General features: G+C 42.3%; 2 protein-coding genes across 2 annotated transcripts; both read left to right on the top strand.

Annotated features, from left to right (window-relative positions):
- The first annotated feature begins 750 nt into the window (after nucleotides 1-750).
- On the top strand, nucleotides 751-1,775 carry LOC101554557 (DNA-directed RNA polymerase III subunit RPC10-like). Its single transcript, XM_055136388.1, has one exon. It carries the CDS (start codon nucleotides 822-824, stop codon nucleotides 1,146-1,148), a length of 327 nt encoding a protein of 108 aa, XP_054992363.1. The 5' UTR covers nucleotides 751-821; the 3' UTR covers nucleotides 1,149-1,775.
- A 13,297-nt stretch (nucleotides 1,776-15,072) lies between these two features.
- On the top strand, nucleotides 15,073-51,020 carry OSTM1 (osteoclastogenesis associated transmembrane protein 1). Its single transcript, XM_055135065.1, has 6 exons — nucleotides 15,073-15,571; nucleotides 28,547-28,661; nucleotides 37,309-37,406; nucleotides 42,768-42,935; nucleotides 46,177-46,342; nucleotides 48,853-51,020. The coding sequence occupies exons 1-6, from the start codon at nucleotides 15,164-15,166 to the stop codon at nucleotides 48,906-48,908; spliced, it is 1,011 nt and encodes a 336-aa protein (XP_054991040.1). The 5' UTR covers nucleotides 15,073-15,163; the 3' UTR covers nucleotides 48,909-51,020.
- The last annotated feature ends 6,269 nt before the right edge of the window (nucleotides 51,021-57,289 follow it).

The raw sequence follows: 57,289 nt of genomic DNA, 5'->3' as shown, positions 1-57,289 counted from the left end.
GACAGTCAAGAATCAGGGAGGCTGTCTCGTTTGCCAAGGCATCAAAAATCAGATGGGCTGGACACGTAATGCAATTCAGAGACGACCGCTGGACTACAGCCGTTCCCAACTAGATTCTACAGGACGTCAAAAGACTCCGTGGCCGCCCACCACCAAGATGGTCAGACTTATTTGTCAAAACCCTGAGTGAACGATTTGAAGCTCTTCCTGTTCCTGGAGTGAGCAGATATTATTGGACTACACTAGCATGCGACAGGGACAAATGGAGACATTACCGGCGCCTGCTCAAGCAAATCGAAGACCAACAGGATGACAAGTGACAAGTGACCACAATAGAGAGGGTGATCTGCTCTACTCGGTATCAATTCAAAGATTAACATATCTGTAATACCCATACATATCCCCAGAATGATATTTGAATACATGACTGAGTCCCTCTTGGTTCAATCAAGTTGTTATCTATTTATAAAACAAACTCACAAATCTACTCCTTAATTGTCTGCCACAGAGGCAGGGGAAAGGATGGGATGGGGGATGACAGGACGGATATTGGGGACATTGGTGATGGAAAATGCACACTGCTGGAGGGATGGGTGTTTGATAGTTGTATGACTGAAGCTCAATCATGAAAGCTCTGTAACTATCTTATGGTGATTCAATAAAACAAACAAACAAATCCAAATCTATCCCTTGATTTAGCTCAATGGGTTAAGAGCATGTTTTGGGGGGAGCGCGGAAGCGGCATGCGTGCAGGTGGGCTGCGCGCTGCTGCGGGCCTAGGGGCGCTCTCGGGGGGCCGAGGCGGGCGCGGGGCTGCGGCCATGCTGCTCTTCTGCCCGAGCTGCGGGAACGGACTCATCGTGGAGGAGGGCCAGCGCTGCCACCGCTTCGCCTGCAATACCTGCCCCTACGTGCACAATATCACCCGTAAGGTAACCAATCAGAAGTACTCAAAGCTGAAGGAAGTGGATGATGTCCTTGGGGGTGCTGCCGCTTGGGAGAATGTGGACTCAACTGCAGAGCCATGTCCAAAATGTGAACACCCTCGAGCCTATTTCATGCAACTTCAGACCCGATCTGCGGACGAGCCTATGACCACCTTCTACAAGTGCTGCAACGCTCAGTGTGGGCATCGCTGGAGGGACTAGGAAGGACTATGCATGGCAGTTGGTAGCTGTGTCTTTGGGCTCTTTGCCTGGAGGGTCCCTTTCAGTAAGGTCTGCCAGGTCCTCAGGAAGTGTAGCACATCAGCCAGTCAGCACAGAAACTCCTTGCTGTCCAGGAACATCTGTGTTCTGATAGGAGCACCTCAGCTGAGCACGCTGGTGGGTCCTGGTCTCCACTTTTATGTTTATTGGGCAAGTGACATTCTTTTATTATTAATCAACATTCTTACTATATTTCAGCTGTTTGCATCACTAATAGAATAACTTTGTTTGGTGCATTAGTTTCCCTAAGTGTTCTGTTAATTGCAACTTAGTTTGTCAAAATTTATATGGAATTTTAAATTAATAGGAAATGTCCTGGGGCTGGAGTGATAGTATGGCAGGTAGGGTGTTTGCTTTGATCTCCTTCACCCCATAGGGTCCTCCACACCCACCAGGAGCGATCCCTGAGTACAGATCCAGGAGTAAGTGAGTAAGCCCTAAGCACTGCTAGGTTTGTCTCAAAAGAGGGGGAAAAAAAGGAAAGAAAAGGAAAAGTTTAGTGGCAGGATGAAGTTCTCTGTCACAGCACATGTCTCCCTTCTCTTGCACCAGAAATAAAAAAGAAGGGAAAAAAAAGAGCATGTTTTTGTACACAAGAAGCCCAGATTAAATCCTTGGCACCAGATGGATGTGGCCTGATCACAGAACTGGGAGAAACTTCTACCCAAGGACTACAGAGGGTGGCCCCAAAATCAAAATAAAGAAACAAAACAAAAATTTATCCCTGTACAATTTGGTATCTGAATGCATTTCTTTAAACCAAACTAAATCTCTAGATAAAGATAATTATAAGGTAATAATTCTACCCTAATGTGATGCAACTTTCATTCCTTCAACAAATAACACACCCTTCCTCTTTATTATCACATAATTTAAATACTATGATGCGAAATTAATAATACAAAATCCTTTTATATAAAGTAAAACATCTCGGCTCTCCGCCGAGATGTGACCTGGGTGGCCACACGTGTGCGGTCTTTCTGCAGCTGAATGACCATGATCCCAGAGGCCAGCTAAACTACTTTTGGTACCAGCAGCTTCTTGCAGAAATGTCTCTAGACTGTGAATTAAGCCACGGCACCATGCCGCTCCAGGAGGGGAAAGGTCTTTCTCTCTCTGCTTTTCCTTTCTGGTGTGGGGGGAGGGGGATGGTGACCGCCATCTTATAAGGACCACTAAAGAGAGGTACGAGCTTGCAGTGATGCAATTTCTGGCAGAAATTTCCCTGGACTTAGTTACTAAAATACTAAAATACAGAAATCCAAAACTGCATGGCCGTGATAGACCTCATAGCTCTTCATTCTCAGCAATGGAAAACAATGCTTCCTTGTCAGCAGATCTGATTTGGGGTGTGGGGAGACTCCAAACAATAATGTCACTGTGAGTTTTTTTGAAATATTGAATGTAATCAAAGTAAAGAGAAAAGTAAAGTGAAAATTATCAGCTACACAGGCAGTGAGGTGGGGGTGGGGGGAGGTATACTGGGGTTCTTGGTGGTGGAATATGTGCACCGGTGAAGGGATGGGTGTTCGACCATTGTGTAACTGAGACTTAAGCCTGAATGCTTTGTAACTTTCCACATGGTGATTCAGTAAAAAAAAAAATAATAATAAAATAAAGTAAAACATCTCAGGTCATCTAAGAATAATAGAAGGGAAATATACACACATACTTATATCCAAAATAAGATAAAAAATACTCATAAGGATTAGAGCTTTCATTTCTATAGTTAGTCCCATAACTTTAATTGATATTTATAACTCCCATCTTTTACTAGTTATTTTCTATTTCCTTTTCCTTCAGCAAGTACCTCAGCTTATTGTGGTTCTTTACTTGATGGGATGACCCAAACCTTCATTCCTGGAGCATCTTGGGTTGTTAGTGTATCTAGATTGTGTTGGGATTTTCCACTGGCCTTGATCACAGGGTATGGTAATACCAGGGGATCTCCTGTATTCCAGACATACTCTTCCTTACCTCCATTGTGAAGCAGTAGTCCAATTTTCCCTCTGTAGCTAGAATCAGTCACTCCAGTCAGCACAGTAACTCCCTTCTTTGCCTCTTGATTCAGATGCATGAGGAGCCCAAAGTGGCCGGGCGGCAGTCTTAACTTCCAACTCAATGAAATCATTGTTCTGTCTTCTGGTGGAAGCTTTCTTCCCTTTGGACTAAGACCTCCAGGCCAGTCAGAACATAAGGTCACGGGAACAGGAAGCAAAATTTTTGCTAGTGGGTCACTAGGAGTAATAATGAGTGGTACTACTTTTATTTCACCTCTCGATTCCTGGAACTGTAAATTCTGGCTGTTGGAGAAAGCACCAGGCATAAGCAACTTACCACAGATTCTCCTGTTTTGTTAGGAAATAAATTTAGTAATGAGAATTGATTACTGATATGACACAAATTCTAAAGTGTCTTCATAGATATTTCTATTTATTTCTTTGGCACAAATGATTTTTTAAAATTTATATGAAGATCTAGAGCTATAGTACAGTGGCAGGGCACTTGCCTGGAATGTGGCTGTCCCTGGTTTGTTCTTTGGCATCCTATATGGTCCCCTGAGCCAGGAGTGATCTCTGAGCACAGCGCCAGGAGTAAACCCTGAGCATAGCTAGGTGTGGCCTCAGCCCTTAGCCCCCAAAGTGATACTCATAGGCACTGAACTTCCTCTTAGCCTTGTAGTGCTTTTAGCTGTAGCAGACAGCCAACGTTCACTAGACATTTAAGGAAAAAATGTAACTCAGAGGAAAGAGGCTAAGAGAAAGAGAAAAACCTGGAGAAGATGTAGAGGTTGGACTTGGTCTAAATGGGAGTTTGAAAGCAGAATCTCAGAAACCAGAGTAGAAACATTCCTAGCCCAGCAGAATCTAAAATGACCTGGAGTCACGTCAGTTGAAAACTTGAGGGAGTCGGTCCCCAATCATTTTTTTAATTGAATTGCCATGACTTACAAAGTTACAAAAAATATATGATTGGACCCTCTGCGCCTAAAGACTTTGATTCCGGAGTCCTAACACATTTGGGCATCCAGAGCAGCTTCTTACAGCAATGCACTGGGACTGTGAGATGGGCTATGCAATTTCTGGCAGAATTTTCCCTGGACTTTACACAGAAATCCAAAACCGCGCGGCATCTCTTAAGATCTTAAGATGTTAAGACTTAATATCTCTTAATTGTCAGCAATGTGAAACGGTTCCTTTTTAGCAGGTCTGACTTGGGGGAGAAACTCCAAACAATAACAGTGAGTTTTTTGTTGAAATATTGAAGGTAATCAAAGTAGCAGCCATTTCTCTGGTCTGTGAACTAAGCAACAGCCCCATGCTGGCCGAGAAGAGGAAATATTCCTCTTTCCTGGTTGTTTCCCATTTTCAGGGAGAAACTCAGCGTGATGTCCACCATACTATGAGGCATGGGAGGGGGATGAGGGGGAAAAAAAAGGAAAAGAAAAAAGGGAAAAAAAAGAGTTATGTACTTGGAGCAGTGGGGCTACATATCTCCTCATTCTCAGCAATGGAAAACTAATTATCAAATGCTTCCTTGGTAGTAGGGCTGTCTTTCTTGGGGGGAAACTCCAACAATAATAGTGAGTTTTGTGTTGAAATATGGAATGTAATCAAGGTAAAGAGAAAATGAAGTAGAATTCATCAGTTATGCAGTTGGGGGTGGGGGGGCGGGGGCGGGAGGTATACTGGGGTTTTTGGTGGTGGAATATGGGCAATGGTGAAGGGATGGGTGTTTGAATATTGTATAACTGAGACATAAGCCCGAGAACTTTGTAACTTTCCACATGGTGATTCAATAAAAAAATAAAATTAAAAAAACAACAACAAATGTTTCCACAAAGGAAAAAAAAAAGAAATATATGATTGCGTTTCAGGCATATGTTGTTCCAATGCCAATCCTTTCACCAGTGTCCCCAGTTTCCTTCCCACTTCCCAGCATGCCTCGGTAGCAGGTACTTCTCCACACACACCCCACACCACTGTCATAGTGCTCCCTTCCCTAATTTATCCCCCTCACCCGTGCCCCAGTGCCAAGCTTCCTACTGAAGACCAGTTCTCCTGCTCTTGGTTTCTATTGCCATTGGGCACTTAATATTCCCATACAAGTTTTCTTTATATCCTGCATATCACTGTATCTCTGTATCACTGTCATCCTGTTGATCATTGATTTGCTCTAGCGGTCACAAGTAACATCTCCATTCGTCCTAACCCTGAGATTTTAGCAGCCTCTCTTTACTTGTTCTTCCCAGTGGTGCCACATTGAAGGCTCTTTCAGGGTAAGGGGAATGAGATCCATCATTGTTACTGTATTTGGAACATCAAATACACCATGGAGAGCTTGCCAGGCTCTGCTGTGTAGGCAGGATGCTCTCGATACCTTGCCAGGTTCTCTGAGAGGGAGAACTAGTCTATAAGAGGTCACGCTGCTGCAAATATGAAATTATTCTGAATCTGTTTCTGTCTATCTGTCTGCTTTTGCTCAACATGATACTCTCCAGATCTATTCACTCAGCAGCAAATTGCATGCCCTCAACTTTTCTTAAAGCTGTATAATATTCCATTGTGTATATGTACCATAGTTTCTTTGTTCAGTAATCTGTTCATGGGCATTTTTACTTTTGTATGTAGTGCTGTAATGAACATTGGAGTAAGAATGCCGTTTTTGGCAATCAATTTCTCGAATCTTGAGACTCTCCAAAAGAAAAATTATTGGGCTGGGGCAAAGAGTAGTTTCTTCCTATACTCACCACTCCACAGGAAGTGGCACAATACTGCATGAGTTAGGTTGGTGGTGGCTTTGGTGGCAAAGCAGTTTGATAAATTGGCAAATCTGCCATGGCCTCCTTTGGTTACAAGAAGTGAAGAAGGGCCACATGACAAACACAGTGTGTTTGTCTCAAAGCAAACCGGAGCTCTAGAGTGAAGAATGTGTAGCAAGGAAGAAGAAAAGCCAGTTTTGTATTTGGAAATGTCCCTCCACCTTTAAAACTATGCTCTTGGTTCCCCACTGCAGTGAGGGCTTGTATCACTTGTATCACTTGTCCTCCCATTGACCTTCAATTTTCTTGAGTGGGTGCCAGTAATGTCTTCATTTGTCCCTGTCACATGCTAGTGTAGCCCAGTGATATCTGCTTGCTCAAGGGACAGGAAGTACCTCAAACCGTTCATTCAGGGTTTTGACAAAGAAGTCTGACCATCTCGTTGGTGAGCGGCCACTAGGTCTTTTGACGTCCCGTGTAATCCAGTGACATCCAGTGAGGGCTATCAGCTGCTCCCTGATCTAATAGTTCTGGGGAGAGGCGGCCTCTGTGGAGTCCCTCAGCAGTAAGGGATTTGCTCTGTGAAGAGGCAGAACCTGTTTCCTCCACTTTGGTGTCCCTTTGGCTCATCTCAAGCTTGGCAGAGTTGAGAGAACAGAGTGGAGATGCCATGGCCTCTAGCTGATCAAAAAAACAATTCTACTACATGCATAGGAGAAAAAACGGAAACATTTATTGAAGGCTATTAATGACTACCACAGCTGACCTAAATATTTGATTCATTCACCTTCCTCAGGCAAATTTACTTTCTTCTCCCCACCCCTCCTAAGGCAGACAACTCCAAAATTCTGTTTTGTCTAATATAAAGTCCAACCATCTTTGAGGGTCCATAGTAGTCTCTACATGGATTCAATGTGGCCCTATTTGTTCTTTTTTAAAATTTACTTCACTGTATCACTGTCACTGTCATCCCATTGCTCATCGATTTGCTTGTGTGGGCACGAGTAACGTCTCCATTGTGAGACTTGTTGTTACTGTTTTTGGCATATCGAATACACCATGGGTAGCTTGCCAGGCTCTGCCGTGCGGGTGAGATACCCTTGGTAGCTTGCCGGGCTCTCCAAGAGGGATGGGGGAATCAAACCCGGGTCGGCCGCGTGAAAGGCAAACACCCTACCCATTTTGCTATCGCTTCAGCCCTTATTTAATTTTTTTTGGAGTGTCATACCCAACAGTGCTCTATAATCAGAAATTACTCCAGTGATGCTCGAGTGACAATATGGGATGCAAAGAATCGAACCCAGGTAGGTCCACTGCATGCAAGGTAAGCCTCTTACCCATTGTATTACCTCTCTGGCTCCCAATGTAGCCTATTTGGTACAAAAGCCAATGAAATAAAAAAGCAAGGTTATCTTTCCCTATATATTAATACATGATAAATATATATATATATACATATGATATGTATTAATGATGTAACTAGAAGGAAATAATCTCAGGACTGGAAAGACTGGCTGGCAGATGCTAGTACATAGCAAATCAAGAAAATAAAAAAACAAAACAGTGGTTTTAAAACTATTTTTTATGGGGCGTGAGAGATAGTGTAGTGGGTGGGGCATTTGCCTTGCATGTGATAGAACCCTGGTTCAAATCCTGGCACCCCACATGGTCCCCTGAGCATTGCCAGTAATGATCTTGGAGTGCAGAGCCAGGAATAAGTTCTGGACACCATTGGATGTGGCCTTAAAAAAAATTAATTAAACTTTTTTTTCTTTCTTGGAGTCAGAAGGAAGAATTGCTGTGAACAACTGCGATATGTAAAGTCGATTGTGCTATGTAAGTTGTCACTTTGCTTGTTCTCCTGTTGGTCTCATCCTGAGCTGTTATTTATTTTTTTATTTTTGTTTTTGGGTCACACCCGGCGATGCACAAGGGTTATTCCTGGCTCATGTACTCAGGAATTACTCCTGGCTGTGCTCGGGGGACCATATGGGATGCTGGGAGTCAAACCTGGGTCTCGAGGGAATTTTTCAAGGGCCCAGGAGCACAGGGGAAGTGCGATCCTCAAGGTACAGCCAACTTTGGTTAGGGTGAAGGCACTGTGGAGTGGAGACACTGAGGAGGAGGAGATAATGTGATGGACTGTGAGAGTACTCTGTGGGATGCCTGAGGAGGTGGAAGGATGGGAAACTATCCTTGGGGACCAGTAAGCTGTAATGATGCTTTCCTCTTTCCTCACCCTATTTCAGCAACACCCCAATAATTGTAAACTCAAGTTTTATGCTGCTCTCCACTTTCACCTAAGCAACTGATAATTGCTGATGAGAACACTTAATCAGGCCAACTGGTCAACCCTTAAAGTTGTGCCCACAAAACTGAACCAGGCTCTTGTTAGTGTCTGTGTTCTCGTTACACTCACCTAGGACTTGCCTGTTCACTATCCAAAACAATGATCTTATTCTTCTTTTCAAGCCCCCAAACTTTATCGCTTGTTTCTTCATGTGCCATACCCCTCTCAATGCTCAGGGGCCACTCTCAGCTTGGTGCTCCCGACTCACTTCCACTAGTGATGAGGAATCACGTGGTGCCAGGGATCAAACCCAATTTCTAACACATAAAGCTCGTGAACAATCTCTCTACTCCTGCCACAAATTTAGAAAAATACCCATTATATATTTTTTCAAAATTCCCTTTCCACCTCTCTCCTTTTAATGTGTGGTATTTTTTAAAAATACCCCGATGCCTTAATCAGTGTTTACCTTTTAAAAAATTATTATTGTTGTTGGTTTGGGAGCCACACCCAAACCAGTGCTCAGTGCTTACTCCTGGCTCTGTGCTCAGGGATCATTTCTGGTGGGACTCAAGGAACCGTTTGTGATGCCAGCGATCAAACCTGGGTCAACAGTCTGCAAGGTTCTAAGACTGTACTTACTTTACACTCTACTTGCTGTACACTCTTTCCAGCCCCTCACATTTTAAAAATTCCAGGACTAATCACAATGTTTATTTTTTTGTTTTTAATTTTATTTTTGGATTGGTGTCCATACCTGGCAATGCTCAGGTCTTATTCCTGGCTCTCTGCTCAGGGATCACTCCTGGTACGGCTTGCGGGACCATATGGGCTTCTGGGGATAGAACATGCAAAGCAAGCACCCTGTCCCCTATACTATTGCTCTGATGATAGATTTTAAGTGAAAACGAGGGGCCAGATTAGGTGTACAGTGGGTAGGGCACTTGCCTTGCATTCACCAATCAGGTGTCTATCCTCAGCACCCCACATGTTCCTGTGATCTGGAGTGATCCCTGAGCACAAATATGGGATTAAGCCTGAGTACCACTTGTGGCCCCAAAGCAAACAAAGGAAAAACAAACAGTTAAGTTTATGGGTTTTTTTTATTTGTTTTTGGGCCAAACCCAGCAATGCTCAAGTGTTACTCCTGGCGGGGCTTGAGGAACCATATTGGATGCTGGGGATCGAACTCTGGTGGGCTGCATGCAAGGTGTGTGCCCTACCTGTTGTACTATTATTCTGGTTTCCCAAATCTATATTTCTTAAACCCCTTTCTAAGTACAATCCTTTAAAGAGACTAAAACGAAGATTTACTTTCGCCTTTGAAAAATATATTAGGTGAGCAAAATCTTATAAACAAATTTTGATAGATTGACAAATGCCCTGGAACTGGAGGTACAGTTCATCAGCACAGCCCTTCTCTTGCATGTGTAAGACCCTGTATTCCATATCTGCAATATCTGGCAAATAAAACAAACATGTTTCCACAAATGCCCTGAGTCCACTGGTAGCTGAGAAAAAAGAACTTTTCTTTTTTTTTTTTGCTTTTTGGGTCACACCCGGCAATGCACAGGGTTTACTCCTGGCTCTGCACTCAGGAATTACTACTGGCGGTGCTCAGGGGACCATATGGGATGCTGGGATTTGAACCCGGGTCGGCCGCGTGCAAGGCAAATGCCCTACCTGCTGTGCTATCACTGCAGCCTCGAAAAATGAACTTTTCATTTGAATTTTTTTGATTAAGTTATATATTCATGTGGAACAAAAACATTAAAGCACTAACGTTTGCAGTCAATGGTCTCTCCCTTAGCTGTGTTCTGCACTATTCTATTACTCAGGTACTCAATTATTGTGCATCTGTTTTGATACATGCATGAGAATTTAAAAACTTTTTTCTTATACTTTCCTCTCTACCTTTTTGTTTTGTTTGTTTTGGGGCCACAATCATTGGTGCTCAGGGCTTACTTGGCTCTGTCTCTGTCTCTCTCTCACTCACTCTCATAATAAAACTATTTTATTATTCTTCCTGAAACTATTTTCTATGATGGAAGCAAAAATCTAAGCAGCAATCAGAACAAATTTTCTTTTACCTGCAAAAAGCTATTCCTCATTCCATGGTTCCCTGAGAACTCAGGTGGTGGGTACCAGTTCCCATACTGTGTAGATCTAGTGAACTCAGGCACAGCCTGACAGATGTCCAGTGGGGCCACTAACGGTCACACTGTTGTGCCCAAGTTTCAGATCCCCAATTGCAGAGGGACCCAGTCCACACATGATAATGCAAGAGCAAAGTAACTTTATTACTAGCCTGAGCCAGAGCTAGCCCAAGCTAGGGTTCAAGTCTCATCCAACACAGTGGAGTCTTGACAAGGACCCCAACTCCAAATCACAAGCAGATTATATAGGGTTCAGAGTTAAGAAGCAATTTATATACTGATCTATTTTTAGCATTGACCCTATTTCAATGGTGGTCAGCAATTAGACCATGGTTATCAACAGTTTCTAAGGAGGGTACGGTGACCCTTCATGATTGGCCAGACCTAACTGCCCAATTCCTTATCTAGGAACATTACTCAACTGGTAGTTTACCAGAAACTGCAAGTCCTGCTCTGGGGAAACAGAAAATGAGGCCTAGTTGATACTTTATGTAGCTGCAGCTTCTTATGGCTGCTAAGAAGCCTGCTTTTGGGCCTCATATTACAAATAGCTAGGCAAAATTTAAATTCCAATTTTTCAGTTTTATTTGAGTTATCACTTACTAGTCATCATTCTTATAATACCCACATTGTTCCAGATTTAGCCAATGGGAGTCTATTCAAGCAGGATTTTGGTCCCATTATATCCCTATTATTCTTTGAGTGCTTCTTTACTTTCTAGCATAGTAAAATGATCGCAGGCTGAACATTTGCTTTTCTTGCCTTGGTAATAGAATAAATTATTTTCTCAAGGTTCCTTAGATTCTTTGATCAGAGAATGACATTTAGATACCAAGGTCTGGGAACTGTATGTACTCATTATTATTTGGTTGCCTCTGCTATTAGGTCTTCTCAGTGAACAAAACCAGAAAAATGCACACACAAATACATACAAGTGTACACAAGTGTACATTTATGTTTCTGTATGTATTTTAAGACAAATCAGTAGCACTAACACAAACTCAACACAAAACAGTTTGTTCTGCCTTTTCCATTTTATTTTTTTCCTTTTTGGGTTTTGGGGCTATTCCCAGTAGTGTTCAGTGCTTAGTCCTGGATCTATATTCACAGGTCACTTCTGGTGGTGCTCAGGGGATCATATTTGATGCCAGGGATTCAAACCAGAGTTGGCTGCATACAAGTACTCTCTCTTCAGTACTTAAATTAAAAAACAAATAATTTAACATTTGTAACTCCCTGTTCTCATCATAAAAACCTGACCCTTTTATCTTTAAGCTATGGTGCTTCTACAAACTAGTTGTAGTGCTCTCTGGGGTCACACATCAGATTGTAGGGTTTACCTATGCTCCTGTAGTTATTGCTGCTTGCACATGTATTTGTCAAGGTTACACTCTTCACTGAGGCACACAAGTTATGCTTGGGGAGCTAAGTAGGCGTTACTGCAGGGCTTACACATGTGCTTGTCAGGGTTCACACTTCCTGGTTTGTGCATTCATGCATCTTTTAAAGCTGTGTTGTTTACTGGGGCTGCACCTATTTTTTGTTGGTGCCACCAAGGGCTAGAGCGATAGCACAGTGGGTAGGGCGTTTGCCTTGCACATGGGCGACCCGGGTTTGATTCCTCTGTCCCTCTCAGAGGGCCCGGCAAACTACCGGGAGTATCCCACCCGCACGGCAGAGCCTGGCAAACTACCTGTGGTGTATTCAATATGCCAAAAGCAGTAACAAGTCTCACAATGGAGACGTTACTGGTGCCTGCTGGAGCAAATCGATAAACAAAGGGGCCGACAGTGCTACAGTGCCACCAAGGATGACAGACAACAGAGTCGCCAAGGTATTCTTTTACTATTAAAAGTACTATTATATTGGGTGACAGAGTACAGTGAGAGGGTGCTTGCCTTGCATGCGACCAACCTGGGTTTAATCTCAGCATCTCATGGTCCCCCAAGCCTGCCAGGAATAATTCCTGAGCACAGAGCAAGGAGTAACTCCTGAGAATCACTGGGTGAAAAACAAAACAAAACAAAAAACCAACAGAACACAGATCATAATTAAGAGTCTTGCTTATACAAGATTAGTCTGTTTTTAAAGGTAAGCTTCTGAAAGTGGGCTTGCAGAATGAGGGAGATTGTGCATTAGTAATGTTGGTTCTACCACCCTTAATTCCTTTACAAGAGGTTTAATAATACACACAATGGTGCCTTAAAAAGAACAACAACAACCTCATAATGGGTGCTTGCCTTACATGAGGTTGACCAGGGTTAGATCCTCAGGACCCTATATGGCCCCTGAGCCCCGTCAGGAGTGATTCCTGAGTGAAGAGCCAGGAGTAAACCCTGAACATAGCCGGGTGTGCCCCTGCCAAACCTAAATCAAAACAAAGAACCCCCAAAAAACCCTCTTATGAATAGTAAGTCAAGGGTCAAGGAGGTAGCTCAAGAGTACTTAGCATTTGTGAGACCCCTGAATTTGGTCCCAGGTAACAAATGTTACCATTCAGCACACTGGTATGTCCTGGTGGCTCTCAGCAGTGCCCAAGTATCCAACTGTCCACAGATCATCAATTGTCAGTCCTGAGGATCATCATGAGGAATGGCCCTGCATTTCCTCTCACAGCTCTATCTAAAAAATAACAAGGGCAGGTGAGAGATAGTATAGGGTACAAAGCACTCGCTTTGCTTGGGACCAACCCCTGTTTGAATCCCAGCTTTGCCAGAATAACCCCTGAGAACAGAGTCAGGAGTAAGCCCTGGGTATCCCTGTGTGTGGGGCTCAAAACCTAAAAAACAAAACTCCCCCAAACCAAAAGAAAAGTAATTTCTATACACAGAAAGACCTAAAATTAGGGGGCATTTCAGAAAATTAAGACAACTCGTAGACACTTTCGGAAATACACTTATTGTTATACAAATCAAATATCCTACCAATTTACTTTCTTGGGGGCAGGGGAAATGAAATAAAAGTAACCATCATTAGCACATCTAGTAACCAAAGACAATAATCAGATTGAGTAAAAAGTAACTCTAAGAAACCTCAGATAGGTAAATTCTGCCTTTATGTTAAAACAGGGCAAAGACTTTGTAATTTACAGCCTGAAATATGGAAGCAAGAGAAAATAAAGCAAATCTGGGTAGGGAGAGGGAAGGAAACTTGATTAGCTTGGTGAATAATGCTGACACTTATGGTGGATTTGGAGTGGGAATATTCTGTCACTGTCACTGTCATCCCCTTGCTCATCGATTTGTTCAAGAGGGCACCAGTAACATCTCTCATTGTGAGACTTATTCTTACTGATTTTGGCATATCCAATACGCCAGGGGTAGCTTGCTAGGCTCTGCCGTGTGGGGACGATTATCTCAGTAGCTTGCTGGGCTCTGAGAGGGGCGGAGGAATCAAACACCGGTCAGCCTCGTGAAAGGCCAACCGCTTTGCTATAGTGGGAATATTGAATGATTGAAATTTTGTTATTAAAAGTTTTGTGTAGCACTGTCACACTGTAGCACTGTCGTCCTGTTGTTCATCGATTTGCTCCAGCAGGCACCAATAACGTCTCCATTGTGAAACTTATTACTGTTTTTGGCATATCCAATACGGCATATGTATGTTCTTTCCTGGTTGAATAAAATCTTTCAGCCGGGAAAGAAATTTTCTTGGTCAGATACTTGTCAGCAACTTTTCCAGATCATGGTCTTAAGTTCTTTTTATGGTTCAGTGATGGTATGAGGACTCTTCTGTGATGGCCTTGGATATGACAGAAATTGAATGGGAGTCTGGGATGGGGCAGTTTGCCTAGGATTTTCCGGGATTTTGCACCAAACGTGCTGCATCCTAGAAACTTCTTCAATCACTAGCAAATAGACGATTACTCCTAGCTTAGGACTAGGCTACAGAGCGGAAGAATTTAGATGCTCACTCTCCAACACAGCACCCCTAGTCTGTGGGGGCTATCATATGAAATAAAATCCAAGTCAATTCTTGGGGCCAGGCAGACAGCTCAGAGGGTTGAATCACAGGTGGGACTAGGGTTCCATCTTTAGGACCGCTTGGTCCTCCGAGAAGAAAACCTTCAGCTCTTCGGTCTCACTAGCCATAATAGGCTAATATGAAAGCTTCCATCACCCTTAAGTGAAGGCACTGATGTAGACGGGTTCGAGGGGGGTTTTAAGTTTGGAAGCCACTGGCCACTAACAACTGCAGCGTTTCCAAATAGGATGAATAAAAATCAGGTTTTCACATACTAAATTAAGAAAGACCTGCAAAAAAAGGAGCCCAGCAAGCAGGATCTTTGGGGAACTCGCACGTCCTTCCTTCCTTCCCACGCTAGCAGCCTTTTTTTTTTTTTTTAAGAGGGGCTGAAGTTCAAAGACTTCTAGAATGCCTAGGAGTAACGGTGGTGTGATCGAGGGTCAGACGCAGTAAGACTTCACTGTTCAAAGGCGGGACGTTTGCAGTTGCAGCGCGGTCTGACCCAAGCTTGTTAGCCCACAGACAGGGGCCACTTCGGCTCTCTTGCGGCCCCGCGCCAGCCGGCTGACGCCAAGCCGGAGCGCCATGAGCGTTCACGCATGCGCGCGGGTAGGCGGTGCCCGGCAGCCAATGGGGCGGGGCGCCGCGCGCAGGGGGCGGGGCCGTGACGCGAGTCCCTCGTGACTCCGCTCCGGGCCTGCGCCCGCGGAAGCCGGAAGCCGCGGCCGTGGGCCGACGCGGGGAGCGTTCTTGGCTGGTGGGGCGGGGTGGGTGCCCCGCGATGGGTCCGGACCTGACCGGCACGCGGCGGAGGAGGTCTCCGCTGCCGCCGCCGCCGCCGCTGCTGCTGCTGCCGCTGCTGTGGTCGGAGCTGATCCCGAGCGCGCTCTCCTCGGGCAGCAGCCCCAGCTGGGTCCGCCACGACCTCCTGTCGGAGCAGCAGTTCCTGGAGGTGCAGGACTTGTCCCTCACCCTGTTGCAGGGTGGCAGGCCGGGGCCGCTGACGCTGCCCACCGACCTGCCGGACCTGGACCCCGAGTGCCGGGAGCTGCTGCTGGACTTCGCCAACAGCAGCGCCGAGCTGACCGGGTGCCTGGTGCGCAGCGCCCGGCCGGTGCGCGTCTGTCAGACTTGCTATCCCCTCTTCCAACAGGTCACCAGCAAGATGGACAACATCACCCGAGCTAGGGTGGGTAGAGAAGTACAACGCCTTCCCCTCTCCCTCCTCCGCCCCCCCGGACCTCAGGCGTGGAGAGGGTCGGGTCGGGAGAGGAGGAGAAAGGAGGAGGCTTGTAATGATGGCTAACTAGGGGTGGGGGAGGGTGTCTGTGTGTGTGTGTATCTGGAATAGGGTGGGGGCTGAGGATGTCAGTTTCCCCTTCTAAGGAAACGGGGTTAGAGTTTAGGCCACCAGGAAAGAAAGCGACTTTGTAGGTTCGGGAATTTGGGTGCCTTGCCGCCGTGGCTGCTTGTTGGGCCCCCTCTTGGTACAGATTTGCAGCTAGGTATGACGAGTCAGTTTTCTTGGGGCTCCTGCGGCTCTTAATTCTTCCTTCATCTCCTTAAACAAACCCCTCCGGCCGGACCCCACTGCTGTGCAGCAGCTTCTTTCAGGGTTCACCTGGAGTTCGCTCCCAGGCAGAACCCCAACCCGGCACTCTTACGCGTTGGTGTTTGGAAGAGAGCGAGAGCTTTGCATCCAGAGAGCATCTCAGATCCACCCCTCTCTCGCAGCGTGACCTCGGGTTGATGATCTTCGACTCTGTAAAAGGGAAAAAAAACAGTTACTGAGGTGGTCTTATGTACAGGGGTTAAAAGACACGAAGTGGTGAGCGCCTCTTCGTGATGAAGACCGTGTGGACACGGCCGGCCAGGAGTCTCCTGCTCTGGGCAGGTTTCAGGTGCTAGTGCCCACCTGGCAGATGAGCGTTGAAGGCACTCGTAGGAAACTGGCACGTGCTAGGACTTCTCAGTGATTGGGAGCTAGATTTGAAGGCATGTCAGTTTGCCCTTCTTTCTTAAAGGCTTTCTGAGAGCCTTTTTTTTTTTTTTTCTTAAAATTCTTGGGCCACACTGGGTGGTGCTCAGAAGAACTATATGTGGGGCCAGGATTCGAAATGGGGTTGACTGCATCTGAGGGATGTGCTTTACCCAGAGCGTTTTTTTTTTTTTCTGTCTTCTGCCAGAGGGCTTTAGTTTAGAATAAAGAAAAGGACCCATAGGAACTTAGGGGTTTGAGAACAGGAAAGAATTAGTGTCGCGGTTGGGGAGTCACAAGGGGTAGGCATCCTGTGCCTGAGAGAGGAAGCAGGAGGTATGCATTGTGTGGGGGAACAGCAAAGTTCCGCTTGTATGGAGAGGACAAGTAGTCTCATGAAGATGTGACAAATCATAGATGATTTCACAAGATAGAAACTTGTAAATAATTGAGTCTCGTTTTAAGACAGCCTAAAACTGTTTTTCCCCCTCTTTTTAGGTAAATGGAAGATGTTTATCTTTAATGGAGGTGGGGGAGGGGAAGTACACCCAGGGGTACTCTGGGGTTACTCTTGGCTCTGTGCTCAGTGATCACTCCTGGAAGTATTCGGGGACTATATGTGGTGCTAGAGATTCAACCTGGGTGGGCTGCATGCAAGGCAAATCATCTACCCAGTGTACCATCTCTGGTTCCTGTTAGATTTTTTAAAGTTTAACTGTTCTTGATTTTAGGGGGGAGTAGATATTATTTGATTATGGCATTTTTGATTGCTACATATTTTAAAATGGTTTCCTTTCTAATATTTAGGAACTTTATAAAGTCTAGTTTCTGCTTTTTCTATTAGGTTTTGGTTTTGATTTCAAGGTTACTACTTGGGCTGGAGCGATAGCACAGCGGTTGGGCTTCCGCCTTTCACGCGGCCGACCCGAGTTCGATTCCTCCGCCCCTCTCAGAGAGCCCGGCAAGCTACTGAGAGTAGTGAGCCCACACGGTAGAGCCTGGCAAGCTACCCGTGCATATTGGATATGTCAAAAACAGTAACAAGAAGTTTCTCAATGAGAGACGTTACTGGTGCCCAGTCAAACAAATCGATGAGCAACGGGATGACAGTGACAGTGACAGTGACTTGGGCTGGAGCGATAGCACAGTGGGTAGGGTGTTTGCCTTGCATGCGGCTGACCCCGGTTCGATTCCTCCACCCTTCTCTGAGAGCTCGGCAAGCTACCAAGAGTATCTCGCCCGCACAGTAGAGCCTGACAAGCTCTCCGTGGCGTATTCGATATGCCAAAAACAGTAACAAGTCTTGTAAAATGAGCTGTGAGGGGCTAGAGAAATGGCTCAATAGGCTAGGTACATGCTTTGCGTGCGCAAGAACAAGGTTCAGCCCCTGGCACCATCAGGTCCCCATGAGTACCATAGGAAGTGACTAACTGCTGCCCAGGTAACTCTAAACCAAAAATTAAGTTGGTAAGGACTAGGTGTGTCCCAGATAATTTGCCTTGCATGTGTGAGGCCTAAGTTTGATTTCCAGCACCAATAAGTAAAAAAAACTGGTGATGTTTACTCATTTTGTATTCTATTAAATAATGTGTATTTCTTGGTTTTTTAAAAGGTAAATTCATTAGAAGAACAGTAAAATTCTGGAGTTTCTGTGTTCTGTTGTAAAGGAAGGAACGGGAGACAATTATTTTGATTAATATTTTAATTTCTCCATCCCTCTTGGAGAACCGGGCAAGCTACTGAGAGTATCCTGCCCACATGGCAGAGCCTGGCAAGCTACCTGCGGCGTATTCAGTATGCCAAAAGCAGTAACAACAAGTCTCACAATGGAGACTTTACTGATGCCTGCTCAAGCAAATCAACGAAAAATGGGACGACAGTGCAGTGCTAATATTTTAATTAATTATTCACTTTTTGGTCCACACCTAACTGTGGACTGTGGCTTATTCCTGGGTCTGTGCTCAGGAATTACTCCTGGTGCTCCAGGGGGACCATATATGATACTGGGATTGAACCTGGTTGGCTGTATGCAAGGCAGATCTCTCCGGCCCAATTCCTAAATAAATTTAAAAGCTATTTTATTATTTATCCACAAAATATATATACAAAATACTTACCACAAGATAAGTGTTTTGTGGATATGTAATTTAATTCCCTGGTTAAGCTAAGAATTACACAGAAGTATAAAAGTTGTATTTTCAGTATTTCTAAAAGAAAGATTCATAGTTTAAAGATAAAATTAAGCAAAAGCCACATTAATAAAATAATAGCAAATTGTATCTTTAAAAAGTTTATTTTTAAAAAGGATAAACCGTAATTATATACCATAATGAAGTGGCTAGGTAGTCACACCCACAAACTGCCCCCACCCCCTGTAATCCCATCAATGGCAAAGATCCAGAGACAAACAAAGCTCCCAGAAGTGCATGACCGCATTTGCGGCTGCACAATCTCTTATTGTCTAGTTCTCCTTCTCGGAGAACTCGGCAAGCTTCCAAGAGGATCCTGTCCACATGGCAGAGCCTGGTGATGCTCCCTGTGGTGCATTCATATGCCAGAAACAGTAACAATGATGGGTCTCATTCCCTTGATTCTGAAAGAGCCTCCAATTCGGCACCTTTGGGAAGGACGAGTAGAGAGGCTGCTAAAATCTCAGGGCTAGGACGAATGGAGACGTTACTCGAGCAAATTGATGAACAACGGGATGACAGTGATACAGTGATATATTTAATTTAGGGGGACTCCCAAGCAGTGCTCAAGAGTTCTGGATGCCTCACAGTTTGCAGCCAACTGATCCTTTGATTTCATACAAGGGCCTGAGGATGGTATGCTGCTTTGGCCCTGCAGTACTGGGGGGACCTAGGACCACCTCAGTAGTGCTCTGGGGCCTCCAGGACGGCACCCTTAATGGTTGGGGACTGTGTGGTGTCAAGAGTTGAACCCAGGCTGGGTACGTGCTAGGTAAGCTAGATGTACTATACTAGCATGTGTTAGTTTATACTCTCTGTATATTCTCTATACTATCTCTCAGTCCCATGAGATGTATTTTATTTTTATTTATTTATTTATTTTGCTTTTTGGGTCATACCTGGCGATGCACAGGGGTTACTCCTGGCTTTGCACTCAGGAATTACCCCTGGCCGTGCTCAGGGGACCATATGGGATGCTGGGATTTGAATCTGGGTCGGCCGCATGCAAGGCAAACGCCCTGCCCGCTATGCTATCTCTCCAGCCCCCCATGAGATGTATTTTAAAGCTTTCGTCTGGTAGGTAAGTGTACAGAATCACATGCCTTTTAATGCCATCTGTGCCAGTGGAGGAGGGCAGAGAGGAGATGGGAGGGAAAGAGCAGGTATGGGAGATGAAGTAGGGGCCTTTTGGAGTGGTAAGGGAAATAGTGTGACCTGGCTACTTGGGGTTCTTTGTGGAGAGAAATGGATTCAGTTCAGAGGTATCTAGGAAGCACTCTTAGTAGCTTGTTGAATGTAGGGAGTGGGGACGGAAAGAAAATGATTTCTAAGGTTTTAATGAAGAGCAGCTAGGGAGAAAAGCTCTTATTATTCAGATGGGAGTAGGAAGGAGCCTCTATGGCAGAAATGGGAAATTCATTTTGAACTTGTTGATTTAGAAGTGTTTATGAAACATTTCAGTGGAGATAAGGCATGTATGGTTGAACTACAGATCTACAGATCAGAATTGTAGGTTGTACATTTGGGAGTGGACTGGAGAGATAGCACAGTGGGTAGGGCATTTGCCTTGCACGTGGCTGATCTGGGTTCAATTCCTCCATTCCTCTCAGAGAGCCTGGCAAGCTATGAGAGTATCCTGCCCACACGGCAGAGCCTGGCAAGCTACCCGTGGCATATTTGATATGCCAAAAACAGTAACAACAAGTCTCACAATGGAGATGTTACTGGTACCTGCTCGAGCAAATCGATGAGCAGCGGGACGACAGTGCTGCAGTGTGACAGTGCAGTGCTACATTTGGGAGTAGTCAAATGAAAAATAGCATTGGCACCTTCGGGATGGATGAAACTTAATGAGTAAGAAATGGTGAGTTGAAGTTTGGGTTAGAGCAGAGCTTCCCAGATTTATGAGGCCTATTCCCCTCTTTTCAAAGGGAAAAATAATCTCTGTCGCCCCCACCCCCAATTAACTAATCAGCTTCTTTCAGAAATTGATGCCCCCCCGTGCTCCCCAGGTTTACTTGAGGTTATTGCAGCTCCTGGCTGATTCCAGTGTGCCCCCCCTTAACTGGGGCCCAGTGTCTCCACTTTGGAAACCACAGGGTTGGAGGATCACGTTCAAAATAGACTGAGGAGGAGTAGTCAGAGAGGTGAACAGAAATCAGGAGTATTTCACCCTGTACATCAAGGAAAAGGGAAGGGGAGATGATCTGTGTTCAGTCCTGCTAAGTGGGCAGAAAGAGACTCTCTCTGCAGTTGTACGAGAGCAGTTCTCGTGGAGAACCTGGGGACGGAAGGGAGACTAAGTAAAGTAGATAGAGGACGAGGAAGTGGGAAGAATGAATTTAGCTATTGAAGAGAGTTTAGCCTGGAAGAAGAAAGAGAAAAAAGAGGTCTCTTAAAGAGGAATGTGGAATTCAGAAGCTTCTTTCCTTCTTTCTCTTCCCCTTCCCCCACCCCCCGCCTTTTCTAAGATGGAAGAAACTGATCAAATCAACACATGAGTAGGAATCAGCAAATTCGTAGGAATACTCCGACAGAAGGTGAAGATATAGGAAGAGAGTGGAAATTTTAACAAGGTCAGTTTCCTAAGAAGGCAGATTAGATGGGCTCTGGGGTAGGCAGTGAGTTGAGCGAGTCCTGGAAAGAAGTTCAGAGTGAGATTGGGTGAGGAGCAAGTTTCAGCTTGATGGTGCCCATCTATACAGTCAATGAACGAGGTGGCTGACTGTCCTCTTGAGAATGAAAGGTGCGAAGGATATCAGGGTTTCAGGGATAGTGGAAAAGATTGCAAATACTTTAGTATTTAAGTAGTGGGGAAAAGCAGGTAGGAAAGTGAGGAGTGTCTTTGGAATTATGGATTAATTGTGGAAATAAAGATTGCATGAATCCGGAAAGATAATTCTACCTCAAGTTGTTTTGAGGATTAGAGTTACTATTTATTTATTTACTTACTTATTTATTCGATTTTTGGGTCACACCCAGCGATGCACAGGGGTTACTCCTGGTTCATGCACTCAGGAATTACTCCTGGCTGTGCTCGGGGGACCATATGGGATGCTGGGAATTGAACCCGGGTCGGCTGTGTGCAAGGCAAATGTCCTACCTGCTACCCCCTAGAGTTATGTTTTTGGAGCACTTGTTTATTCAAAAAAAAAATATATATATATATTAGGTTTTTTTGATCACACCCAGTGATGCTCAGGAATCACTCCTGGCAGTGCTTGGGGGCCCATATGGGCTGCTGGGGATTAAATCTTGGGTCGGCCACATGCAAGGCAAATGTCCTACCCCCTTTACTATCGCTCCAGGACCCTGTAGCACTTTTTCTTTTCTTCTTCTTCTGTGGTGCCAGGGAGCCAATCCAGAACCTTGCATAGGCAAGGCAGGTAGCCCTACCACTGAACTTCAACTCTGGCTCAAAAGTTGATTGTTTGCCAAATTGAGAGAGTTTGAGGTTTTTAAAATTCATTTACTGTTTGGTGCAGTGCTTGGAATCAAAGTCCGGACCTCACATGCAATGCAAATGCTTTCCTGCTGAGCCACTTCCCTGCCTCCAAGTATGGGGCATTTAGAACAATTCAGTGCTTAACATTTACTCCATCATCACTGGGATTAGTTTTCACTTTCTGGGCATTTCTTCACCATTGTTCTATGGCTCTTAAACTATGGATGTATTCTGGTTAGTCTTTTCCAACTCCTCGCTCTATAGATTGTGACCCAGACCTGTGTTACCCAAACTCTGCTTTTCATGTCACCCTCCAAATATTTTAAAAAGTTTTTCATTGTCTGTCTCAGGACTTTCAAGACCCTTTACGTTGTGCTGATTTCTCCCTCTGATGTCTCTACTTTCAGAGGCTCCCTCCACTTTAGGTAGGTGGGCCTGCTGAATACGCCCTGGGACCAGATATTCATTTTCACACTCACCCTTTGATTTTACTCTTCCATCTGGGATCCTCTCCCCTTGCTTGGTATAGTGCTTAATTTAAATCCCACTTCCTTTATGAACTCTTCTTTTTTTCCCTTACCTAATTTTAATGCTCAGTTCTTGTCCAGCATGATCATTTCCAACTGTTATTGTCGTATCGGTCCCTTCTCTATCTTTCCTTCCCTCTTTCCCCCACACACTTGTGGTAGATTTCAGTAATTGATTAGTTCTCCTAGCCCCTGTTTTCCCTGGCCCTGGATATTAGTCTTCTATTATATATGTGTGTGTGTGTGTGTGTGTGTGTATGTATGTATGTATGTATATATATATATTTTTTAAATATGCCACAAATGAATGCAGTCATTCTATATCTGTCCCTTTCCTTCTGACTCATTTCACTCATCTTGATACTCTTCATGTGCATCCATTTATTTCATGACTTCATTTTTCCTAACAGTTGCATAGTATTCCATTGTGTAGATGTGCCATAGTTTCTTTATCCATTTGGGCCCTCAAGTTGTTTCCAGATTTTGGCTATTGTGAATAGTGCTGCAATGAACATAGGAGTGCAGATGGTGTTTCTGGTGTGTGTTTTTGGGCATCCAGGGTATATTCCCAGAAGTATTGCTGGGTCAAATGGGAGTTCAATTTTTAGTTTTTTGAGGAATGTCCATATTGTTTTCCAATAAGGTGGTATCAATTGGCATTCCAACCCACAATGAAGGAGAGTCCCTTTCTCCCTGCATCCATGCTAGCACCGTTTCTCATTTTTTTGGATGTGTACCAGTCTCTGTAGTGTGAAATAATATCTCGTCGTTTTTTTTTTTTTTTTTTTTTTTTTTTTGCTTTTTGGGTCACACCTGGTGATGCACAGGGGTTATTCCTGGCTCTGCACTCAGGAATTACTCCTAGCGGTGCTCAGGGGACCATATGGGATGCTGGGAATCGAACCCAGGTTGGCCGCGTGCAAGGCAAACGCCCTACCCGCTGTGCTATTGCTCCAGCCCCCTTATTGTTGTTTTGGTTTGCATCTCCCTGATGATTAGTGATGAAGAGCATTTTTTATGTGCCTTTTGGCCATTCAAATTCCTTCTTTGAGGAAGTTTCTGTTCATTTCTTCTTCCCATTTTTTGATGGGGTTGGAGGGTTTTTTCTTGTAAAGTTCAACCGGTGCCTTGTATATCTTTGATATTAACCTCCTATCAGAAGGGTATTGGGTGAATAGCCTTTCCCATTCTGAAGGCTGTCTTTGATCATCACTGTTTCTTCTGAGGTGCAGAAGCGCCTTAGTTTAATGTAGTCCTATTTGTTTATCTTTGCTTCCACTTGCTTGGTCAGTGGTGTTTCGTCTTTGAAGATACCTTTAGCTTCAACATTGTGAGGGTTTTAGCCTATGTTTTCTTCCATGAACCTTATGAATTCGGTATGAACTCTTTCTTAATTTCCCCCACCTACAATGGGGTGGTTACATCTATAATCAACTAAGTTACTTATTGAACATCTGTGTATGCTATACTGTCACGATTTTTAACCAACTAGCCCTCAGCAATTTAAGGACTGATCACATATATAACTACATGCACTGAAGTACTTGAAGTTGATAGCTAGGAGGTTGGAAATAGCTTATGTCAGATATTATTACAAGGCTTATGCTAAGTTATCTTTTACTTCAGCAACTATTAAACTCGTGGTTATGATACAGAAGTATATAGAGGCTACCTTAGCTGCCAAGGATTGTCTGCTAGTGACCCAAGATTGTCTGATCTTTCAGGACATGAGCTATTTAAGAAGCTGTAATTGGGGTCTGAAGAAATGGTAGAGCTGATGGATACTAGTCCATCCCATGTTGTTCCATGAGCACCTCCAGGAGTGATCCTTGAATGCAAAGCCAGGAATAAGTCCAGAGCACTACCAGTGTGGCTGAAGAAAATAAAATAATGTAAAAAATTATTATTACTTTTGATTGAATGACCATGAGATACACAGTTAGAAAGTTGTTCTTAATTGGGTTTCAGTCATAAAGTGTTCCAACACCTGTCCATTCACTAGTGTACATTTCCCACCACCAATGTCCCCAGTTTCCCTGCTATCCCCTTTCCACCCCCATCTGGATGCCTTCCAGCCTGTCTATATTTATTTATTTAATTTATTTATTTATGCCTATATGGCAGTCTCTCTCTCTTTCTCTCTCTCTCTCTCTCTCTCTCTCTGTTCTCCTACCCCCTTTTGGGCATTATGATTTACAATACAGGTATGAAAAGATTATCAGATTATCAGGTTTGTCCCTTTACCTACTTTCAACACTCAGTTCTTGTCCAGAGTGATCATTGTCATATAGTAGTCCTTTCTCAATACTAACCACTCTCGCCACTCTCATATACTTGTAGCAAGCTTCCAACTGTGGTCCAATCTTCCTAGCCCTTGTTCCTACTGTTCTTGTGTAGTATACTCATACTATTTTTTTTTATATCCCACAAATCAGTACAATTATTTTATGTCTGTGTCTCTCCTTCTGACTCTCACTCAGCATGATACTCTCCATGTCCATCATTTATAAGCGAATTTTATGACTTTGTTTTTCCTGGTGGCTGCAGAGTATTCTATTATGTAGATGTTTAGTTTCTTTATTCATTCATCTATTCCTGGGCACTCAGGTTGTTTCCAGATTCTGGCTATTGTGAATAGTGCTGCAATTAACGTAGAAGTGCAGAAGACACTTCTGCTGTGTGTTTTTGGGCCCCCAGGATATATTCCCAGAGTGCGATTGCTAGGTCTTATAGAAGCTCAGTTTCTAGTTTTTTTGAGGAATGTTCATATTGTTTTCCAAAAAGGCTGGACCAGTTGGCATTCCCACCAACAGTGAATGAGTGCCCCTTTCTCTTTGCATCCAAGCCAGCACTGGTTGTTCTTGTTCCTTTTGATATGTGCCAGTCTCTGTGACATGGAATGGTATCACATTGTTGTTTTGATTAGCATCTCCCTGATGATTAGTGATGTAGAGCATTTTTTTCCTTATGCCTTTTGACCATTTATATTTCTTTGAAGAAGTTTCTGTTCATTTTTTTCTCCCCATTTTTTGGATTGGGTTGAAGTTTTTTTCTTGTAAATCTCCACCAGTGCCTTATATATCTTTGATATTAGCTGCTTATCAGTTGGATATTAGGTAAATAAAAAACTTAAAAAAAAGAAGGTAATAGAAATTATTGTCATTGGATGATAATGCTCTGAAAGCAATTTTAAGAATGGGACCTCAAAATGTGTTGTTTAATTCACTGTTTTAAAGCATTTATTTATGTTGGTGCATCTTTTAATAAGGTAATAAAACTAAGTTATAATGAACTTTATATATGGAGAGAGAGAGAGAGAGAGAGAGAGAGAGAGAGAGAGAGAGAATTTCTTTTGTTTTGCTTGTGGAGGGGCCATGCCTGGTGGTACTTGGGTTATTCCTGACTCTGGCTCTATACTCAGGAATCACTCCTGGGGTTGCTCAGGGCACTGTATATGGTGCTTGTGGTTGAACATCGTCAACTGTGTGCAAAGCAAGTGCCTTACCCACTAAACTATCTCTCTGGCCCTCAGAGATCTTAAAGCAAGGATTATGTCCCTTTTCTCTTTCCTCATCCCACACACTGACAGTTTCTTCCTAGAGAATGGACTCTCCTCTCTAATTATCCATCACATTAAATTCTTTTCCTGTCTATGGGGGCTTCTAAGAGCCCAGTGTTGGTGGCATAGTTTACTTATATTTTAAATCCTTAAAACTCCGGGGGTTGTTTTGCCTTGGGTTGCAGGGGCAGTCCCTTTGTGGTGTTATGCTATGGAGCTACTCCAGGGGGTGCCTGGGGACCATGTGGGATTGAACCCAGGGCTCCTGCATGAAGAGCATATGATCTGGCTCTTTAAGCCATCTCCCTGGCTCCCAAATTCCAGAACTTTTTTTTTTGTGTGTGGGGGAGGCACATCCCGTGATACTCAGTTGTTACTCTACTCTTGGTTCTGCACCCAGAAATCACTCCTGGCAGTGCTCAGGGGACCATGTGGGATGCCAGGGGACCTTATGGGATGATGGGATAAATAACCGCATGCAAGATGAGCACCTTGCCCAGTACTTTCACTTCACCATGAAAACTCCAGGATTTTTTTATTGTTTGTCATTTGTGACCACACCCAATAGTGCTGGGTGTTACTGGCTTGGTATTCTGGGGTAACTCCTGATGGTACTTAGGGATGTGGTGCTGCAGAATGAACTCCCAAAGCATGTACTCCAGGCGCTCTTTTGAGAATCTCCCATGCCCTCCAGGATTTATTTTGGCAAAGGGAACGCCACTCCCCCCCAACCCCCAGTGCTGTGGGGGCACACCCAGAAAAGCTTAGGAACTTTTTTTTTTTTTGCAGGGATTGCAGCGGGTAGGCAGTGGGGACACATCTGGCAATGCTCAGGGGTTGGGTTATTCCTGGCTCTGCACTTAGGAATCATTCCTAGTGGTGCATGGGGGAGCATATGGGATGCCAGGGAATGAACCTGAGCAGCCACGTGGAAGGCAAATGTCCTCTCCACCCGCTTTAATATCTCTTTGACCCATCAGGGACTGTTCTTGGCTCAGAATGATCCATGATGATGCTCAGGGGACCATTTGTCATGCCTGGGATCAATCTGTGTTAGCTATTTGCTGTCTTTGCTCCTGTACTATTTCTCCAGCTGCATCCAGGATCTTTTAGTGCCTGGTAGATAGTAGGAGTTAAATAACTGAAAGAATATAGAGTCAGTAGGACTTAGTTCCTTGCTTTTGGCACAAAGAAAAGGAAATATATAAGGATCAAGTAACCAGAAACTTGGATTTATTGTAAGAAAAGGAAATATATAATGGATTTATTGTTTGCATAGTTTAATTTTCATGATTAAAATGATTTATGTAAAGTACATTCTTATATTTGGGTACAAACTGGATATTCACCTTTTCTTGTGGATCATAAGATTTTGAACTTGAAATTGCTTGGAAGCTGAAACTAAATGTTTTATAATCATTTACCTTCCAGACTGAAATGATTTCATAAGTCATAAACATTCATTATAGAAAAATTTAAACAATATATGAAGGATAAAATGAACAAAAAGTCTGTATTTTTATTATTCAGAAATAAGCACTACAATATTTTTTGTGGATGGCTTTCTAGTTTTTCTTTTTCTTGTGTATAGATAGAGAATAATAAATAGTCACCCATAATAGTATTGCAGGTGTAAGGAGTTTTACAGAAGGAAAAAAGAGGGAAAGAATCATTTTTTTTTAAGTAAATAGATTTTATTTAGAGGTTTCTGAGGGAAGGAGGAAGGGATAAGTAGAAAAGAAAAAACATTAGGAGTAACGTGGCTCAAGAGAGAACTCGGGCTTCTCCAAGGGTGGAGGAAGCCCCTACACATATCCTAGCACTGGACACGAAAGCATGAAAGTACACATCTCAAGGGGGGAGATGCGGGTGACACATGTGCTCGGGCACCACATGTGCTCGGCCACGAGGGCACAAGCAGCACATGGGCTCAGGCAGCATATGCGCCGGAAAGAATCATTTTAAAAGAAGGAATGATTTTTCTTTCTTTGTACGTGAACCTGGTACCAATAAATGTAACCTGCTAGTACTTTATTACATTATGACATCATTATCTGGTTCTGTCAAGCAAAAGCAAAAGCACTAATTTTGGTAGCACTGCACTGTCGTCCTTTTGTTCATCAATTTGCTCGAGCGGGCACCAGTCATGTTTCCATTGTGAGACTAGTTGTTACTGTTATTGGCATATCGAATATGACATGGGGAGCTTGCCAGGCTCTGCCATGTGGGTGAGATACTCTCAGTAGCTTGCTGGGCTCTCTGAGAGGGACGGAGGAATCAAACCTGGGTTGGCTGCGTGCAAGGCAAACACCCTACCCACTGTGATATTGCTCCAGTCCACTAATTTTGGTAAAAATTTTAATTTTATGTTTTTTTGACTTTTTGGTTTTTTTGTTTTTTGAATTCAGGTTAGTGCTTGCAAGGTCTCAAAACACTAAAATTGTATTTTTCTCTTTTCTGTTACAGAATGCTTCAGAGAGTCCTAACTGTGCCAGAAGTCTCTTAATGTCAGATAGAATGCAAATAGTTCTGATTTTGTCTGAGTTTTTTAATTCCACGTGGGAGAAGGCAAATTGCGCAAGTAAGTAATCCTTTCATTTTTGTGCTGAAGTTATGGTTTAGTAGTTCAGATATCAGAGTTTATTTTCCTTTGTATTTGAATCTTTGCAGTTAGATTTGTGTTTTTTTTTTAATATAAACTATGAGCATTTTTCAGTGTCATAGTTAATCAGTGAGAACTTTGTGAACAGAAGAATCTAGGTTTGATTCTAAGCTCTGCCACTTACTAGCCCTAATTTACTAGCTGTCAGGCTTTGGGAATAACATTTTGGCTTTTGCAACTTTGTTTTCTTTATCTGTAAGTTGGAAGGCAGCTGTGCCCACCACTATACTACCAAATGCCCATTCCATCTCCATCCATAAATTGGTACTAGGAATTGAACCTACCATGAATGATTATTTTAAGGATGACATGAGGGCTAGCTAGAGAGATACGTGCAGGAGATAAAGCCATTTGGCCTTTCATGAGGCTGACCCTAGTTTGGCTCCCCGGCACCATATGGTCCACTGAGCACAGTCAGGAGTGACTCCTGAGCACAGAGCCAGGAGTAAGCCTGAGCAGTGCTGCATGTGACTCCCCCCCTTAAAAAAGAAAAGCAAAGAAAGAAATTAAAAAGTAAAAAGGATTAAGTAAATTCAGTTGTGCAGAGAATTTAGCTCAGCATCTAGCACATAGTGTCCCAAAACTGTTAACTGTTTAATATTAATTATCATGTTGATAATCTGTCAAATGGTAGTGGTAGGAGTGCTAACATCTGTTCTACTAGTTTTGCAGATTTATTTCTATTTTTCATTAAAATGAAATCCATTTTTTAATCAATCTTTGGAATAATTAAATCACTATTTTGTTTTTACTTAACTGTCGTCATTTTTAAATTAAAAAATGTTTGACCCACATTTAGCGGTACTCAGGGTGATTCCAGTCCAGTGCTGGGTATGTATGTAGTGCCAGGGATTGAATTTGGACCTTCTGCATACGAAGCACGTGCTTCAGCCCACTGAGCTATTTTTCTGCCTCCACTATTTTAATTTTAAAGTGTTTTTAGGGCTGGGCAGATGACTTAAAGGACTGAAGTGCATTCTTTGCATGAAGATACCGTGAGTTAGATCCTGATATCACATGGTCCCCTGGGCACTGCTGGAAATGACCCCTGAAGACATAACTAAGAATAAACCTTGAGCACCACTGGGTGTTGACCAAAGACCAGAAGTAACTAGCCAACCAACAAAAAGCCCTTACAAATAAATATATTTTTTTTAAAAATGTGTTTTCAATATCAGCAATTGTTATACATTTCTTGGTTTCCTTGCTTTATAATTTGATGATGGAGAACATTTTATTTATAATATACTCTCAGGAAAGAAAAGTATAATCTTACACAAATACTTTATTTAAAATTTTTTTTTCTTTTTGGGTCACACTCAGCGATGCTCAGGGGTTACTACTGGCTCTGCACTCAGGAAATACTCATGGTGGTGCTTGGGGGACCATATAGGATGCTGGGAATCGAACCTGGGTCGACTGTGCAAGGCAAACACACTACCCGCTGTGCTATTGCTCCAGCCCCTTACACAAATACTTCAATAACAGAAATTGAAAATGAAATAAATTGGGGAAGATATAAATGTCTTTTGCTCCCACATATGATTTTAATAAACGGAGATGAAGGATATTGCAGTTTTAGGAGCATCGTAGACAGAGGCCCAGAAATATAAAAAGAATGTCATTCAAACTGGTGTGCATACTTGGCATGCCAGAGGTTTGGGTTTGAGCTTTGGCACCACTTGGTTCCTCAAAACATTGCCAGGAATAAACCTAATCACTGAGCTTGGAAATCAGCTCAAGTGCACCGATGGCCCCAAAAACAAAGCAAAATAAAAAAAAATGAGCAAAATTGTTGTATATTGAAGTGCAGTGGGAGAAATAAAAAGGGAAAATGGAACTTTAACTGATACAGTAACTTCCTATTTATGCCAAATTTTTCATATTGCTTAGATCACCTGCTTATTATTAATTAGAAATGGTTATAAAATCCAGTATTTAAAAATTTACCATGCACATTAATATTAAAATTTTACCCCTGCCAAATTATACTGTTTAAAAGAAGATAATTGACAGCTATCAGATCTCTTCATATGATTAGCAAGTTCAAATTAATAGGCAGAACTTAAGAGTATTTTTATGGTGTACTACAAAGGAAAAGAGACTTAGCAAGGGGTCTTTTCATTTATTGTTTTCTTCAAATGAACTAAATTAAAAGTAAGTTCTTACAAAAGATTCTTCTGTTCAATCCAGTTTGAGCTGGATGGTCTATATTGCATTTTTTAGTCATGCTTTGAATTTTCAGCTCCAGAATGTTTTTGGTTCTGTTATTTTATTATTTCTCTTTGTTAACTTCTCATTTTGTTTGTGTATTGTTTTCCTGATTTTGCTGAATTGTCTTCTTGTTTTCTTCTAACTCATTGAGTTTCCTTAGAACAATTGTTTTGAATTCCCTTTCCCCATATCAATCTCCATGTCTTTGGATTTAGTTTATTGGAAGATTATCATAATCCTTTGGTGTTACCGTAGTTCCTTGATTTTTCATGTTGGAAAAAATGAAATGTTTAATTAAAAAAATTTTTTTTCCCCTTGGAGTTTTGCTTTGCTGTCTCCACAGTTGATCAGCAAACAACTTTTCTACCAACTTTACCAAGTTTCTTCAAGGGAAAAATCCCTTCTTTCAGCCCTGCTAGAGAATCTTGCACTTTCTCAGACTTTTCATGGATATGCATGTTCCATACTTTTTGCTCCTTCCTATGTCAGAAATTTTTTTTTCTCCTACAAAACATTAGGTCCTGTGCTGACAGCTTCTGTTTTATTTTCCCTAAGTCAGTGCTTCATCTTAAGTTTCTGCTTTCTCCTTGGCCCACCAATGTGGGTTCTGTTTTCTGCACACTAGCTGTCTTCCAAATCTGATTCTCATCACTGCCTTTGAGATGTATGCACAGGAAACTGGCCACAGAATGGCAGTCTATCCTGGTGAGACAGGTGGGGTGCTTGGCTTGCCCAGGGGGGGCAGTATCTGTAGGTGAAGCTTTCCTAGGGGTTCATGGGTGTGCCTTGTCCCTTTAACAACCTTTGACAGTGCTATGACTCTTCCTGCCCCGCCCCCCCACACCCAGTCATGGAGCTCCTGACTTAGTTCTCTGATTGAGGCAAGAGACAAATGAGCCTCAGCACCTCTGAACAGCTGGGGAAGTTGTGTACTCACCCACACGCTTTCCCTCCTGCGGCTATGTCAGGGGCCAAGTGTAATCTCTGTTGGCTCTGAGCTGTACTACCTTGGGACGAGGTGATGCAGGTAGGTAGTATCAGACTCTTCCATTTACCCACTTTAGAGGGTTGAAACTCATACTTGGCTTATTGGATCGTCTGTTCTTTGAAATATGGGACTTCTGTAAAGGCACTCTCATCCATGAATGATTATCCATGTCTGTTCTCCACATGCCCCAGATTATATTTGTGAGGAATTGGAACTGATTAATAGGTCACTTTAGGGTCCACGTCTGGGAGAGGTCTTTTTGGGCATTGAACCCAGGATCTCACATATTTAAGGCATGCATGCTATTGCTAAGCCCCATTCTTGGCCCCTACATCTATTTTCCTGCTCCCAGTGCACAATGGGTAAACTCCTCCTGGATCCCTTGGCATATGGTGCTAGATCTCATAGCTCCCATAAAGCCACTCTTAGTTTTGGGTGAATGCCAGGTATTTATTGTTGGGGAGAGGGAGCTGTCAAAACTTAGGGATGTCTTGGCCATGATGCTGGTTTCTTGTCTTGCCTCTAGTATACAGTATAAAATACTATATTAAATTAGGTCTCATAATAATAGTTTACACATTTGTTTTTGCGTACTGAAAGCTCTTTATGAATAATCTCTATTGTTATCTGGGTAATAATTTGTGAACATAAAGATGCTTTTAAACATGGATATGTGTTCTTCTGATGTACATTCTGATCTATCAAAAGAAAATTAACATATTGAGAAGAAAGGCTTTTTACATGAGGTTCACTAGCTGGATAGGAAATCAACTGGTAGTTTTATAGGAGAAAAATCCAAATGTATTTGTTTTTAATCTCATAGCAACTGGGGATCACTAGAAAGAAAGTGAGTATTCCCCACCCTGCTACCCCTCACACAGAAAAGCTACTTAAGTTTGAGAACTTACTACCATTTTAATAAGGGAAGGGAAGGGAAAAGGAATATAGCAATATAGGCTACTTAAAGAACATGAAATAATTTTAGAGGAAGAAAAGAAAGGGAAATGTGATTGTGGCAGAGTGTTTGGGTGTAGTGTCAAATCCTGTTCTCTTTTTGTCCTCATCTTTCCTGACTGATGAAATACCTGGGAAAGGGATTACAATAACTATTGTTTCTTTAGGCAGATAGGGAATTCAGAGAAATGCCTCTGTATTTGCTCCTTTTCAAGGCCTCTCAGCGCAAAATAACCCTTACTGCGTATTTTAGAAAGTCATATTCACCACCCTTCACTTGTTCTATCTTGATTCTTTAAAAATCAGTAATGAAACTTGGGTAGGGCCAAGGATGTGGCGCAGGGGTAGAAACTGAGTGACTCACTCGCCTCAACATGTGTGAGGTCCCGGGTTCAATCCCCAGCAATGAAAAACAACTTAGCCAGAAGGTCAATTAATAAGAGCCCCTCTCTTCCATATTTTACGTACATGGAAATGTACTTAGACTTATACTTGCTCATTTCTATCTTAGAATTCTAGTGTTCGTATTTATTAAACTTAATTGTGTTACTCATGTGCAAAGATCCAACAGTTTATTATACATTTCTGAAGCTTGCCCTATTTTTCAGTTGGTGATTGGCTTTGTTGTTTTTCATAAAACTAGTGTGAAAAACAGAGATCTTTCTACAAACCCCTAATAGATGGCACATACTTTATCTAAAGATGCATAATTCTTACTGTGATAATTTAGTAGATTTCTATGTAAGGTTTTAACTTGAATCCTTAACACCTTTAAGAAGGCCTCTTGAGCTGATGCCAGAGAAAGCAGCTATGCTAATCTGTCCTTGATGAGGCTGCATTGATTATCTGAGATGAGGGAAATTCATAATGACCACTTCACTTTGTGCTTATAGAAAGCTTTATTATTACTAATATTCCTTAACTTACTAATTTCTAAAATATATAGCTTTTCACTGCTCATCACCTTATGTTCTCCATTCCTGCAAAAGGATGAAAGTGGAATTTTACTGGAGTTCTTTTGTTTTGAAGTAGAAAGTCAGAGCTCTTTAATAATGAAGACATTTTTAACCCCACTAGTATAAATGAACTCTTTTGTGCGTTATAATACTACTGTCTAATTTGATGGTACTGCATTAATGCAGTACTTAAGAAGATGACCAGTCTTCTTCATTAGCTTTTGTTTAATTTTTAAATTATTTGAATGGAAAAGGAATGTCTGCCAGTAAAATAGAAGTGTAAGTTCTTTTGTATTCAAAGTAGCTTCCTACATAAATTAAATTATACTTTTTGTTTTTCATAATAATTTTATAACCTAAGTTGTTTTTATTTTGGAGTTTGAGGTCAACCCAGTGATGCTAAGGAGACTCCTCCCAGCCCAGTGCTCGAGGGACTACACAGTCCCAGGTACTGCAAAGCATGTACCTCCACTTTTTTTTTTCTTTTTGGGCCACACCCAGTGATGCTCAGGGGTTACTCCTGGCTCTGCACTCAGAAATTACTACTGGCGGTGCTGGGGAGACCCTATGGGATGCCAGGGATTGAATCTGGGTCAACTGCATGCAAGACAAATGCCCTACATCCTGTACTATCACTCCAGCCCAGTGCCCTACCTTTTGAGTTATCTCCCAGGCCCAATAGAAGTTAGGGGTTTTTTTTTTTGTTTGTGTTTTTTTTTTTTTTTATAAATAAGTATTTCTAGGGGCTGAAACATAGTATAGAGGGTACGCTGCTTGCTTTGCACATGGCTGACCTGGGTTCTATCACAAACACCCTATTTGGTCCTCCAAGGTTAGCCAGGAGTGATACTTGAGTACGGATCCAGGAATAAGCCCTGGACACCACCCAATGGGGCCCCATTTGGCTACCCTTCACTGCCCCCCCAACCTGAAATTGTTACATTATTGACCAAGGGTGCAGCTCTGCAGTGGAGCACTTGCCTTGTAAGTGGAAGGCCCTGTGTTTCATCCATAGCACTGTGAAACTGAACAATTCAATTACTCTTTTGTGTGGAGAAGTAGCCATTGCTTTCCATATTCATTTGTAGGCAATATAGAGAGATAGACATCTATTTGCCCCATATTGTATATGTCAGTTGCCCTGATATGACTTGTTATAACACAGATGTATAATTGCTGTGGATAAAATTATATTCCCCCTCAGGCAGAGAGGTAGAACAAAAGTTAAGGTACTTGCCTAACATGCAGATGCAACTTTGACCCTGGGTCAAATCCCGGCATTCCATATAGTCCCTTGCACACTGCCAGGTGTGGCTCCTATGCTGGGCGTAAGGGTGTCATCCCCCATCTCTACTGTATTCCCTCTACTTTCCTACAAAAGGTCTATTTCAGAAATTTTAATCTGTTCAATTTTGTTATCCTAATATTCTGCTTATTTGTAATTGTGTATTTTTCTTTGTCTATGCATTGTCTCATGCATAAAAGAATTCAGGACTATGTTGTAATAACATTAAAGCATGATTAAAAGTGAATTAAATTTATTTTCATTGCTAAAAGTTAAAATTAAAGTTGGGGACCACACCTTGTGGTACACAAGGGCTGTTCCCTGCTCAGTGATTGGGGGTCTTTCTGGGTGCTATTTGGGGACTATGAACTGCCAGGGATTTAACCCAGCCTCTTGCCTTCAGAGCATATACTCTCTTGCCTGCCAATTCTCTCCAGCTCCTGCTAGTAGGGCACTTCCTTTGCACAAGGTCAATCAGGGTTCAATCCCCTGCTCCTCTTTTGGCCCCCTGGGACCCACCAGGAGTGATTCCTGAGCACAAAGGCAGGAGTAGCCTGAGCATTGCTGGGTGTGGTCCTACAGCAAAACAAAACAAAAAAGTAATAAATATCTGATGCTTAAAAAAATAAAGATTCACTGAGGAAGGGAGAATAGATAATAAATTTTACTATATTTGTCATAGGAAAGGGCTGGAGCGATAGCACAGTGGGTAGGGTATTCGCCTTGTACCAGGCCAACCCAGGTTCGATTCCCGGCATCGCATATGGTTCCTTGAGCACTGCCAGGAGTAATTACTGAGTTCAGAGCCAGGAGTAACCCCTGAGCATCGCTGCGTGTGACCCAAAAAGCCTATATATATGAACTGGAGCAATAGCACAGTGGGTAGGGCATTTGCCTTGCATGCGGCCGACCTAGGTTTGAGTCCTCTGTCCCTCTCAGAGAGCCTGGCAAGCTACCGAGAGTATCCTGGCCACACAGCAGAGCCTGGCAATCTACCCATGGCTTATTCAATATGCCAAAAACAGTAACAAGTCTCACAATGGAGACGTTACTGATGCCCGCTCGAGCAAATCGATGAACAACAGGATGACAGTGCTACAGTGTCATAGAAAACAGTCAAAAGGAATGACCTTGATACTAAGTGGCAGGTTTCAGATGAACACCATGTGTGTGTGTGTGTGTGTGTGTGTGTGTGTGTGTGTGTGTGTATAATATATATAATAATATATATATAATATATATAATAACTCTATGTCCAGAGTTTTCTTTGATAAAATGCTTATAATTACACCCTTAGCATCATCAAAAGTCAACTTTAGGAGCCAGAGTGATAGTACAATTGTTAGGTCTTGCACATGGCCAATTTGGGTTCGATCCTTAGCATCCCATATGGTCCCCCAAACCTGCCAGGAGTGGGCCCTGAGCACAGCTGGGTATGACCACAAAACAAAAACAAAAAATCAACTTTAATGCAGTGGTATAGTATAAGACTTTCATGAACATGGTTATGAGTTTCATTCTTGTGGAATACATGGGAATTTCTGACACCATCTGACCTACACACCCTCTCATCCTTCCCTTGGTTTTGAGAAGGGCATGCTGGGAGAACTTTGTGCCCACATGTCCTGTCTTTCTGTTATTCCACGGCTATCTGTGAGTTTAGCACTTGACTGAGGAAAATCCTAAGATTTTTCATGTATCCTTAGACTATATTACTGCTTCAGATGTAAATTTGTTGCATAAAAGAAAGAAAAGAAAGGAAATAGATGATTTTTTGTTTTGTTTTGGGGTTACACCTCTTTGTGCTTAGGGGTTATTCCTAGCTCTGTGCTCTGGAATTACTCCTGGTGGGGCTTCGGGGGTGGGGGGCATACAGGATGCAGGGGACCAAACCAGGGTCAGGCACGTGCAAGGCAAGTGCTCTACTTATAGAGAATAGATCCCCTCTACTATCTCATCAGTCCCAGGAAATGGTTACAATTTTTTAAAAATTAGGAAACCGAAGGTATAAGCTGCATGTATTTGGAAAATAATCTTATATATTATGCAACCTTTCACACTGGTTGAATAAGGTGCAATAGTGTGAAACAGATGATACAGCTTTAGAGGTAGATGATGGCATAGCATTGTTGCTTGAGACATATTAATATACTTTTTTTTCCTTGACAGATTGCTTAACGAACACAAGTGATGAATTATCTAATAGCACGATTTACTTCCTCACTCTATTTAATCACACCTTGACCTGCTTTGAAAATAACCTTCAGGTATTTTGAATATGATATTTGAAATTAAAATGTTGCCTTGTGCAGATGAATAATAAATAGTCTCAATTTATATAAAAGTCATTATGATATTTATCTACACAATGTGGAGAAGTTGGTGAATGAGAGATTTTGCTCCTACATTCCCACTTATTAACTCTTGGGTAAATGATCAAAACTTCAGTTTTCTTACTTGTAAAGTGGAAAGGGAAATATCTGTCTTGACTACTTTCAAGTGTTTGGTAGTGAGGAGCCAGTTCCAATAATGCAGATGAATTTTACTTACCGGGCCTTTAGTTGTTTAATTAAAACACTGTATTAACCTTTGCTTTCTGTGTTATGCAAAAAGAGTCTTTGGAATGAGATATGAGTCTGTCCATGGGAAGCTTATTCTTTTCCAAGTGTTTCTTATTAATATTTGCTTAAACATGTTACTGGAGTCAGAGCAATAGTACAGTGGGTAGGGCGTTTGCCTTACATGCAGCTGACCCAGGTTCAATCTCTGGCATCCCGTATGGTTCCCCAAGCACCGCCAGGAGTAACTCCTGAGTGCAGAGCCAGGAGTAACCCTTGAGCATTGCTGGGTATGACCCAAAAAGCAAAAACAAACAAACAAACAAACCCTATGTTATTTACTTTAAAAGGCATCTAATGGGCTGGAGAGATAGTATAGTGGGGAAGGTATTTGCCTTGCATCAAGCCAATGTTGAGTCTCCATTCATATTTATTTGAATTTGATTTTTAGCTAGTTGACATGATTATTTTTGTTAAATGTTTTGTGCCCTTACCTACTAACTGAACTTTACTCAAAACCCCTTCTGGGGGCTGGAGAGATAGTACAGTGGGTAAGGCACTTAAACTTGCACATGGCCAACCCAGGTTTGATTCCTCTCATCCCATATGGTCCCAGCTCCAGGAATAATTCCTGAGTGCAGAGATAGGAGTAACCCTTGAGCATAACTAGGTATGGTCCTAAAACAAAAGCAAAAAAATCTTCAAACCCCAAAAAGTTTTTCCTGCCCCAGTAACCATTCCATTAAGAGTCACTCATATTTTATTATTTCATGTTCACTATCCTTTCTAAGCCTTTGATCTTTTTTCCTTTTTGAGTTCTCCAGTCTGACAGGACATTTTATTAAATGCTACTTTATGTAGTTTATTAGAAGGATATCCTGTATTATTGCAGACACTGTACATTGGAAATGTCTTGGACTGGAGAGATAGTACAGCGGGTTTGGTATTTGTCTTGCATGCAGCTGACCAGGATTTGATCCTAGCACCCCATATGGTCTCCTGAGCCCCACCAGGAGTTAGCCCTGAGCACAGCAGATGTGAAAGGAAGGAAAGGAAGATGGGATGGAAGAATGGTCTAGACTTAATAAGGGAGTAAGAGTTTGATGAGGTTCATGATTCTGGATGATAATTGTTTTTCCTGTTAATCTATGTATTGTTCTCTAGTGTTTAAAGTAGGAATCAGTGCAATTTGACATGCTTTTATTTATAGGTTAAAAAAAAAAATCCTCACTTGTTTGTCTTTAGCCCTGTCCATCTGCTTCTTTCCTTGTAATAGTCCTTGTATTAGAGATAATGTCTCCTGAGCCTTTTCTCCTATGTCCCTTGTCTTTTTTCTTTGCTAATACTTTCCACCTTTTGTTCTAGGTGAGGTCCTCTTCTAAAGCAGTAGTATATCCTTGGTGTCTTTTATTGTTCCTTTTTATTGCGTCTGTGTTTTTTGTCATGACATACATATTTTTTTAATTTCCAAGAGTTTTTCTTGCTCTAGAAAGCACTTTTTTCTTACTTACTATTTTAAGTGTGAAGTTGCTATATTCCATATTCTGTTGTAGGTAGCTACTGGGAAATACAGATGAAAATATTGTTGGATTATTTGTAAATCTCCCCCCTCTCCTGCCACTTTTCTCCCTTTATCCTCCAAGCAGTGTTCAGGTGACCTGGTGCCACTTCCAGAGACAGTATAAGCCAGGGCAAACTTCAGAAGTTTATGATGGGGATGTGAGTCAGTGGTAGAGTGCATGCCTTGCATATCTGAGTTCTTGAGGCAGGAGAGATGGGTCAGAGGGCTGGAGCACATGCTTTGTATACTGGAGACTCAATTTTGATTCCTGGTACAACATAGTCCCCCAGCAACATTAGGTATGCACACCCCTCTTCCCTAACACACACACACACACACACACACACACACAAACACACACACACACACTCTGTCTCTGTCTCTGTCTCTGTCTCTGTCTCTCTCTCTCCAGTGGTTAGTAAGACACTTGGATCTAGTAATGCAGTTCTGCTGGGGCTCACCAGGGCTTCCCGGTCAGCGCTTTGGGGATGATACTGTGTCTGTCACTTACTAACCAGGGGCCTTGCTCATGCCAGGTGTATGCCCCTGGATCCTGAGTTATCTACCTGATTTTTAAAATATCCTTCACATATACTTAGCCTGTCACTTCTATTAAGTATATGTCATTTTTAAGCATTATTTTTAATATAGTCATTTTTTTCTTTCAGAACATTTTTTGAAAAAGAGGCATCCTAATCTTATTTTTTACCCTATGTCTTTGCAAAAAAAAAAAAATACAACTGAAACGTGTTACCTTAAAATCTCATTTCAAACTTGCGGAGAAGTTGAAGAATGATATAATGAAGACTCATGTCTGCTACCTAGATTCAGTAGTCACCAGTCTTTTAAAAAAGTTTCTTTTCTCTGCACATGTGTATTCATGCCAGTGCTTTTGTGTGCACCACACATTTTATATTTGCCAAAGCTTTTGAGAGTGAGATTTAGTTGTCTTAATGTATCACTCAGTTTTCTCACACCACTGAGCAGTGGTCTTCAACACCTGTGTGCGGGCTGGCGCTGGTGCGCAGGTGCAGAAAGAGGGGAAGCCTGCAGAGGGGCTGTAGGACGGGTGCCGGACTGGGGGTGGAGAAGGCAGATGAATGCTGTTGCCAGATAATACTGGATTTAAAGCAGAGTTACAGAGATAGTAGAGGAAGTTCCAAACGTAACGTTTGCCACCTGGAGGCATGAGACACCCCCTTTGTTTGGCAGCTAGCAAGACACCCTCCTGAAGGTTCCACTGCTCAGAGCACCCAGAGGATGCTGGCTTCATCTGCACCTCTGTGTGTCTAATGTTTGGTGGACTGGAATCTGCCAAAGAGGCAGAGTGGAGAGTAGGGTGACAGGGAGAGGTCCAGGATTCCCTGTAGCCGCTGAGTCTGCAGTGCAAGTGACTGGGACATCACAAGCCACGCTAGAGACTTTTGAACAAAAATTGTTTTGGTTTTTCTTTTTGGGGAGCTGGAGCGATAGCACAGTGGGTAGGGCGTTTGCCTTGCATGCGGCCGACCTGGGTTTGATTCTTTCATCTCTCTCAGAGAGCCCGGCAAGCTACCAAGAGTATCTCACCCGCATGGCAGAGCCTGGCAAGCTACCTGTGCCATATTCGATATGCCAAAAACAGTAATAAGTCTCATAATGGAGATGTTACGAGTGCCTGCTCAAGCAAATCAGTGAGCAACTGGATGACAGTGACAGTGACAATGACAGTTTTCTTTTTGGGGGAGGAGGCCACAGGAGGCCTAGTGCTCAGGGGATCACTCCTGGCAGGGCTGAGGGGAACCATGCTCAGGGGATCACTCCTGGCAGGGCTGAGGGGAACCATATGTGGTTCTGGGGATCAAACCCAGGTTGGTGCTGTGCAAGGGATGCACCCTGTCTGTTATACTGTCTCTCCAGCCTTAGCCTAATGTCTTTGTAAAAGGAATCTCCATTTTGCTGAATGGATTCATTTTTTTGTAAAGGCATTTGTCCTGATGTCTTGGTTTAAATGTCTTTGCTTTGAGTCATTTTGTTGTTTTGATTTTATGAGACTAGGGTTTAAAAAAAAACTTTTCTGGGCGGGGGCTATACCGGGGATTTTGGTGGTGGAATATGGGCACTGGTGAAGGGATGGTGTTTGAATATGGTATAACTGAGACATAAACCTGAGAACTTTGTAACTTTCCACATGGTGATAAAATAAAAATAAATAAATAAATAAATAAATAAATAAACTTTCCCTGCCCCCCACTGTTATTACAGCTTTCTAATGTGCCCATGTGGGCAGTATTATAGAATGGTTGTGCCAGGTTGGAAGAACCAGGAAGAAATTTCTGCTTCACTAAGGATTTGTGTTTTATAGACAGGCTTTGGAAAATTCTTCGAGGCAGGCCATAGTCATTCACAAATTCATTCAGTAGGTATTATTGGGCACTTGCATGTGTGCCGGGCAGCATTCTGGGCACTCAGGAGACTGCAGTGAACAAGAACCTGGTTCCTGTTCTTCAGAACTTATGTCCTATAGGGATGAAACTAATGGCAAAGAAATGAGAGGTGAATAGCAGTGAGTTCTGGAAAGGGGATGTATTGCTCTAGAGAGGGTGGGAAGTGCCTCGCTAAACAAGTGGGTATGGAGATGATCTAGAGTTTAAGATAGTGCGTCAACTAAGCAACAGTATTTCCTGTAGACACAAGGATACCAGAATGAGAATGAGCCTGCTGTGTGCAAAGAGGAAGAAGAAGGAAGTTTCGTGGATGGGAGCCCAGTAAGCAAATGTGAAAGAGGCCTGGAGAGATAATTAGACTGAGGACAATTCTGTAGAACCCTGTGCACCAAAGGAAGGAGTAGGGATTGCATTCTAAGCATAAGGCAAGGCCACCTAAAGCAAGAGTATGCCAGGTTATGATACATATACTAAAATATCTCTCTGGCTGTCTTGTGTAAGCTTAGTTGTAGATGGGTAAGAGTTGAAGTAACGAATTTAGGAGGGCTGAAGGTGAGGGCTGCAGTGTTGGAGAAACAGAGATTTAGGGCATAGTTTAAAAGTGTGTCTTACAAGATTTGCTGGTTACTTGGATAACTTCAAGAGAACCCAAAGGCTGATCAGTGAAGGAAAAAGAAGAATCAGGAGCGCCCTAGGCCCTGAATATCTGAGGGAATAATGGTCTCAAGGGGAAAACTGATTGTAAGGAGTGGGGATTAACAGCTCTGCCTTGCATATGCTGTACAACAAACTTCCTATTAAACATCCAAGTTGAGATCAGTTGTTCTGAGTGAGCGTGAAGTTCAAGGGAGGAACATAGGCTAAGTATACACAGATTTGGGAGTCACCATGTACAGATGGTAGTCAAGCCAGAAAACTGAGTGTAAGTGTAGGCAGAGATGATAAGAGGCCCCAGAGACTCTGATTTCATAACTTCTAAATGCTGCCAGTTGGTATTTTAACGTGCTATGTCATTTTCTGTCCTCTGCTTACATTAAAGACACAATATTCATGTTTGTATTACTTGTGCTTTAAACCTTTTAGGGGGATTTACACAACCTTCTACAGTTAAAAAATTATTCCGAAGTATGTAAAAACTGTGGTGTAACATACAAATCCTTGAGTAATCTGTACAGTGAAATGCAAAAAGAGAATGAACTTGAGAAGAAAGGTGAATCAGGAACACATTTATGCATTGATGTGGAAGATGCAGTAAGTATTTTGTTTCTGATACAATACGTATTTTCCAGTGTTGTTGAATGTGCTTTCAATAGTAGTCCCCTCCCTTTCGGAGGTACATCAGGCTCTGCATTTATTGTCTTCAAACATAGAGTTGTAAAGTCCTCAAGTTTTAGAATTAAGAAACATTTAGTAAAAAATGATTGCAAAAGGAAACCAAACAGGTACTTCATAAAGAGACCACAATTTGGCCCATTTTATTTCAGCTATTGTTATAATGGGGGCCACACTCTGCAAGTACCTGGGTTCACTAGGGCTACTTGAGGCTGTACTGGGGGAATGGGGGCTCTGTAGTGCCCAGTATCAAACCCAGGACCTTGCACGCTCTAGGACTATGTCCTATCATGAGCTGCTTTCTAGGCCACCTTTTGTATATTTTTATTTTATTTTTGGTTTTTGGACCACACCTAGTGGTGCTCAGAGCTCAGTCCTGGCTCTGCATTCAGGAATCTCTCCTGCTGGGTCCAGGGGACCATATGGGGTACCAGGGATTGAATCCAGGTTGGCTGTGTGAAAAGACAAGCATTCTTCCCACTGTCCTTGCCCTCCTGCCCCATGTAGGTTTTCTTTAAAAATATTAGATAATGTGCATCATTTCAAAAGGTATGAACTTTGTTACATATCAGCATTTCAATCTCCAGTGTACTTGTTGCGAATTCTAGAAGTCTAGATTTTGCTAATGTGTGTTTCTGGAAACCATCCCTTAACCACTTTACCCCATTACTTTAATTATGTCTTTCTGCCTATTACGATCTGCAATTTTTTTATGTATTTATAGCCTGGCTCCTTGTACTGAAATATATGCCATGGGGCTAGGGAGATGAATCAAGGGCTGGAGCACATGCTCAGCATGTAGGAACCCCAGGTTTGACTCTTAGCACTTCATGGCCTCACATCATCCATCTGAGAACAATCTCAAGCATAGCTGGGTGTGGCCTTAACACACACTCAACATTAAATTTTTCTAGATATATTTTGTGTCTCTTGCCCCTGTGCCTGGATATCTTCACCAGGGCCCCTCGGAGGGGACGGGTTGCATTTCCCTCCCTACCCCGAGCAGAGCCTCGACAATTGAGGACCTCCAGAACCCAGCCACAGCCATGCTCAGGGCCACTCTTCACACATTCAGACGAGCCTCACGCATGGGGGAGCCAGCGGAGGAACTCAGGTGTGCGGGACCTGAGGCCGAGATCACCAAGGCTGCTCGGATCGGGACTGGGCCTCTTCTACCCAGATCCCCATTTTCTAGTAGCTAGGCAGTCACACCCAGAACTTCCCCCCGCCACATACACACACACTCATTTAATCCCATCAATAGCCAACATTCAGAGACAGTAAAATCAAGCCCCCAGACATCTAATAGCCTAGATCTCCCTCTTGGAGATCCTGAGAAACTACCAATATTCTATTGCCCACTCGGGAGAGCCTGGCAAGCTCACCATGGTGTATTCATATCCCAAATACAGTAACAGATATATACATACCTCTCAGAGAGCCCGGTACTACTGAGAGTATCTGCCTGCACGGCAGAGCCTGGCAAGCTACCCATGGCGTATTCGATATGCCAAAAACAGTAAGGATAGGTCTCATTCCCTGACCCTGAAAGAGCCTCCAATCGTTGGGAAAGACGAGTAAGGAGAGGCTGCTAAAATCTCAGGGCTGAGAGGAATAGAGACATTACTGGTACCCGCTCGAGCAAATCGATGAACAATGGGATGACAGTGACAGTGACATATTTTGTGTATCTGTTTCATATTCTATATATTATATATGTACTTACATACATGTATAATATAGGACATACGAGGACAAGGAACCACATGCATGTTTTATCATAATTTCTGGCCTATAGTGGCCCTCAGTAATCTGTTTTGATTGAATGATCAGCAAAAAAAGCCTTTTTATTTATTTATTTATAAGAAGTTTTATTGGTTCACCATGATATAGTTACAGACTTGCATGATTACATTTCAGTCAAACAATGACTCGAGCACCCATTCCTCCACCAGTGCAATATTTTCCACCACCATTGTTCCCAGTGTCCCATCCGCCAACCCCACCTCACCCCACTCCCTGCCTCTGTGGCAGGTACAATCCTTCTTTCTCTCTAATTTGGGGCATTATGATTTTCCATACAGATACTAAATGGCTGTCATATTTGGTCCTTGGTCTACTTTCAGCCCACATCTCCCATCCCGGGAGATCCCTCAATCATCGTTTACTTGGTGGTTCTTTCTCCATCCCAACTGCCTTTTCTTCCCCCAGCACTTGGGGCCAGCTTCCAAACCATGGTGTGATCCTCCTGGCCCTTATCTCTCCTGTCCTTAGGTGTTAGTCTCATATTATGCTACTTTATAATTCCACAAATGAGTGCAGTCATTCTGTGTCTGTCCCTCTCTTTCTGACTAATTTCACTGAGCATGAAAAAAGAAAAGCCTTTTAAAAAATCTGTTTTAAAACCTGCTTTTACAGGGAACATCACTAGATGGCAACCACGTCTTCTCTTTAGGGGAACATGATGCCTGAGTATTGAGGTGTAAGATGAAACAAACTTTTGGTTGAAATCAAAATCGGTGAACTCAGTGGTTGAGAATGATGGATATGAATAACAGTAGCAGCTCTAGCACTGCCAGCTGTGCCACCACTTGGAGTCTGCTAAAAAACAGGCACTGTTCTAGACATTAGGAATAAAGTGGCAGAAATCAAACACAGATCTCTGGTGCATTCATTGTAAACACCTTTAATCAACTTGAGCATTAGTGATCTACTACAAAACTGTGATGCCTTTAATATGTATGATGTGATGATTTGAACATGTACATTATGAATTGGAGCCCCAGAGTTAAATGTCATATGTATCAACTCCCAAAGTTACCCTTGAAATTCTTTTTTTTTTTTTTAATGAAGCAGAAACTTAACTATATTCTTACTGAACTGAATTTTTTTTAGGTCAGTGAAAGGTGGACATTCTCTGGACAGTTTATGAATTTAGAGTATGCACTTTCAAAATAGGTATAAGTTTATAAAATGACTGCTTGTGAACCAGCTTATGTCCTGGCAGAAGACATTGTCCCCTTACCTGTCAATAGTTTTTTAGGGGGATGTTTAGTGAGTCTAAACTTTAGGTGCCTCTTAAATTTTTAACAAAGAAACCGAATGGAATGGAAGACTTGTAAAGTACAGGACCTGATTCCATGGTTTACTGCTGTTCCAGATGAACATTACGCGGAAGCTTTGGAGTCGAACCTTCAACTGCTCAGTCCTCTGCAGCGACACGGTGCCTGTTGTGGCCGTGTCTGTCTTCATTCTCTTCCTGCCTGTGGTTTTCTATCTGAGTAGCTTCCTTCACTCCGAGCAAAAGAAGCGCAAACTCATCCTGCGTAAGTTTCTGCTTACACCCCATTTGTTTATTTCAGTAAAAACCTAACCCTGCCATGTCTAGGCCTGTTTTAAACACGGTACATTCTGAGAACTTGACGTCTCTTATTTTAGAACAGCTCCCCGCTTCCAGAGCTACAGTCGTGCCTCTTAAGGGGAGAGATGTGAGGGCAGGTGCTCAGTAAGGGAGTTGGAAGTCCTCCTCAGGGGCCCTTCTGAGGCTTCGGGGAGAAAGCTCAACTGCCTGGAGAATAAAGTCAGCAGTGGCAGAGGCTGGAAGGGAAGATGGGAGGCCAAAAGATGGGTGGGAGCCATCGGCACTCACCCTTGGTCAGTGCTTCAGTGAGTACTGCTGGCCCACTTCCACATATATGCCTTACACTGTCGTGTCTCTGTGTCAGCCAGGAGACATTAGCTGGGCCATCATCGTCTCTTATCCACAAGAGTGAGGAGCCTCTTCTCTGCTCTCCTTGCTTTCATTTCCTGACCCTCTCCAGTTAGTAACTGAAAGTAATTTTGTCCTGGAGGGAGGGGATGTGAGTGGTTGGGCCATGCCCAGTGGTGCTCAGGGATCACTCTCCTGACAGTGCTCAGGGGACCATGTCACAGCCTGCCTGTACTCAGGGATCGCTCCTGGAAGTACTCAGGAGACCATATGCAGTGCCAGGGATTGAACTGAACTTGGCCCTATTTATGGCAAGCACTTTAACCTTGTACTATCTCTCTAGTTCCTAGAGTTATTATTTAAATTTTTTTATTTTAATGAATCATCATAATATACAGTTTACACATTTTTGTGATTACATTTCAATCAAACAATGTTGAAGTACCCATCCCTCCACCAGTGCCCATTCTCCACCACCAATGTTTCCAGTGTCCCTCCCACCACCCCCACCCCTTCCCAGAGTGATTTTTTTTTTAAACACAGATTGTTTCCATATTCTTCTCCTGCTTGAAACACTTCATGTGTTCTTGTTATATCTAGAATAACTTCCAAACTTATTCCTGGGGTGCTCTCCAGATGTATGTGACCTGTTCCTCATGTGCCTTTCTAAACTCCTTACTTCCCCATTTCTTTGCTCATCATGGTGTATGGAGGCACTTTCCCCTTCTCTCTGCTCCTCTCACATTCCATGCATTTTCACACTGACTCCTTATCCTCCTTTTTTTAATTTTATTTTTGTTTGGGGGCTGATATCCAGTGATGTGTAGGGGCTGCTCCTGGCTCAGTGCTTGGAGGTTGCTCTCGGTGGTGCCAGAGATTGAACACGGGACTCTAACACGCCGAGCACTCCAGAATTTTTTAAATAAGATACAGCAGAATATACTGACCCTCAAAGAATATACTGACCACAGTCCCGCCAGTGTAGTGCAGGTGTATTGTGGTTGGGCTACCATGTGATGAAAGAAGAGTAAATCATGGCGGGAGATGGGAGGCAGGGGAGTGGAGCAGGAATTCACTATTAAAAGATTTCAGGGCTGGGGCTGGAGAGATAGCACAGCGGGTAGGGCGTTTGCCTTGCACGCGGCCGACCCGGGTTCAAATCCCAGCATCCCATATGGTCCCCTGAGCATGGCCAGGGGTAATTCCTGAGTGCAGAGCCAGGAGTAACCCCTGTGCATCGCCAGGTGTGACCCAAAAAGCAAAAAAAATAAAAAATAAAAAAAAAATAAAAGATTTCAGGGCTGGGAGATAGCTCAAAGGCCTGGGTTTGATGCCAAGCACTACCAAGTATCCCCCAATAATAATAATAATACTTTTTAAAAAGAACAGAAGTGTGATTCATTGGCCTTGCAATAAAATTAAAACATTTTAGTGGAAAACATATAACATATATTTGTATGTTTGTGCACAACACATTTTGTAAGCCATTTGGGGCGGCGGGGCAGGCGGAGTGGTGTTCACAGCTGTGGTTCTCCGAGCACCATGGGATGCTGGGGGTTCTGGTCAGCTGTATGCAAGGCAAGCCCTTTACCCCCTGTACTATTTCTCTGGCCCAGCACTTCCATTTTCTATGCTGAGTACCTTTTCTAAGCTGGAATATCATTTTGTGATATTCAAGATTGCATCACAGTAAACATAACATTTTATGTTCATTCTAATAGTCAAGTGCAGCTTCCAGCAAAATTAGTTGTTTTTTTTTTTGTTTTTTGTTTTTTGGGTCACACCCAGCAACACGCAGGGGTTACTCCTGACTCATGCACTCAGGAATTACTCCTGGCAGTGCTTGGGGGATGATACGGGATGCTGGGAATCGAACCCGGGTTGGCTGAGTGCAAGGCAGACGCCCTACCTGCTGTGCTATAGTTCAAGCCCCAAAATTAGGTTTTCTGAGGCTGGTGGAAAAAGATAAATATATGTAATGTTAGATAAAAAAAAATTGAATCTATTCATATTCAAAGCAAAATAGATGAATACTATAGTTTATATAAAACAAAGTTTATGTAAAGTTTTTTATGTTTAGAGAATTAATGTTATGTTAAACTATATATGTATGTTTTTTTAACCCAGCTAAGCGACTCAAGTCCAGTACCAGCTTTGCAAACATTCAACAAAATTCAGACTAAAACCTACCAAATTGGAGATGGAACAGCATATATCATGGATGAATGATAGAAGAAGCAGCTCGGTCCGCAAGAAGAGAACTGTGATTTGACACATCAAGTTCTTAAAGAGAAAGGATTTTCGATTTGTTTTTAAATAAGAATTTCTTTTTCTTTTCCACCCCCTTTTAAGGGTATGGTATTTTTAATTTCCAGGCATAGTGATAGTGTCTATTTTAAAGTTACTATACAAAAAAATGCAAGAACAATCTTTGTTTTGTTTTTGGTAGGCATATTACTATAATTTGAGATTTCTGTTATTTCTTTATTAATATAGTATCTCAATTAGAAACATTTTTGAAAAATGATATTTAAAAATTAATCAGTTATAGCAGACTTTGAAAAATAAATATATTTGCCAAACAAAAAAAGTAGCAGGTCCCAAAGATTAAGTTACCATTACAGTATTATGGTTACATATATATTTAATATGTGATACATTGCATAAAATACACAATTCAGTCTCTAATTTTCTTAAAGTCACTTTTGGAATCACTAATTATAAATCTCCCTAACAATTTTTAGGAGAAGTACAACACATTACATTTATCTTTGTAAAAAAAATTTATGGTAACTGGTTTCTTAACTTTTATAAATATTTTACACATTGCTTTGGTCTTTATCTCATAAGTCATTTGAAATCATTGGACTGCTTTATTATATTCAGGGCAAGATGAATTCATTTTATACCAAGAATTTGCATTGTGAATTGCATTAATTTATTTGGAAATTTATAATTTATTACTACTTTAAGGCAGATATAACGTTGCACACTATATAAATTGTGTATGTGTATGTATGTCTTTTTAATGGTGGTTTTCCCCATGCATATGTGAAGACATTTTTGGAAGGGAGAGAAGGGAAGACTGAAAAAAACTGAAGCTTCAGTAGAGTAGCTGGGCCCTGGGGAGAATGCTCATTGTACAGTTGCTGGATGGCTCAGAGGGGACTGAGTGGGAATGAGAGTTTGATTTAGGATGAAGCTTATTTTTTCCTAACTTACTTAAATGAGATAAAAATGGTAGGCCTGAAATGAAGTCTCAGAAAACAAATTTATTTATTTCACTCTCAGAAAACAAATTCTATTTAAGAATGTTCATATTATGTATTACGTGGAAACCTTGTTTCAGAATTGTCACAGTTTTATTCCTCAGGTTTTCAGTGTAAGATTTTTGTTTTTCCATTTTTTTCCTGGCTTGATGGAAGTACTTTATTTTCAATGTTCAGAAGATGAAGACTGCTCTTTGTAGAAGTAAGAGTTTGATGAAATGGTGTAAGAGTTTGAATTTCTGCAAGAGACTATGAAATGCTTGAATGAGATAAAGTGTTTTTGTTTTTCTCTTTATGTTTACCTTATATGCAGGGTGAAAGCAGAGGCCCCTCCTTGGATATGTAACCTAGCTAAAAGCTCTTAGTGTTTTTTTCTAATCGGCTGTGATCCGTTCAGAATGTGCTGGGGTTTGTTCTGCTGTTGCTGTTCATGCACTGATATTAATAGCACTATCTTGATTTGAAGCATGTGGTCGAGGGCCATTGAAAGCAATCTTTCATTAATGCAGATAAAATCAGTTTACATGGGCAATACAAGATGACATCTTCGATTCTGCAAGTAGTGACTCTTAGAGCACCTTTCAATATTATATATTTCTGCTTTGGGATATGATTCTTAATAAGCACTTTAAAAGAGAAAAGACAGCCATTACTATTTTTTCTGGTTCAGTTATGCTTTGAGAACGAGCATCAGCAATAGATTTCAAAAAATAAGTGTTAAGCACTATACTAAAGTGTATTTTTTTTTTAGTCATATTGAAAATTCTTTGCCTAGGTCCCAGTTCTGAAACTAATAGCATATGTGTTTGCACAAGAACGTTGGTAGGTGTTTTGACCCCTTGAAATAAAGGAAGTAGCTTAAGGAAGTTACAGTACCATATTTGACCTTTAAATACATTTTTAAAACTTCATTTGTAATTTGTCATCATTGTTTAGCTTGTCAAGTACTGAATTTAAATGCTTATGTTAAAAATTACCTTATACTTAACATTTTTTCTGTAAATAAAAATATACTTTTGGATTATTTACTTATTGTTGGACTTGAGAAGTAGAAATTCAATCTTATCTTCAAGTGTAAGTCTAATTCAGTGGACACCAGTTGGTAAAAATACTGGTCCTCCTCCAGAGGGGACCAGTATTTTCTAAGCTTTCTTTCGTGGGTGCACTCCAGTTTGAACCGCTGTTGCTTCTTACAAAGTGCACTGCTCCATAAGTCCTAGTGTGATGTTACAATTGGAACTGCATTCCTGACCAAAGGCTTGATACCACGTACATAATAAGACACAACCCACCGTGGACTGTGGAAGCAAAAATAAGTAAACAACCTAAGAAATTTAAAGTGGAAGCATTATGCTTCAAGAACATATATATTATTGAAAGAAAAAGATCTTAGTGATCCTCTGGTCATAGAATTCAAGGCCTGGGTCGGGCTACTCCTGGCTCTGGGGCTGGGGGGTATTCCTAGCTAGAAGGGGGAACCATATGAGGTGTGCTGGGATCAAGGAGAGTCAGTTACTTGCAAGGCAAGCCTATCTGCTGTGCTATTTCTCTAGTGAACACCTCATCCTTCTTTTCCTCATGGACCACATGCAGCCTACACAAATTGCAGTGCAATCTTACACCCTTTGATTTATTTCTCTAAATTCCCCATATCTGTGTTTATTATACATTCTCTCACAACTATAGTTCTTTCTTGTTCAATAACAAACCATCTCCTTTTCCTCTTGAACTCCCACTTCAAAGAGTTGTTTTTGGAGTCAGAATAATACTTGTTTGAGGAAAGTTCGAAATAACAGAATACATTCCTGAACTATCTTACATTGTAATGGAAGCTATCTTAGCCAGTCCCCTTGAAATGATGTTTCAGACATTAGAGAAGAGCCTCATAGCCTATGAAAAGTTGAAATGGTGGAAACATTATGATTTTGTTTTCAGTGGAAAGAGGGAATTGCAATTTTATCATTCAGGAACCCTCCAATGTAAGGAGGGGTTCCTAATAATTTCAAGCTGGAGTCAGTGCTGAGTATCACAGATTGCTGCCATTAAAACCAGCATCTTAAGTCACATAATACTTTTTCTGGGCAAGAGTCCCATCTACTTAAGCTCTGCTAAGTGAGTGTGTATTAGATCTAACTTGAAAAATACCAAGTTAAATCGGACTGTTAAAAAATCAACATGATGCCCATAACTGGTTTAATTTATTTTTCCTTTCAATAATCCCACACATTACCTACTTATGTGCTGTAATGAACATGCCATTCAGCTAAAATAAGATTAACTGCTTAGACTGTGGCATTACAGGCAGAGAACTTTAATGCCGCCTTGTGTTTCATTGTAAGGTTCAACAGTTAAATGATATGTGTTGTCGTTTCTTCCTTTGTAATCAAGACGATTTTACTTAGGATTAGTACTCCCCAGCCGCTTCTCTCAATGGAACATTTAAAGCAGCAAATTTATATGTCTCGGTTACAGCCTGGCAGCAACCACACACTCAGGCTCAAACCTGTTACCCACTCAGATGCATGTCCATTGTGAGGCCCCCGTCTGCCTTAATGCCCCTGGACATCTCACCTGCCCTGCTGATTCTGGGAAGAAGGGGATTCAGGGGAGCCCTGGAAAATAACACCACTATGTCTCAGCTGGGATCAGAGTTCAGGAAATTAACCCAGGTTTCCCTGAATGAACACACACATATATATGTTCTCTATCTACCTCAAGGCCAAATCTCACTTCAGTGGAACTTTCTCGATGTTCCAGCCCCACTCCACTCTCTTTGAACTCTAGTTACAGTTTCAGTGATATGTATCTGACTTCAGACTGATTATGATTCATGGCATTGTTGTCTGTGGTCTGACACTATCTCTTCAGCTTACAAGCTTTCTGAAGTCAGGGATTCACATAGTCTTGGTCCCCTTGTAACTGGCCCTTGACTGAAGGAAGTCACCTTTATGTGACTGATTCTGACTGCCTAGAAAGTCTAGAGTGGGGACTGTTAGTACATCTTGATCTGTGAGGAAGCTTATCCTTATCGTGCCTTCCCCCCTGTCATTTCTGTGAGTCTTCAACGGCAAAAAGAGTATTGTGACAATAGACTTGCCCATCCAGTTACTGATTTATTTATTTAATAAATGTTTATTAGGCACCAACTGTGCCAAATCTTGCTTCTCAGCTTAGAGAAAGTGCTCACTGACCATTCTGACAGAGCTGGGGAAACGTTTTAGAAGAGGGCCAGATAGTTCAGGGATTAAGATGCATGCCTTTCATGCTGCCAATCCTGGTTCCATTCCTGGACCTCACATTAAACCATCTGCCTGGTTGGCCCATAATGGTAGGAAGGTCCCATCTCAAAAAGAGAAGAAAGCTTTTCCTCACTCACTACCCCTCAATGTCACATTACAAGCAGAAGCACAATTTCAGATTTTGTCACCCCAAAGTATTTCTCCACTTCTTCCCCTTCTTCCCCTACTTCTTGTATCTTGTATGGATCAAATAAATTTTGAAAACCCAGGAACTGGTCTAGCTTTGAGTTTGATTGGACTCAGATACTGAAAGGAGGTTATCATCTGTACCCTGTACTCTCTATGCCCTAATTCTGTTGTCCTTAGTTTTTCTACTGCAGACTGACATCTCCAGATAATGAAAGGGAAATGACTGCTGTAAGTGCCTATCGGCATATTTCCAATAGATAAAACTTCTCCTGCAGCTCCATATTGAGAAGTCTCAGAAAATTGCTGTGCTGGGTCGAACTGTTCCCCCCCTGTCGCCCTGTCTGTGATAATAGCAGGCTATTGAATCTTCCTATGTCAGACTGGCTTGCACGGGTCTCAGCTGGGCAGGCTGTGTTTGCTAGATTGGGTAGGTTCCAACCATGCTCTGCATGAGATTTGGTATGGATCAGGATTCTTTCGTGAATGGGAAGAGGAAGGGGAGGGAAGAGGAAGATTAGGTGGGTTCTGCTCTGCCTAAGGAATTAGCTGAATTATTTAATGAATTACAAACAAGGAGCCCTATCTTGAAGCTACTCTGGCACTCAGCTTAACCCTGAGCTCTGCTGATTGGCGTGTTTTGGCCCTCCAGGGAAAAATCAAATGTGCAATGTCCATGAGATGCAGCAGTTGTTTGAGCTGGACCTCTTGGGAAACCCACATACACTTTATTTCTTTTATTATGACTTTATTACAATTTACAAAACAGCCACATCTATATCTGTGTATGTGTATATATGTATATAAACACACACACATTTTTTTTTAATCAAATCACCATGAGATGAACAGTTACAAAGCTCTGAATCCTTACTTGCTTCATTTTCCTGCTAGAAGTGAGGGATGTAGTAGAATAATGGACTGTTAGAATCAAGAGGGACCATAGTCATGTTTTGTGCCAGATTTCTTTATTCTATTTTGGGGGTGGGGGTGGGGGTGATGGACATACCTAACAGTTCTTGGAGCTAACTTCTGCTTCTGGCTCTGCACTCAGGGATCATTTCTGGTGGGCCCAGGGGACCATATACGGTCCTGTGAATTAAACCCTGGTTGGCCACTTGCAAGGTAAATGCCGTACTCACTGTACTGTTGCTCCAGCCCAGATCTTTATTTCTGAGGTGTAGAACTTAGGGCTAGTCAAAATGTCTTATCCAAGCAGGTGGTAAAAGAGTCAGAGCCTTGGTCAGGCCTTGACTTCCAGCTAGCACCAGCCAATACTCCAAGTCCTCTCCCTGTTTCCACTCCATCATCCATCATCACCATTCTTATACCACCTTTCGCTGCCTTACAGTCTTTTTTTGTTGTTGTTTAAACCCATCTAGTTGTGCTCATGGATGACTGATAGCTCTGAGCTAGAAATCACTCCTGGAGGGGTCGGGGGACCATATGGGATGCCAAGGATCGTACTTGGGTTGTGGTGAGCAAGATTAGTGCCCTACAAGTTCTATCTCTGGTCTTCTCAGTCTATTCTTCCTCTTTTCCTGATTCATCTTTCTGTTTTGCTTCCTTTTAAATTTCAAAAGCAAAAATACCAGTGTGAGAAGGAAACCACCCAAAATAAGCAAAGCTGGTATGTTTAACATTCTCTTAAACCACCTTAATTTGCCCACAGTTAGCTAGTATTATTTCTTAGATACCAGTGTGCTTCAACATTCATTCTATTGAATTGTCTAGGAACATGAGAAGTTCATAAGCCTTGCATATTTCTTAGACGAGGAGCAAGTAATCTAACCTTTCCCTGTATCTTTAATATTTTAGTTCAGTCTCATTTTATATACAAACATACAAGACACAACTCAAACTACTCCAAACATAAGAGAAGATTTGTTGCATCACATAAATGTTGAAAGCCCAGGAATTGGTCTAGCTTTGAGTTTGATTGGACTTAGGTACTGAAAGGAGGTTATCATCTATACCTTGTACTCTCTATGCCCTAGTTCTGTTGTCCTTAGTTTTTCTACTGCAGACTGACATCTCCAGATAATGAAAGGGAAATGACTGCTATGTCTATCAGCATATTTCCAATAGATAAAACTTCTCCCACCACACACACACACACACACACACACACACACACACACACACACACACACACACATTTGTTTTCAAAATTTGAGTCCTGCAGTTTGGTAGCCTCACCAAAATCATAGAATAGCAGCATGGGGAATAGGTTTTAAAAATTCTGAAAAGAGGTCCCTTTGGATCTGGCTTATAGGCAGAAAGCCATGTTCTTTAGAATTAAGAAGATAATGTCATTCTGCTTCTCAAAATATGATGGTCAACTCCTACTATAGTTCTCTGCTTTTGTGATGAAGTTTTACTATTTTTACATTTTTTTATTGTTTTAATTTTTAGGGTCAGAGAAAGAGCATAGGGGTTCAGGTTGTTTGCCTTGCATACAGCCAACCCTGGTTGGTAAACTGAGCACCACCAGAAGTGACCACCAAGCACAGAACTGGGAGTAGCCTCCCAGAAATTTATTGTACCCTCAAAACAAAAACAAATGAAAAATATTTTTAAAGCTATATTTTGGTAAATTGTTTTTTCTAACTTTATAGTCTTTTACAAAACTATATGCAAAACTACATGTGGTGCCAGGAATCCAACTGTACAGCTGTACAACTGAATCACATGTACAAGTGTCTGAACCCCCTCAACTACCTTTCTGGTCTGGCCCACGATTGTGAAATTATTTTTAAAGTTTATTTTTCTTCTACTTCTAGTTTGCATAGAAAAATGATCAATTTTGATTTAATGGAAAATTAAGGATTTAGGGTCTGAGAAGACAGCTGAAAGGGCTGAAGCACACACCTTACATACCTTACATGCATGAAGCTGTGAGTTTTGTTCTTCTTGCTGTGTAGTCCCTCAGCATTCTTGTGATCCTCTTGGTCACCAAGTACATCTGGCCCAAATACCATCTCTCTCTCTCTCTCTCTCTCTTTTCTTTTTGGGTCACATCTGGTGATTCTCAGGGGTTACTCCTGGCTCTGCACTCAGGAATTACCCCTGACGGTGCTCAGGGGACCATATGGGATGTTGAGAATCAAACCCAGGTCGGCCGCATACAAGGCAAATGCCCTACTCGCTGTGCTATCGCTCCAGCCCCCGCAAACACCATCTTAATAATAACTTGAATACTGGTACACTTGGCATGCCTTATATATAACTGATCCAGGTCCATCTGTATAGCTCTTTTCTCCCAACTGACTTGACAATTATAGGTAGCGGGAGTGGTTTTCCCAAGGAGGTATGTCCTCTGGGTGGCTCATAAATTATATTGCAGGTCATCTGACTCCTGGCTGTCTGTCTCTCCAAAGGATGTAGGTGACTTTTGAAAGTAAAGAGGAGGGAGAAGATTGCTACCACCTCCCTGCTCTACCCACCTGGGTCACCTGGGAGAATGGCTGGGAGGCTCAGGACTGGTCTTCCAGGAGCACCTATGTGGTATGGATATTAGGTCCCACTGGGCTGCTGTCAACTGTGCCTAAAGTTCACTTGATCAGCAAGGTCTGGGAACTGGTCCCCACCACTGGGAGTTCTTGCGGAGTCAAGTTCTCAGCCAGGCAAAGGAAAGTTAGGCAAAGGTCCTAACTTTTTCCTAGGTCTTCCAGGTTTATCATCTGCCTTTACCAAGAAAGAAATTCAGGGGGTGGGGGCTGGAGCGATAGCACAGTGGGTAGGGCGTTTGCCTTGCGCACGGCTGACCTGGGTTCAATTCCCAGTATCCCATATGGTCCCCTGAGCACCGCCAGGGGTAATTCCTGAGAGCAGAGCCAGGAGTGGCCCCTGTGCATCACTGGGTGTGAC

This window comes from Sorex araneus, chromosome 4, assembly GCF_027595985.1.
Source record: "Sorex araneus isolate mSorAra2 chromosome 4, mSorAra2.pri, whole genome shotgun sequence".
NCBI classification, from domain to species: domain Eukaryota; kingdom Metazoa; phylum Chordata; class Mammalia; order Eulipotyphla; family Soricidae; genus Sorex; species Sorex araneus.
The sequence above is the reverse complement of the archived record's forward strand: the minus strand, read 5'-3'. Positions and strand labels throughout refer to the sequence as shown.

Excerpts from the sequence above, each read along its gene's own strand:
- LOC101554557 (XM_055136388.1), top strand. The coding sequence starts at position 822 with ATGCTGCTCTTCTGCCCGAGCTGCGGGAACGGACTCATCGTGGAGGAG.
- OSTM1 (XM_055135065.1), top strand. The coding sequence starts at position 15,164 with ATGGGTCCGGACCTGACCGGCACGCGGCGGAGGAGGTCTCCGCTGCCG. Across the intron at positions 15,572-28,546 it reads ACAACATCACCCGAGCTAGG|AATGCTTCAGAGAGTCCTAA; the intron begins GTGGGTAGAGAA and ends TTTCTGTTACAG. Across the intron at positions 37,407-42,767 it reads GCTTTGAAAATAACCTTCAG|GGGGATTTACACAACCTTCT; the intron begins GTATTTTGAATA and ends TAAACCTTTTAG.